This window comes from Neovison vison, chromosome 13 (genome assembly GCF_020171115.1).
Source record: "Neovison vison isolate M4711 chromosome 13, ASM_NN_V1, whole genome shotgun sequence".
NCBI classification, from domain to species: Eukaryota; Metazoa; Chordata; class Mammalia; order Carnivora; family Mustelidae; genus Neogale; species Neogale vison.
Genome location: NC_058103.1, coordinates 30,024,150 through 30,093,913, shown reverse-complemented (window position 1 = coordinate 30,093,913; position 69,764 = coordinate 30,024,150). Strand labels below are relative to the sequence as shown.

Here is a 69,764-nt window from a genome sequence, read left to right as displayed (position 1 = left end):
CTATCAGCTTCCTCTTCCTTCACAGCCTCCTCTTTTTCTGGCATCTTCTTCCTTCTCTGTCAACCTTGTCCTTTTCTGTCAGCCTTCTCCCTACCGGCCTCCTCCTTTTTTGTGAGCCTCCTCCTCCACTCCCAGCCTCCTCCTCCCTCATCCAAGATTATTTGACCCATTATTCAAGGCCCAGTTGAAATGTCTTCTCTATTGCAGTTTCCTCCTTTCTTTCTTAATTAGTTTTGATAATTTCTTTGATTAGTTTTGATAATTTCTTTGATAATTAGTTTTTCTTTGAGTAGCATCACATGTGTACATTTCTATATTATCATGCTTATTAGCCCGGTTCCGTGATTTACACACTTGTGTGCCCCTGCAGTGGGTGTGGTGCTAATTTGCTGTCACATTTCCTTGAAATGCCTGTCTAGTATGGTGACTAAGGCATGTCTGATATTCAATAAGTGATTGAGGAGTATTTCAAATTCAGGGGAGCAAAGGAGACCATAAATACAACACAAGAACATCTTGTTATATCAGAAGTTCAGAGAAAGTAGCAAAATACCCAGCATCCCACAGGCATGAAGTAGATAATAAATGTTTGTTGAAAAAGAGAGTTGAGCTTCCTTGAAAATGAATATAAAGAAAGGACTCAAAAGAAGAAGCTTTGGGAATCCTTACGATTTTGATGTGTTTTGATTTATGATGGGATATAAGTTTAACAAAAGTAAAAAGAGTAGGGTTTTTTGATCTCTGATTTTAAGAGTAATAGCTGGAAAATTTAGAAAATAAAAGTATAGGAAAGAAAAATTTAAATCATACCACTTAAAATTTGGCTTTTTTTTTTTTTAGTCTTTTAGGTTTGGGATGTGTGTGTGTGTGTGTGTGTGTGTATTATGCATAATTAACATGGAACATTGGAAGGTAACATGAAGAATTTACTGCCAATTGACATTTATAGTTTACCATATATAGGTTTCTCCTAGTTTAAAAAAAAAAAAAACCAACACCTTCCATGTCTAGATTCACTCAATGTGACTTTTGTTAAAGATGCTTAAAATTATGAAATGTGTTCATTGGCAATAATGGCCATTATGTTGCTGTTTTTACTTGGTTGGAATAATTTTTGCACAGGGGTCCTACAACTTAATGTTTCCTTTTCTGTCAGTAAGCACAGTGGCTATTTTTGGTTGGTTGGTTGGTTGGTTGGTTGTTAGCTTGCTTTGGTGGTGGTCGGCGGTGAGCCCAGGAAAAAGGGTTGCCATTTGAGAAGTCTCCTGTGAAACAGGAGGATTTTATTTATTTATTTATTTTTATTTACTTAGAGTATATGAACCAGGGGCAGGGGCAGAAGGAGAAAGAGAATCTCAAGCAGACTCACGTTGAGCGTAGACCCCTATATGGGGCTCCATCTCACAACCCTGAGATCAAGACCTGAGCTGAAATCAAGAGTCAGATGCTTAACCAACTGAGCCACTCAGGTGCCCCTACTGATGAGTTTTTAGATACGACATGAAAGGACAATCCATAAAAGAATAAATAATGACTTCTGCTTTATTAAATTTAAAATTAATAATTTTGCACTGCAAAAGACATTATTAAGAAAATGATAAACCATTCAGACTGGGAGAAAATATTTGCAAGTCACATAACCAGTAAAAACTTTGAATGAAGAATATATAAAGAACTATTTAGACAAGAAGAAAATGGACAACCTCTAAAATCAGCAAGAGATCTGAGCAGACACTTGACAGAAGAAGATATACATATGGCAAACAAATAATAGAGGGTGGGGGTTGGAAGGCAAGGGTGGAAGCAACATGATTATTTCAAATACCAGTATGGTCCCAAAGTCATCATAACTCTCAGTGCTGGTGGGAATGTAGAACAGTACAGCCACTTTGGAAAACAGTTTGTTAGTTTTATGAAAGATAAACATACACATTCCCTTTGACTTAGTAATCCCACTCCTAGATATTAATCCAAGTAAACTGAAAGTTTATATTCACACAAAACCTGAACATAAATGTTTATAGCAGCCTTATTCATAATCCCCACAAACTAGACACAACCAAGCTGGTCTTCAACTTGTGTACAAATAAACAACCTGTTTATACAAGAGAATACTATTTGGTGATAAAAAGGAATGGACTGTCAATTGATGCAACAACATAGAAGAATCTTACATGTATTTGGCTAAGGAAAAGAATCTAAACCCAAAAACCCATATTCATACTTCCATACGATTCCACTTACACAACATTCTGGAAAAGGCAAAACTAGAGAGGCAGAAAACAGATTGGTGGTTGCCTGATATGGGGGGAAATTGGAGAGGCCGACCACAAAGGGGTCATGCTTAGATGTGTTTATGGTAATGGAACCGCCTATGGTCCTGTTGTGATGGATACATGATCCTGCATTTATCAAGATCATTAGAAACATACACCATGAAGAGTGAAGTTAACTGTTTACCATTTTAAAAACATCATCCAGGATGTTGAGGGATCTCAGGATGGAATGCACATTGTAACAAATGTATTGCAAATGTCTGATATGACTTCAGTGAAAAGCATGAAAGAAAAGGAGGTGACCGAGTAATTTTGGGAAAAGAAATGTCTTGACTGGATACTGGAAGGCTGAAGACAAAATGAACTGGACATAAATACTGTACTCTAGGTGTTAAGTTTGTTTCTTAAAGGGGTACAGTTTAGAAATTCTGAAACTACTTAATGTGTATTCTAGGGTTGAGCACATAAGTAAATAAAGTATAGATTATAGGAGCCAGGTTTCTCACTGTAAGAGAATCAAATTAGAAAGAAGCAGAGGAAGAGAAGGCAGAATGAACTCTGTGATGATAGATTAAAGTGGGAGATATTAGTACAAACTTGGGGGCTTTTAAATTTTAATTTTATTTTAATTTCAATATCGACAATATACAGTGTCATGTCAGTTTCAGGTGTGTGATACTTGGGTGGCTCACTCGATTAAGTGTCAGACTTTTTTTTTTAAGGTTTTATTAAATTATTCAAGAGAAAGAGAGAAAGAGAGAGAGGGAGCCCGGGGGTGGGGGTGGGTAAGGGCAGAAGGAGAGGGAGAAGGAGACTCCCTGCTGAGCTGGGAGCCTGATGTAGGGCTCGATCCCAGGACCCTGAGATCATGACCTGAGCCAAAGGCAGACGCTTAATCTCCTGAACTACCCAGGCACCCCCAAGTGCTAAACCCTGGATTTCAACTCAGATCATGATTTTAGGATCATGAGATTGAGCCCTGAATCAGGCTCTATGCTCAGCATGAGCTTGCTTAAGATACTCTCCCTCTCCCTCTGCCTCCTCCCCCCAGTACTCGCACTTTCTCCCAAAAAATAAATAAATAAATAATAAATATTAGTTTCAGGTGTACAACATAGTGGTTCAATAATTCTATACATTACTCAGTGCTCATCAGGATAAGCATGCTCTTATCCCCATTACCTATTTCACCCATTCTGCCCCCTCCCCCCATTTCCCTTCTGGTAACCATCTGTTCTCAACCTACGAGTTTGATTCTTGGTTTGTCTATCTCTCTCTCTCTTTTTGCTCATTTGTTTCTTAAATTCCACATATGACTGAAATCATAGGGTGTTTGTCTTCCTCTGACTTATTTCACTTAGCATTATAGTCTCTGGCTCCATCCGTGTGATTGCAAATGACAAGATTTCCTTCTTTTTATGGCTGAGTGATATTCCATTAGATATATGCCATATCTTCTCTATCCATTCATCTACTGATGGACATTTGGGATATTTCCATAATTTGGCTATTGTAAATAGTGCTGCAATAAACATGGGGGTGCAAGTGTCCCTTTGAATAAGTGTTTTTGTATTTTGGAAGTCAATACCCACTAGTGTGATTACTGGACCATAGAGTAGTTTCATTTTTAACTTTTTGAGGACCCTCCAAACTGCAGGAGTTTACATTCCCACCAACAGTGCACAAGGGTTCCTTTTTCTTCACATCTTTGCCAATACTTGTTGTTTCTTGGGGTTTTGATTTTAACCATACTGACAGGAGTAAGGAGATATCTCATTATAGTTTTGATTTGCATTTCCCTGGTGATAAAGGATGTTGAGGAACTATTCATGTGTTGGTTGGCCATCTGGATGTCTTCTTTGGAGATATGTATGGACTTGGTTGTAAAGTCTATTTTGTCTGATACAAGTTTTTTTTTTTTTCCTGCCTGACATAAGTATTGCTCCTCTGGCTTTCTCATTGACATCCATTTTCATGACAAATATTTCTCTATCCCCTCACTTTCATTATGCAGGTGTCTTATATCTGAAATGTAAATTTGGGTTTATTTAATAGATAGACATAGAAATGGATGGGTTAGTGTGTGTCCCCTCTCCCATCTCAGCCCTTGGAGAGGTCAGACAAGCACTGATAATCCAGTATGGACAAATGCATCTAGTGCCCAGAGCTAGGTTTTAGATCAGAGTTAAAAGGATAAAATAATTATAAAATACTACATTCTATGGAATCCAAATATACAATACAACTTTTATTTAAAACATAAAAACTGAAAAAATAGACCACAAAATTAACAGGGATTATATGGTGAGCATGAGGATAAGAGCTATTTCTAATTTTTTTTTGTTTTGTAAATTTTACAAGGAGCTTTTATTAATTTTATAAAAGACAAGTATATTTAACAATATTATATTAAATATTTTTCATAGTTTTTTTTTCCTCTAAGTAATCAGACTTTATTTGGAGACACTGATGATGGGAAAATTATGGTGATTCCTAGTTACAGTGTTTCCTTAGTTTTAACTTAGTTTTACTGAAAACGGAGGTATGCAGAATACTCTGGCACTCATCACAATGCCTAAAAAGCATCAAGAGTTAGGCAACCATCACCATGGTCTGATTTTAGACTGTATCATCACCTCAGAAAGAAACCTCATACCCGTTCGCAGTCATCTCTAATTCTGTACTCCCAGCCATAGGCAACCATTAATCAGGGCAGAGGGTTGCAACTTCTCCACATCCTTGCCAATCCTTTATATCGTCTCTTTTTCACTGACATCCAAACGTGTGGGGAGCAGTACCTCAGTGTGGTTTTGATTTGCATTTGCCTGATGGCTATGATGTAGGGAATCTGTGTGTGCTTGTTGGCCATTTGTATATCTTCTTTGAAAAAATATCTACTTGTTGAAAAGACATTCTTTCACATAGGTGACTTTTTAATAGCAAAACTTATTATTTATATTCTCATTATGAAAAATAATATATAGAAGGGGTGTCTGGGCGGCTTGGTTGGTTAAGCCTCTGCCTTTAGCTCAGGTCATGACCCTGGAGTCCTGGGATTGGGCCCCGCATCAGGCTCCCTGCTCAGTGGGAAGTTTGCTTCTCCTTCGCCCTCTGCCCCTCTTCCTGCTCGTGTTCTCTCTCTCACTCACTCTCTCTCAAATAAATAAACAAAATCTAAAAATAAATAAAATAAAAACAATATATAAAACTTGTAGAAAACTTTAAAAACACTGAAAAGGGTCAAGAAAAGAAAAAAAGTCTGTATTGCTACTACTTAAATACAACTCGTTTCAACTGTTAAAATACGCAGATTGGTATGTGCATATATGGTATTATGCTGCAGATTTTACTCTGTTTTCCTTTATCACTCAAGATTTTGTTTGGTGTACACAGTCTGTTGCTTCCAACTAGCGCATAGGAATTCATATCATAAATGTGCATTTACCACATTCAAGGTATCCATTCCCCTAATGATAAAACCGAGATTTGCCTGCAACCTTGTAATCCTTCAACACCACAATGGCAAGCCTCCCATTGTATGCCACCTTAAGGGCGGAGGTGGTGTATATAGCCCATCCCAGAGACACACCTAGACATGGATTTCTCTTTGCTGAGTCAAAGAGAATGCACGTTCTTAATTCCACTAAGCACCTCCAAATGATTATTTCTAGGATATCCTAACCAGTTTATAGTTTCATCAAAACTACGAGAGTTCCCATGTACCCTAACACTTAGTAGCATATGTCTTTTTTATTTTTGTCATTCTGAAGTAACATATTTTTAAAATGTATCTGTATCTGCCAGATTACTAATAAATTTGAGCAGCTCTTCATATACTTGTTAAGAAGTAATAGAGGCTTCTCTCTCTGCTTATTGCTTGTTGGGGTACTATTTCTGTGGAATATCATTATTTTCTCTATGATTTCTCAAGTAACTATCAAATGGTTTTCACTGTTTTAATTATAATTGACAGTAAAAATATATTTAACATAATCAACATATATACATAATCTATAATATATATCATTTTAGTACATATAAAGATCATATGTAAATATATTAATTATAGTATACATTGATTATATTAATATATGATTGTATATTATTAAGTCAATGTAATTAAATGTGATTAACTATATGCTACTATGTATTGATATATTACATATATGTAAATATTATATTCCCCACCAATACACATTGTGTATAATGTATATTTTAATTTGCATTTTATTTACATAACTTAAAAAGTTAATGAGTATATTCCTCTAACACTTACTATGATTTCTGATCCTTTCCATTCTATTCTACTTTATTTTTTTAAATTTTTTTTTTTAAAGATTTTATTTATTCGACAGAGAGAGAGAAATCACAAGTAGGCAGAGAGAGATAGAGAGAGAGGGGAGGAAGCAGGCTCCCTGCGAAGCAGAGAGCCCGACGTGGGGCTCGATCCTAGGACCCTGGGATCATGACCTGAGCTGAAGGCAGAGGCTTTAACCCACTGAGCCACCCAGGCGCCCCTCTACTTTATTTTTTTTAATGATAATTGCAATCACTACACTGAATTTATCACCCAATAATGGCTACAAATGAGAGTCTAAAATCAATTCTCCTTGATGTAATCCCTAGTCAGTCGGTCATGTCTCTGTTAATTTTGCCAATGCTTGCATTATCAGAAATCTTTCTTTTTTTTTTAGAAACCTTTCATTTTGATGTACTCAAATTCACACATTATTTGAGTCTGGGTTAGGAAGTTTCCCTCCACTTCTAGTTCACAGATATTTTCCTACATTTTCTTCAGTTTGACTTGTAAGTTTAACTTTTGAATCTAGGACTTCAGTCTGAGATTCCCTCCCTTTTTATTTTAATATAAGGTGATGATTTAACTTTATTTCCTTCCTTTTTTTTCCCTAGAGTGATGCCTTCTTTATCATAGATCAGATTTCCCCATAACATGAATTTATTTTTGTTTCTTGGTCCATTTGTTGGTTTTTGTGCTAGTGCTCTATGGTTTGATCAATTTTTTCATGAGATTTATACCAAAAACAAAAGTCAGACAGGTAGGAAGATTGGTGTTTTTCAGTCGATGGGTGGAGCATCCAAAATCCAAAGATTAGGGCATCTCAGCAGGATGTTTTTGCCTTAGACTTTTATAGGAAGGAGTAAACAAGTTGCAGATGGGGGTGATTTATAGTTGGGGTTGTTTTCAAGCAGGAGAAGTCTCAGTTATGTGAACAGGAAATGTTTTCCTCTGTGGTTAGCGAGTTTCAGGGGACAATTTTAATCTTAGCAAATCAATCATGAGACAAAGTATGGGGAGTTGGAGGATCAGTGGCTGGCCTTGTCAGTGGGTTCAGGCAAAAGGGAAAAGGTCTGTGTTTGTCTTTGTCAGTGCCCCCTCTTGTGCAAGACAGACATCATTTGTCTTAGAACATTCTTAGGGGTTAGAGTAATCTCTGTGGGGTCTTGGTCAAGACTCAGTGAAACTGTGTGGAGTCAACAATCCCTTGTTGGCATTCTTCTTGGAGCACTGGCTAAACCATTTTTTGAGCTCTGATGGTAGTCTGGAGCTGAGAAAGGGCTCTGGAGCAAGGCATTTAGTTGGGAAGATAATTACAAGACAGAAGAGAAAAGTGATAGTTAGGGGCTGTATTAAGAAGCAAAATCAAGACTTGAGGCCATTTGGAAACCATCTAGTGGATTCAAGAAATTGGAATGGAGAGGTCTTTTGACGATGGGTCAGGACCATGGTTGCCTTGCAATGACTGTATTGGTTAATATCTCAAATGTTCTTGTTTACAGTGTGGAGGTCAGGGAGGTATAGGGGAACAAATGTGCAACAACCAGAAGCCTTGAATGTTTGTAGGTAGATGAAGAATAGAGAAATGATAAGGAGGGCAGAAATGAAAAGGAAAGGGAAGGCATGATTCAAGGAAGTCCTGGAACTAATGCGTGATAGACAATGAAATAATGATGAGAAGGGCGTGAAGGAGGACTATGAAGAAGACGAGGTGGGAGAATCTGAGGGACTTGTGTTTTAGCTTTGGTTGGAAGCTGACCCCCCTGTGATGTCACCTATTTTTTCCAAACTCAATGAGAAAGCAGTCTGTCTCGTGTCCTTATCAAAAGAGCCTCAGTTTAAGGGCTCTTCTAGGGGTGAATTTCCCCCAACTTCAAAATAAGACTCATGTTATGCTTTTTTTTTTTCCTTAAGATTTTTAGTTTATTTGAGAGAGTAAGCGAGAGAGCGTGAAAAGGGAGAAGGGGAGAAGGAATGGGGGAAGCAGGCTCCCCGCTGAGCAGGGAGCCCGACACGGGGCTTGATCCCAGGATCCTGTGATCATGACCTGAGCTGAAGGCAAATGCTTAAGTGACTGACCCACCAGGTGTCCCAAGACTAATGTTTTTTAAATTGTGAAAAATGAACCCAAAGTTCTACACCTTATAGATTATAGCCATTATTGGTTAGGAAAACAGTACAGTTGATCCTTGAACAACATGAGTTTGAACTGTGCAAATTCTCTTGTATGTGGATTTTATTCAATACATACAGTACAGTATTGCAAATGTGTTTTCTCTTACGATTTTCTTAATCGTCTGATATCCCCCCTTTTATTTTTACAAGATTTATAAGTATCTCTGTCTATGGTTGTTGTGGAAGGAGTAGATTGTCTTGGTTTGTTTCTAATTGTTTGAGTTGTGAAGCAACAAAAACAAACTGAAAGAGAATTCGAACAAGGACTCAAAATCAAACCCTAGTCAAAATCAAGGCCATATCAAAATTAAAACTCCAGTAATACACTACCACACAACTTTTTAAAGTAAGTTTTTAATTTTAATTCCAGTATAGTTAACAGACAGTGTTACACTGGCTTCAGATGTATAATATAGTGACTCAACAAAAATTCTGTGCACGACTCAGTGCTTATCACAAGTGCACGCGTTAATCTTTATTATCTATTTCACCCATCCCCCCACTCCCTTCCCCCTGGTAACCATCAATTTGTTCTCTAGACTTAAGAGTCTATTTCTTGGGGCGCCTGGGTGGTTCAGTCAGTGGAGTCTACCTTCAGCTCAGGTCATGATCCCAGAGTCCCGGGATTGAGCCCTGCATCAGGCTCCTAGCTCACCAGGGAGTCTGCTTCTACCTCTCCCTCTACCCCTCCCCTCTCCCTGCTCATTCACTCTCAAATAAATAAATAAAATCTTTTTTTTAAAAAAAGTCTATTTCTTGGCTTGTATCTTTTTTCCCCTTTGTTTGTTCAGTTTCTTAAGTTCCACACATGAGTGAAAACATGTGGCATTTGTCTTTCTTTGACTGACTTATTTCGCTTAGCATAATGCCGTCTAGTTCCATCCATGTTGTTGCAAACAGCAAGACTTCATTTTTTTTCTTTTTTTAGTATTTTTATTTATTTATTTGACAGAGAGAGATCACAAGTAGGCAGAGAGGCAGGCAGAGAGAGAGGAAGGGAAGCAGGCTCCCTGCTGAGCAGAGAGCCCGATCTCAATCCTGGGCTCGATCCCAGGACCCTGAGATCATGACCTGAGCTGAAGGCAGAGGCGTCACCCACTGAGCCACCCACGCACCCCAAGATTTCATTTTTTACAGCTGAATAATATTCCATTGAATATAGATACCATATTTTCTTTATTCATTCATCTATGGATGGACACGAGCTGTTTCCATAATTTGGCTATTGTAAATAGCGCTGTGGTAAGCATAGGGGTACATATATCTTTTCAAATTAGTGTTTTTGTATTTTTGGGGTAAGTACCCAGTAGTGAGATGACTGGATCATAGGGCAGTTCTATTTTCAAATATTTGAGGAACTTCATACTCTCTTCCACAGTGGCTGCACTATTTTGCATTCCCCCACCCATAGTACTCGGGGGTTCCTCTCCTCCACACCCTTGCCAACATTTGTTTATCCACTACCCAACTATAGAATAGCTCAACTTAAAGACTGACCATAACAAATGTTGGACATAAAATAGTAGCCACTTTGGAAAGCAGTTTTATAATTTTTTTAAAAGTGAAACATCTGCGCACCATACTCCTTAATATTTTCCCAAGAGAAATGAAAACACATGTTCATACAAAGACTTGTACACAAATGTTCATAGCAACTTTGCTTATAATAACCCCAAGCTGGAAACAACACAAATATCACCAACAAGTCAATGGATAAGCAAATTGGGCTGTACCCACATAATGGAACAATGCACAGCAAAAAGAAGGAACAAACTAATGGGTATAATCAACAACCAGGACGAACTCCAAATCATGAGGCTGAGCAAAAGAAACTGAAGAGAGTACACACTGAACACAAACCAATTTTTGTAACAGAAGGTAGATCAGCAGTGGCCTGGGGGTGAGGTGGAGAAGTAGGAAGACCACTGGGGACACTTTAAGAGGTGGTGGATAGTTCCGTTATCCTGATTGTGGTCAGGTTTTTTTACTGGCATTCTCATTTGTCAAAAATTACCAAATTACATGCTTCATATATGTGTCTTTTATTCTAATTATATCTCAATAAAGCTAATAAAAAATAACAGAAATATGTAAGACAATATAACCACAAATACTGGCAAGATGAAAAGATGTAGGAGACTTCCCAGGGCAACTAGATGGAAAAAACAAATTTAAAGATTTTATTTTATTTATTTGTCATAGAGAGAGAAGCGAGAGCAAGCATAGGCAGACAGAGTGGCAGGCAGAGGCAGAGGGAGAAGCAGGCTCCCCGCCAAGCAAGGAGCCTGATGTGGGACTCAATCCCAGGACGCTGGGATCATGACCTGATCCGAAGGCAGCCGCTTAACCAACTGAGCCACCCAGGCGTCCCGGAAAAAACAAATTTAAAAAGCTGCAGGGGGACACCTGGGTGGCTCAGTGGGTTAAAGCCTCTGCCTTCAGCTCAGGTCATGATCTCAGGATCCTGGGATTGAGCACTGTATTGGGCTCTCTGCTCAGCCTGGGAGCCTGCTTCCCTTCCTCTCTCTGCCTGCCTCTCTACCTACCTGTGATCTCTTGTCTGTCAAATAAATAAATAAAATCTTTAAAAAAAAAAAAAAGCTGGAGGAATGCATGCCTCCCTAACAAATTCTGAATTACCAAGATAGACCTTAGAAGAGACGGAAAGTTTGCATAAACCCAGTACCATGAAAGAGATTAGAAAGGGTATCAAGCAACTGCCACTGAAATAAAAACAGAATCAGAGATTAAGAGAAGAGATTTATGTCACCTATAAGGAACAGATGATTCCAATGTTATTTGAATGTTTACTCACTACAGAAAAGAGTGGAAACTCCCCCCAATTCTTTTTATAAAGTTTATGTGCCTTTAATAATAAAAATCAGCAAAAATTCCAGATGAAGTGTTAGTAAATCGAATCCAGCCATGCGACAAGTGAACAACACAACGTGATCAAGTCCTATAGTCCGGGAATGCAAGGAGAATTCAGTATCAGGAAGCTAATCAATATATTTCATTACAAGTTCTTCAGTTAAAAGGGAAACTTGAAATTAACTTCTTCAAGTTAAAAGAGAAAATTAAATAATCATATAATTTATTCCTTAAAAGGTATTTGGTAAAATTTTAAAAGCCCCATATCAGGGCTCCTTGCTCAGTGGGGAGCTGCTTCTCCCTCTCTCCCTCACCCTGCTCTTGTACTCTCTCTCTCTCAATTAAATAGATAAGTAAATCTTTAGAATCATCAGGGAAATATAAATCAAAACCACAATGAGATATCACCTTACACCTGTCAGAATGACTAAAATAGCAACACAAGATGGGGCACCTGGGTGACTCAGTTGGTTAAGCAACAGACTCTTGATCTCAGCTCAGGTCTTGATCTCAGGGTCATGAATACAAGCCTTGCATTGGGCTCCACTTCTGTCATGGAGCTTTTTAAAAAAAAAAAAAAAAAAAAACACAAGAAACAATGGGTGTTGTCATGGATGTAGAGAAAAAGCAACTCTTGTGCACTGTTGGCAGGAATGCCAACTGGTGCAGCTACTCTGGAAAACAGTGTTGAATTTCCTCAAAAAGATTAAAAGTAGAACTACCCTGCAATCCAGCAATTTGCAGTACTAGGTATTTACCCCCAAAATACAAAAATACTAATTCAAAGGGACCTATGCACCTCTATGTTTATAGCAGCATTATCTATGTTATGAAAACAAGCCCAGTGTCCACCCACTGATGAATGGATAAAGAAGTGATGTACAAATACAACGGAATATTGCTGAGCCATCAAAAAGAATGAAACCTTGCCTTTCATTCTTTGGATGGAGCTAGAAAGTATTATGCCAAGTGAAATAAGACAGAGAAAGACAAATACCATATCATTTCACTCGCATGTGGATTTTAAGAAGAAAAAAAAAACGAGCAAAGGGGAAATAAAAGAAAGAAAGAGAGAGAGGCAAATCAATAAACATCATGGTCACCGGGGGGAGCCGGGTGGGGGGATGGGTGGAACAGATGATGTGGATTAAGGAGGACACTCACTGCAACGAGCACTGGGTGTTGTATGGAACTGTTGAATCGCTGCATTGTACACCTGCAACTAATATTACACTGTATGCCTACTAACTGGAATTTAAATAAAAACTTTAAAAAATAAGAAATTCAGAAAATATTTTTAAAAACACAGAACACATGATTTATGATCTGGAATATACAAAGAACACTAACACTTCAACAAAAAGGGATTAGTCAGCCCCATGAAAAAGCAGATTGTCCCCAGACAGGCAAGTCCGAATGACAACAAACAAAAAACTGCTCAAATTTGACGATACTCGGGGAAATGCATATTAAGATAACAATGAAATGATCCTTTTACCAGTAGTCTGGCAAAAATAAAGAAGATGTATTGCATCTATTCCTTCTAGGGATACGAGATCAGAGAACTCTCAAGATACTGCTGGTAGAAATTTCTGGAAAATAATCTGACAATAACCTTTCTGGAAAATAATCTGGCAATAGCCAATAGTCCCTTTCCTGGGGAGCTAGCCCATAGAAATGAAAGCCTTTATGTTCTATGAACTTTACCGTAGTATTATTTATATTAGCAAAAATAAAACAAATACAAAGTGAATGTTTATCGGTAGGAAAATAGGTACATCCCCAAACCATGGACTGTCATATAGCCTTTATAAAGGCTGATTTAGAGATACGCCGGTTAACTTGGATGAATTTCTATGAGATACTAAGCAAAGACAAGAGTGTTTACTTCAAGTTTTATAAGCGATATGTTTATTTTTTATGTGATGAAACATAAAGAAAAGACAGGATGACAACAATTAGGTTGTCCACATCAGTTACCCTGGGCCATGGTGCGAAAGTGAGGAAGGGTGTAGTACGGGAGAAGAAGAAGAATCAGAAGAGAAACAACCAAAAAGCTAAAGAAAAAAGGCCGCATTTTTAAAAAGGTATATATTTTTGCAAAATTATAAGTGGGTGTTTTGCAATTTTACATGGAGTCTACTCTTATTATTTGCAGATTCTGTGTTTCCCAGTTTGCCTACTCACTAAAATTTATTCATAACTTCAAATCAATCAATAGAAACATACATTAAAGCAAGGTTATGATCAGTTGATGAAAATGTGACCAGAGGCTCAACAGGAAACAATGATTCATGGGATGCCTGGGTGGCTTAGTCAGTTAAGCTCGTGACTCTTGATTTCAGCTCAGGTCTTGATCTCAGGGTTGGGAGATCCAGCCCTGCATCAGGCTCTGTGCTGGGCATGAAGACCGCTTAGGACTCTCTCCTGTTTCTCTGCCCCACCCCTGTTCCCTCTCTTTAAGAATGTGTCTAGCACACATAATGGGATCTGACTTGTGTCTATTATCTGAGATAAGGGAGAAAAGAGCTTATGTTTTCTGTGCTGAAATACTTGAGCATTCTTATTTTATTTTATTTATTTATCTGACAGACAGAGATCACCAGTAGGCAGAGAGGCAGGCAGAGATAGAGGAAGGGAAGCAGGCTCACTATCGAGCAGAGAGCCCGATGTGGGGCTTGATCCCAGGACCCTGGGATCATGACCTGAGCCAAAGGTAGAGGCTTTAACCCACTGAGCCACCCAGGCACCCCTTACTTGAGTGTTCTTAACAGCTATATTTATCTTGTTCACAGTCATCTTATTAAATCTTCTGGTTAGTTCTGGAAATTGGCTGATATCTTTGGATTGTATGCTCAATATAATGATGTCACATTTTAGTCTCATCATTTCCAACAGCTACTTCTTGTATTTTTTATGCCTTTATATATTATCAACACTTTTAAAACAACAGGAAAAAGTGGTGAAAATGAGCTTCCTTGTAATTTTTCTGAGTTGAAGAATAACTTTAGAGCCCAGGTCACAAACTCAAACGCCTTTGGGGCCACGCTCATCATTTTGGCCGATCAAGCGTCCTGGGAGCGCCCCCTTGTGGAAGTTCATGACAAGCATTGCTATTTTCCGTGTTGGCCATTATTAAGCAATTATTTAGGAATTACTGAACACAGAGTGAGCCAGATAAAGTGGAAGGGCTGCCAGTTTATGACCTCTACTTTAGAATCTTGCCACTTAGTAAAACGTTGACTTTTTTTTTTAACTTAGTTTTTTTTTTCATCATCTTACCAGGTGAGCGTTAATAGTTGTTCTGGTTTGCACAACAACTGCCCGTGTATTGTATTCACCATTCATTCAAGTGTTCGTTGGAAATTTAAATGTACTTAAAATAAAAGTGAGAAATTATATGGATGATACTGCCAGCTACACAGTGGAAATAATAGTTTCTGGTGAACTCTACCATTAGAAACATGTCTACCAGGTTCACAACTCAGTATTCAAAAGGAAAAAATGTTCATCATTTTAGAAAGAAAAAAAAAGGCCTTTGTAAAGATTTGGATTACTTTGATTCAATTGTTAGTTTCAGTTGAATTTTCTAATGTTCTCAGCAAAAGAAAAACAAATTATATACATAAACAAAAGAATTAAGGGACTTCAAAAGCGGTTTTTTTTTTTTTTAAAGGAAGAAGACACACACCTAAAGGAATTTTCATCCTTTTGAAGTACTTACTGATTCTTCTAAGAATAGTCTGAAACTTAAGGGCTTATGAGGACAGGCATCGGTAAGGAAGCAGGACACTTGATACCTTACAGGTGTGTGCACCCTTTCTAATTAAGCTAGTTTTTAATCTGTGTCACCTACCTGTGTCCCATGGTAATGTGAGCAATGTGGCCAGATTTCCCAATCCCCCAAGACAAGACAGAAGTCCAGACTTTTTATGTAAAATTTCCCAAATTTTAAAGTATGAGGGCAAATGTAATAGGTCAGTGAACTGAATTTGACCCTCAAGATAAGTAGTTTGCAACCCCTAATCAAGGGATTAAAATGTTCTCCTGGTGAAGGATTTAAGAGGTTAAGCATGCAGCAATCAGAAGCATGTTGATTATTAGAATTTCACCTGCCATTAGTGGCCCAATGGGGCAGTGGACCATTCTCTCTTCTTTATCCGCTTCTCCTTCATTTAGAAATGCAAAGATATTCTGAATTTCACACTTCTTCTAAGAATGCAGCTCCTTACCACACATTCTGATAAATAGTTTATCAAAAAGAGTCAACACTCTTTTAATGTTGGTTCTATTATTTAACGTTTTCAAACTCGAGAAGTCAATCCCGTTATGAATTTTCACAAAGCCCACTCTAGCGCTCACTTCAGCAGCACATATACTAAAATTTTCAAAAAGCCCCTCCCAACTGCAAAAAGACAGCGTTGCACTTGTGGGTCAAGAGCTGGTGGGATGACCCATCTAATGGGAAAATCTTCACGTGCTCAGGGAGGAATGCAACAGGAAATAATATACAGAGCTCCGTAGTGCCAAAGCCCTTACGGATGGAAACCCTTTTGAAATGAGTATAAAATTGGAGTTTCAGGGGTGCCTGGGTGGCTCAGTGGTTAAGCCGCTGCCTTCAGCTCAGGTCATGATCTCAGGGTCCTGGGATCGAGCCCCACATCGGGCTCTCTGCTCAGCAGAGAGCCTGCTTCCTTCTCTCTCTCTGCCTGCCTCTCTGCCTGCTTGTGATCTCTCTCTGTCAAATAAATAAATAAAATCTTTAAAAAAAAATTGGAGTTTCAGAATATATACATTTTGACTAACTGCTTACATAGAAAGTTCTGAGGATGGCCACGGACATTCGAGTTGCTCTGACAATCCATATTATACAGAAGGGTCATCAACCTGTTGTGAGTGGGTTATCAGTTTCTGGAGCAATCATTGCTGGACTGATAGGAGGCTGTATCAGTCAGGGTTTTAGAAGGAGACATTCAGGGTAAGTGGAAAAATGAGAAAAGGATAAAGAATAAGACACTTTGCAGTTTCACCTGGAGCAGCCCTGATCATGTCGTGCAAATTATCTTGGGAATATTTTAAGCATGTGTTTCGTTAGTTGCCAGTCTCTGGTAAAAAGATAGAAGGGGACACGTGGGTGGTTCAGTCAACCGACTGAGCTTCTGAATGTCTGCCTTCGGCTTGGGTCATGACCCCAAGGTCCTGGGATCAAGCCCTGAGTCAGGCTCCCTGCTCAGCAAGGAGCCTGCTTCTCTCTCTCCCACTCCCCCTGCTTGTGTTCCCTCTCTCTGTGTGTTTCTGTCAAATAAATTTTTAAAATCTTAAAAAAAAAAAAAAAATTTCTCTCTTGCTCTCTCTTTGTCCCTACTCCCCAACACACAAAAATACGTAAATAAAAATAAATTTAAAAAGTAAATCTGTTGCCAAACCTTACAGTAGGGTTATATAAACTTTTTTTAATCTTTAAAGATTTGATATCCCCTCTATACATCCTGTTAACTAGAGATAGTAAACCATGGTTTAAAAAAAAAAAAAAAAAAAAAAGGAATAGAAGCGCCTGTGTGGCACAGTCAGTTAAGTGCCCCGCTCTTGGTTTCAACTCAGGTCATGATCTCAGGGTCGTGAGACCAAACCCCGCACTGGGCTCCTTGGCAGTGGGGAGTCTGAGATTCTCTCCCTCTTCTTCAGCCCCTTTCCCTGCTCTCGCTCTCTCCTTCTCTCTCTCATCCAAAATAAATAACATCTTCTAAAAATTTTAATAATATTTTTAAAATTTTAGATTAAACTAAATATGAAAAGTTTCAAATGTGCAGACAGTTGCTGAACATAAATTCCTATCATTCAAAGACACTGCCAAAAGGATGACAACTTCTGAACACATTTGTTCTATTTTTACTGTGTTCCTCATTTAGGTTGGTCAGCGAATTGGTGTTTGCATAATGTGCCTGTAGAAATTAGGCTGCTGAAAGACATGTCAATATTTTAAGAAATCATATTTGTAAATGGTGTTTAGAGAGACAGGATTCTATGTAATCTTAGCAATTAAAGTTAGTATTTAAATTCCTGTTAATCGTATTCTATTTGATCTTACAGTCTGCTAATATTTAGTGCTTCATGTCCTTTTCCCTAAAAAAGAAAAATCACCTTTTTCTTGCCCAAACGATATCCTTACAGTAAAAATCTGTATACTGAACTTTCTCTCTTTAGTAAGCATTGAGTGTAGTTCAGTTATGACTTTTTGCCAGGGTTCGAAATCATTTGCCTTGGCTATGTGATGGTATCACCTGAGTGCTTAGTGTCAACGATTGTGTGGAAATTGAAAATACCTGTAGTTACATGAAAACTTTGCATTTCATTTTCAGATAGTCCTCTCTTTTAAATGTTTGGGGTAGTGGAGTACACCAAGACCCTCATGGTTTCAATATGATGAAAACACTGCTGGTAAGAATTTAAATAAATTAGATTCAAGTAAACCATGTGTATTAGTGATGTAAATACCAGGCCATTCTAATCTAGTTCCTTTTCTCTGAGATGCTTGAAACGCTTTAAGACTATTTTATATATTATATATATTATTATTAGAGGGAGAGACTATGTATGTGTTTGTGTATACATATATAGAGAGAGAGTAGAGAGAGAGAGAGAAATAGAGAGACTTTTTAAAAAAAAGATTTTATTTGTTCATTTGGCAGAGAGAGAGAGAGCACAAGCAGTGGGAGAGGAAGAAGCAGGCTGCCCACTGAGCAGGGAGCCTGACATGGGGCTCAATCCCAGGACCCTGGGATCACAACCTGAGCTGAAGGCAGTCATTTAACTGACTGACCCACCCAGGCACCCAGAAAGAGACTTTTGAAGTCTTTCAGTTTAGCAGACAGAAATAATGATCAAACAATGTTTAAATGAATTTTATAATGTCTATTCTCCACCTTAACAAGATGTTATACCAAGAAGAGTTATACCTAATTGTATTTTGCATGATATCACCTGTAGTGGGCCCTAAGGTGTTCCTTAAAAAGATATACCCATGTCCTAATCCGTGGAAGCTGTGAATGTTACCTTGCAGTTATAATTAAATTAAGGATTTCGAGGTGGGGAGATGATCCTGGATTCTCTGAATGAGATTTAAAGGCCATCACAAGTGTCTTTATAAGAGCAGGCAGAGAGAGATTTGATACACACAGAGGAGTAGGAAGCAACATGCCCATGGCCTCAGAGATCAGGGCGCTGCAGCCAGTAGAGGCCAGAAAAGGCAAGAAACAGATTCCCTCTCCTAGACCTTCCACTCTGCTGGCACCTTGATTTTTGGACGCTGACCTCCAGAACTGTAAGAAATGAATTTCTGTCCTAAGGTGGTTTGTCGTGATTTGTTATGGCAGCTCTAGGAAACTAATACATGACTCTTGTTACACTCTTTCCAGATGTGTTTCTAGGACATCAAATGCTTTGACATTTTCTGCTCTTTCACAGTTGCTTATATTTATTTGTTTTAATAACAGAAGCTTAAAAGATACTTAAGAAAGGACTATTATGCTCTGGATTCAAAGACAACTAAATCTGTGACAACAAATTGTAATATTTCCAGATCTTATCGAATGAGGTTTCAATGATGCATTGTTTCTCCAGATCACATTGTTTCGAACTTGGTAGCTACTAAGAACTTTGTATCTATTCATTTAAAAAAAAGATACCCTCTGTTATCCTATCACAGAAAGCTAATTTGTATGGTGAAAACAACTAAAATTGGTGAGTAAACATTTTTAAAATCTTAATAATGTAACTAATGATAATACAGTAAGAAAGTATATGGCCAAAAATGAAGAGAAACCAATTCTCAAGAAAGAAGGACAGAATCAAAGCCTGGGACATCAGGAAGAGGTCTCACTGGACAGAAGGGCCTGGGAGTAGAACAATCCCTCACAGATTTATAGCCAGTTTTCAAGTCACCTGCCTTGACAAGGGTATCTCAAGCCTTCAACTTGCTTTAAGCTGATTCTTAATTGATATTAACTGAGGAAACTGGCAGAGGTAAATGCACTCTTCTTTGAAGTAAAGTACCTCCATTCTTGGCCTCAAGTTCTATCTCCAAATAATTTTTTGAAAGATTTTATTTATTTATTGAGAGGGAGAAAGAGAGAGAGAGAGTAGGAGGAAGAGGGAGGGAGAATCCTGAAACAGACTCCATGCTAAGCACGGAGCCAGATGTGGGGCTCGATCTTATGACCCTGACATCATGACCTGAGTTGAAACCAAGAGTCAGACACACAACCAACTGAGCCATACAGGCTTCCCTACAAATAATTTTCAAATACAGTGCCTAAACTATAGCCAAAGAATACAGGACCTCCTCCCCCGCAAAAAAACAGACTCTCTGAGCAAGAGAAAGCAGAAAAGCAAACAGAAACAGACCCACAAAGCCTTCAGGCCTTGAAGTTATCAGGCACAGGCTACGAAACAGCTGTGCAAGCTAAGTTTAAGAAACAAGTTTGGAGATGGCTCCAGGAAAGGAGAGTTCATTCACTAGGTCAAAGGTTGTCATAACTAAGTAACCCAGTGAAAAAGCAAAGAATGTCAGACTTGATTAGAGAGACAAAATGATGGAAAATACAGAAGATAAGGTAGATTTAGAAGAAACAGTAGGAGGGGCGCCTGGGTGGCTCAGTGGGTTAAAGCCTCTGCTTTCGGCTCAGGTCATGGTCTCAGGGTCCTGGGATCGAGCCCCACATTGGGCTCTCTGCTCAGCAGGGAGCCTGCTTTCTCCCCTCTCTCTCTGCCTGCCTCTCTACCTACTTGTGATCTCTCTCTGTCAAATAAATAAATAAAATCTTTAAAAAAAAAAAAAGAAGAAACAGTAGGAGACATTCAGATCGAGTACCCCAAGGGGACTTGCTAAAAGGGTGAGGGCAATGCTTGACGAATGATGGCTGAGAATGTCATACAGATGATCGAAAACAGTATATTAGCCAACTGTATAGGGTGGTACACAGGCTGTTAGCTTTATACTCACATTTTTATTAAAATTTTTATTTTGGGGTAATTATAGATTTATACGCAGTTGTAAGAAATAATACAGAGGGATCCATGTAACTTTGAACCCACTTTCCTCCAAGGAAATAACTTGCAAGCTATATACAGTACAATATTCACCTTCAGGAAACTAACATAGATACAGTCAAGATATACAACATTTCCATCCCCACAGGGATCCCTGCTGTTGATCTTTTAAAACCACACCCACTTTCTTCCAGCTCCACCCACCCAACTTCTTAACCTCTGGCAACCACTAAAGTGTTCTCCATTTCAATCATTTTACCATTTCTAGAATGTTTTATAAATGAGATCCTAGAGTATGCAGCCTTTGGGGATTGGCTTTTTTCACTCAGCATCAGTTCTCTGGCTATTCATACAGGTTGTTGCATTGCTTTTTATTGGTGAAAGGTGTTCCATGGTATGGATGGACCATAGTTGGGTTAACCATTCACCCATAAAAACATATCAGGGTTGTTTCCAGTTTGGGCCTATTACAAAGAAATTGCTATAAATACTATGTACAGGTTTTTATGTAAATGTAAGTTTTCAGGGCGCCTGGGTGGCTCAGTGGGTTAAGCCTCTGCCTTCGGCTCAGGTCACGATCCTAGGGATCCTGGGATCGAGCCCTGCATCGAGCCCCACATTGGGCCCTCTGCTCAGCAGGGAGCCTACTTCTCTCTCTCTGCCTGCCTCTCTTCCTACTCATAATCTCTCTCTGTCAAACAAATAAATAAAATCTTTTTTTTTTAATATTTTATTTATTTATTTGACAGAGAGAGATCACAGGTAAGCAGAGAGGCTGGCAGAGAGAGAGAGAGAGAGAGAGAGGGAAGCAGGCTCCCTGCTGAGCAGAGAGCCCGATGTGGGACTCGATCCCAGGACCCTGAGATCATGACCTGAGCCGAAGGCAGCGGCTTAACCCACTGAGCCACCCAGGCGCCCCTAAATAAAATCTTTTTTAAAAAGTGTAAGTTTTCGGTTCTCTACGGATGTCCAGGAGTGCAATTGCTGGTTCATAATTAGTTTTTGTTTTTAAGAAAATAATGAGCTGCTTTCCAGAAGTAATATATGAGTGGTCTGATTTCTCTGCATGTACCAACATTTGGTGTTGTCACTGCTTTTTCATCTTAGCCATTGCATATATAGAAATATCTCATTGTAGGTTTAATGTGCATTTCCTTAATGGTTAATGATAGTGAACATCTCCTAGGTCTTTCCCATCTGTACATCTTCTTTGTTGAAATACCTGCTTGTGTTTTTGGTTACTTTCTAGTTGGATTGTGCAGTTTAGGGATGTTTTTGTTTTGTTTTGTTTCAGATTTTTACTGTTTTGAGTGTTCTTGATATATTTTAGAAAAAAAATTTAGAAATCTTTAGAAAAAATCTGATATTGTGGTTTGCAAATGAATTCTCCAGTCTGTACCTTATCTCTTTATCTAGGATCTGCCACAGAGGAAGTTTCTAATTTTGATGAAATCCTATTTATTGATTTTTTTTTCCTCTTACAGATTGCTGTTTTTGGTATTGAATCCAAGAATTTTTTTCCTTCTCCTAGTTCCCAAGGAATTTCTCATATGTTTTTTGCTAAAAGTTTTACAGCTGTACATTTTACATTTAAGGACAAGATCCATTTTTAGCTAATTTTTTGTAAGGTGTGAAATTAAAGTTTGGTGTGGTTTTTTGTTTGTTTTTTTGGGTTTTTTTGCTCATGGATGTCCTAATGCTCCAGCACGATTTGTTGAAAAGGCTATCTTGCCTCCACTGAATTATTTTTGCATTTAAAAAAAATCCATCAATTGAACATGTTTATGTGTGTCCATTATCTACATGTATATTCTGATTCACCTCTTTGTCTAACTCTTCACCACACAATCTTGATTACTGTGGCTATATGTAGTAGGTTGAATGGTGGTCCCCAAAAAGATATGATCACAACCTAATCCCTAGAACCTAAAAATATCCCTTAGATGGCAAAAGAGTAATATTACCATTAAAGGACAAAAACTGTGATTAAGTTAAGGATCTTGACAGGAGGTTTCCAGTGAAACCATCTGGGCCTGAAGATTTCTTTTGGGGATCATTTTTTTTTTAAGATTTTATTTATTTATTTGACAGATAGAGATCACAGGTAGGCAGAGAGGTAGGCAGAGAGAGAGAGGAGGAAGCAGGCTCCCTGCTGAGCAGAGAGCCCACTGTGGGGCTCAATCCCAGGACCCTGGGACCATGAGCTGAGCCGAAGGCAGAGGCTTTAACCCACTGAGCCACACAGGCACCCCTGATTTTTAATTACATATGCATAAGGTTAGCAATCCCAGAGCTATTCAAATGATCTATTTCATACTGGGTAAGTTGTGGTAGTTTGTGCTTTTCAAAAAATTGGTCCATTGCATCTAAGTTGTCAGGTGTAGGTATATAGAGTTGTTCATAGAATTCCCTTATTACCCTTCCGGTGCCCACTGGGTCTGTAATGATATTCCATTTCATTCCTGATATTGATCCTTTGTGTCCTTTTTCCACCTTTGTCAGTCTTTTCAGAGGTTTGTCAACTTTTTTGATCTTTTCAAAGAATCAGCTTTTTTTTTTAATCAATTTTTCTCTATTATTTTTGTTTTCAATTTCACTGACTTCTGCTCTAATCTCTATTCCTTCCTCTTTCCTGCATGCTGTGGATTTATTTTGTTCTTCTTTTACTAGGTCTTGAGGTAGGAGGTTAGATGATCGATCTGAGAATTTTCCCACTTTTCTAACCTATGCATAACTATAAATTTCCCCTCCACTCTGCCTCAGCTGTGTCCTACAAACTATAACACGCTATGGAAATTTGTGTTTTAATTTTCACTCAGCTCATTTTTATCGTTACATTAAATAATGTATTTTTATTGTCCTTCAATTCAATTTCTTAAATTTCCCTTGAGACTTTCTCTTTAATACATGGTTATTTATAAATGCTAGTTTCCATTTGCTGGAGACACACCTGTTCTCTTTTTTGCTGCCAATTTCTAGCTTGCGTCCATTGTGATTGCAGGACACATTCCATGATTTATATTCTTTTAAATTTATCGAGGTTTATTTTAGGGCCTAGGATATGGTCTAGGTAGGTATATCTTGTGGGCACTGGAAAAGAAAGTTTATTGTGCTTTGTTGGGTGAAATTCTCTAAGCATCAAATGGATCCTGTGGGTTGATGGTATTGTTCAGTCCTTCTACAGCCTTGCTGATTTCCTGTCCAGTTGTTCTGTCAATTCGGAGAGGGGTGTTGGGGTTTCCAGGGGTTTTCAGGGGGTTGTTTATTTCTCCTTTCAGTTCTAGCCATTCATTCGGAGCTCTGTTGTTTGGACCATACACATTTAAGATTCCTGTGTCTTCTTGATGGACTGACCCTTGTATCATGATATCAAGTCACTCTCTGTCTCTGGAAATTTTCTTTGTTCTGAATCATCTCTCTGATCTGTAACCACTACAGCTTTCTTTTGATTGTTTGCACAATAAATGTTGTTCTTCTCCCCTCCTACCCTTGAGCTGCCTATGTTGTTATAATTAAAGGGAGATTCTTGGGTGCCTGGGTGGCTCAGTCAGTTAAGCATCTGCCTTCAGCTCAGGCCACGAGCCTGGGGTCCAGGGATCAAGTCTCAGATCAGGATTCCCTGCTCCATGGGGAGTCTGCTTCTCCCTTTCCCCACCCCTGCCCACACTTGTGCTTGCACGCTCTCTCTCTTGCTCTTGCAAAAATAAATAAATAAAATCCTTTAAAAAAAATAATAAAGGGAGATTGTTGTAAATACATTGGTGGGGCTGTGGTGGGGCTATTTTTAACCCACACTGCCAATCTCTGTCTTTCAATTGGCGTATTTAGACCATTTATATTCTATAATTATTGATGTGCTGGGGCTTAAGTCTGTTATTTCATTTTTTTTTTCAGTTCTCTGTTTTCTTTGTTTTTCCTGCTATTCTGTGGGGTTTCTTGAGTATTTTGATGTATCTGTGGTGTTTTAAGTGTGTCTGTTTGTATAGCTTTTTAGTGGCTGCTCTCTGTGTGTTTGCTGTCATTCAAACTGTTTTCCTCCTCTCTTTAAGGCAGTGTTTCTCTCTCCCTGCTTTCAAGACTTTGTGGTTTTCAGAAGCTTGACTCTCATGTAAATGGTGTGGTTTACCCTGTTTGGAGTAGACTCAGCTTCCCAAATCTGTAGGTTTTACGGTATTTCGCCATACTGGGGAAGTTTTCAGTCACTGTTCCCTTGAGTACTTTTTTAGCCCTGTCTTCTTTGTACCCTCCTTTTGAGTCTCTGATAACATGAATGTTAGATCTTTGTGATAGAGACTGGATTCATACAGGTGTGACCTAATGGCCTCCCCATAGCCATGTACCACGTGCTTCTCCCTTCCCTCCCCAGGGCTTTTCCTGAGCTGGAGTGTGGGGCGCCCTGAGAAACTGTTCCATGTCCAATTGTACAGAACCCAGAAATGTGGGGAAGTAAGTCTGCCTGGGGCAAACTTTTTTTTATTTATGTAAAGATTTACTTATTTGTCAAAGAGAGGGAAAGAGAGCACAAGCAGGGAGCTGCAGGCAGAGGGAAAAGCAGGATCCCCACTGAGCAAGGAGCCCAATGTGGGACTCCATCCCAGAATCCTGGGATCATGACCTGAGCCCAAGGCAGACATTTAACCGACTGAGCCACCCAGGTGTTCCTGACGCAAACTTCTGACTGAGGGACATGGGAGCTAAGGATAAATTCTTCCCACTTCTCCCTGCAGATTAATGGTTCTGTGGAACCAAAGACTCATTCAGCTCTGGTGGTGGCTCTCTGTATTGTTCCTCCTCCTCTGCCTCGTATCCCTCTTCCTCACTTCCTTGCTTTTCTCCAGGGTTCACACTGCCCAGCAAAATACTTTTTTTTAGGTCTTTGTCTCAGGCTCTGCTTTCTGGGATACGCCTCAGCTTTGGCTACCCTTCCATTCTCTCCTTTCCCACGCTAATCTTACAAGCCCATGTTCTCAGTTTTAATCAGTCCTGAGAAAGTAACACGGACCTTTAACTGCCTCTCAGAGAAGACACAGTGTTCCCATCATCACTGATAGAAAGAAGGTTCTGCCCCCACTTTTTATCATCATCTCCCCCTTCATCTTTTTTCTCCTCTGATCCAACTTCAGCTGGAAATAATAATATAAGTAAAAGTTCAATTTAATGAAACAAAAACATCAAGGGCATCTATGTTAAAATCAACAACAACAAAAAGTGAAACTACAGAATTTCAGTATTACAAAATATCCATACAGTTCCCATAAGGTTGACTTAACAAGATCTGATCTATGTCCCAAATTATATTTTGGAACGAGAGTCAACAGTTAGAGATCCAGACTGTGCTCAAAAATCCATTCACCCAGTCATTGTATCTAATTCAGGGTTCTATGAGAGGTCAGGAACATATCAGAAGAAAGTTTTTTTTAAATACAAAACTATTGGGATTCCTGGGTGGCTCAGTTGGTTAAGCCACCACGTTCTGCTCAGGTCATGATCCCAGGGTCCTGGGATCGAGTACTGCATCGGGCTCCTTGCTCGGCAGGAAGCCTGCTTCTCTGGCTGCTTCTGCCTACCTCTCTGCCTACTTGTATATACTCTCTCTCTGACAAATAAATAAATAAAATCTTAAAAAAAATACAAAACTATTTAGATCCCACCCTTGAAAAATGTACTATGGCATCTCTTTGAGGTCAGAACAAATTACCCAATGACCTCAACAGTTCGTGGTTTTAAAGTAGCCATTTTATCCTGCTCTCGCTTTTATAGGTCAGGAATTGGGGAAGGGTTTGGCTGGGCAGTTTTCTTGACCATTGTCATGCTGTTGCAAGTCAGAGAGCCGTGTCGCTGTCCTCCAAGAGCTCAGTGGGCCCGTGGTTGTCTGAAATGAAGCATTCACCAAGCCATGAGCAGCTGATAGTCAGTTGATACTGCTGGTCACCTGGGAGCTCAGCCAAGACTGTCTACCAGAGCAGCTACGTGTGGCCTCACTGGGGAGTTGAACTTCTTCCCTGGCAGCACAGAAAGCATTCCAAGAAAACCAGTGAGGGGTGCCTGGGCAGAATGGTCAGTTAAACGTCTGACTCTTGTTTCTTCAGGTCATGATCTCAGGGTTGTGAGACGGAGCCCCATGAGCAAAGAGTCTGTTGAGACCCTCTCTCCCTCTCCCTCTGCCTTCTCGCTCATGCTCAGTCTCTCTCTCCCTCAAATAAATAAATCTTAAACACACACACACACACACACAAAACAGGCAGATGTTGTCTAGCTTCCAACGTCGCAGTGTCCCTTCTGCTTCATTTTCTTTATAACAGACATGTCATGAAGCCCAGCCTAGATTTAAAAGGAAGAGACAGAGACTCCATTTTTAGTGGGGGGAAAATATCGAAGAACTTGAGAGCAAATTTCTTAAGGACGTTAGATGATGTTTACTCATGGAACTCTAAGGAAAGAGATTGCATTTATGACCAATAATAAAAGGTAAGTTTCAGAGACCAAGGCAGGGTATAGATGAAAGGACAAGTTCATCTCACTTTTACAAAAAAAAAAAAAAAATATATATATATATATATATATATATATATTTACACAGACATATAAATATATATAAAATACATTATTTTAAGAGAGAGAGCAAGAGAGCAGAGGAGTGGGTCAGAGGGAGAGAGCGAGAGCGAGCGAGCGAGAGAGAATCTCCAGCAGACTTGAGCATGGAGCCTGACTCACAAGCCTGAGATCACAACCTGTGCTGAAATCAAGAGTTAGAGGCAATAACTCAAGCTCTGAGTTAGAGCCAGTCAGGCAAGCTGTGTTCATCTCACTTCTTAACAGACATCAGAACGTCAGGAGACCAGGTCTGGCTTGGGAGAGAACTGTACTCCCGAAAAGAATGCTCTGCTTTATTCTCTCTGATGCGGACATACTGGCCCACAATTGGGGGTGGGGTAGGGAGGCAGGGAACCCCTGGGGATAGGCAGCCCTATCCTGCACCCTTCTAGCTGTCATGTTCAGGAGACAAGAACATTTCTCACCCAGTGATAGTCTGAAAAATCCAGGTGACATTTTGATTGTCCTGGCTTTTGTCAAGAACTAACTTAACCACTATGGCCAAGAGATAAGGTACAGAATTTTTGCATCACTAAGTATAGCCATATAATTCTCAAATACAAAGTTAGAATATTTGGAGTGACAAAAACTAAGACACAAACATTTGATTTCTGATTTAAATATAGCTAAATAAGTAACTTTCATGTTTTCTTGGTGATACCATCATCCTTGGCCACCTACACTACCTTTCTAGTTATCAAAAGGTGGGAAAACAAATTGGGAATAAGGAATGTATGGATGCATTTTTACACTCAAAATATATCATTTCTTCTCTGCCAAATAGTCTGAAAAAATTATCTGCCATGAAACACTTCCTACAAATAAGAAGCCCTTGTGAGCTGGTCACCAAAGATATGAAACTAACACAACTTGGTCCCTTTGGGGATGACTAAAGTGTCAGACATTAAAAAAAATAATAATAAAATAAAATAAAATCCAGATTTGACATGATCTAAGAAGAATCTGGTCTACTCAGATGAGAATAGGGAGGATATACAGAATCTTTTCATCTGAAGTCCTTCTCAAAACTCAAACAGATGTAAATTTGAAAAAAGAGAATCTCTTTTTGTATTGCAAACCTTTTGTATTAGAGAAAAATCAGAATTCTTGGGAAAAATCTAAGAAAGAACAAAGTGATAGTTGTATCAGAACATTCTTCTCATTGTGTGGAACTTTACCAAACATTATAAAAATCAAATACATTAAGAACCTACATGTTAACTCTCAGTATATAATCCAGCAGGCCTCAACAGTGTAGTTATGTGTATTAATTTTAGTTTTCTCATTTCCAGTTAAAATCTTAATTGTGGATAAATCAAGATTTATCTCTTTTTACACTTAAAGATTTACTGTGCCTAAGAGCTGAATTTAGGACTAGTCTGGGGCTTCCAAAAACCACACACCAAGATGGGATTAAGCATGTAAGGATTTTATTAGAGGAAACACTTATGTAACAGGAAATAGAAAGCCAGCATGGCTGCGAGAGGCTTGAGTCCAATTCTGAGTGAAGTAAGGGGGAGAGAATGTTGGATGGAGGCATTCTAGAATGTAGTGCACCCTAAGGAAGGTTTGACAAATCTGCTGAAGGAGTCTTGAGCCCAAGTCATCCTGCAGAAGACCTGTTTCCGGGGCGCCTGGGTGGCTCAGTGGGTTAAAGCCTCTGCCTTCGGCTCAGGTCATAATCCCAGGGTTGTGGGATTGAGCCCCACATCGGGTTCTCTGCTCCGCAGGGAGCCTGCTTTCACCTCTCTCTCTCTGCCTATTTATGATGTCAAATAAATAAATAAAATCTTAAAAAAAAAAAAAGAGGCATTTCCTAGGAATATCTGCCTTAGTATCCTGCTGTATCTAGTCATTTGTGGGGAGCAGCCTATGGGAGGTATGCGTTCATATGTACAGTGATACATTTCAGAGTGCAGCAGCTGGGGCCCTGGGTGAATTATGTTCCTTATAAAAAGAGGTAAGGGGTGCACCCAAGTAGCTCAGTTAAGCGTCTGACTTCAGCTCAGGTCATGATCACAGGGTCTTGGGATTTAACCCCACATCAGTCTGCTTGTCCCTCTGCCACTCCCTCTGCTCATGATGTGTCACACAAATAAAATCTTAAAAAAAAAAAAAAAAAAGAGGTGCATGAGGCATATTCTCACGACTGCCCCATCACCTGAATAATGTGCAGACGTAGAGCTATCCGAACACCTAGCAAGAGGAAATGGAAGAGGAACACCTAGCTGAGGGAAAAGTACAAAACCGAGAAAGCATGTGTACATTGAAACTTCCCATGGGTAATTCCAATACCCAATCTCCTCTTTCCCTTTATTGCTATAAATACTTCCGTTGGCCTGTCTTGGGGTATACTTGCTTTTACTTCTGGGTGCATGGAATGTCCTGCATGAGGGCTTGGGAGATAGGCGGGAGACTCTCTTGGTAGCAGGCTCACTGAAAGAAGCCTTGGGGGGCGCACCTGGGTGGCTCAGTGGGTAAAGCCTCTGCCTTTAGCCCAGGTCATGATCTCAGGGTCCTGGGATGGAGCCCCATATCGGGCTCTCTGCTCAGCAGGGAGCCTGCTTCCTCTCCTTTCTCTCTCTCTCTGCCTGCCTCTCTGCCTACTTGTGATCTCTGTATGTCAAATGAAAGCTTAAAAAAAAGTCTCTGGGTTCTTCATTGTCCTGCAAACTAATATGAATGCTGATGCTAATGTTGCCATATTCTGCTAGTGCCTGGGAGCGTTCTTCACAGGGCTCTGAGCCATTCCATTTCGGAGTCTCAACAGTTTCTGGAGTCACCTTTTGTAATTGAGTTGGAGAATTTCAGGTATGAAAAAATCCTATGGTGATAACCAAAGAAATTAAACAGTAGAGTCAAATCCAGGGGATATGAAAGAAGAGTTAGCAGGCCTCTCGAGGGACTAAGTACAAAGGTAGAGGGAAAAAAAAGTCAAAATGACTCAACTTTTCATCTCAAGTATTACAAAATGGCTTTGGACTGACTTGTTTTGCAGATACCTCATTTCAAATCTTCATTAACCAACTGTGCATCTCAACCAAAAGAAGCACCAATCTCGAAAAAGTGTGAGAGAGGAGACTTGGCAGCTGTGGTAGAGAACAAGGAAAGGCTGTATTGGTATCGGTCACCACTCCTCTCTCCCCGACCTGATTTCCCTCCCTTAGATTGAAAGCAGTCTCAGGAGCTGTGGTCTTCTTTTTCAAGACAGATTTGCATGGTGAGTGATAGGACATTAATACTCCTTTTTTAGGCCACGATTTAGTACATTCTAGGCCTCTTTTTTTTAAGTGCTTGGTTTGTTCTTACCTGGGAAGTTGGCTTGGCTATGAAAGAACCCACTCAAGGAGCCTATTGAACATCATAGCAGCAACTGCCTCCTGAATAGACACCAGTTTTATTTTATGATTATTTATTTATTTGAGAGAGCAGAGCAAGAGAGAGAACATGAGTGAAAGGGTGGAGAGGGAGGGGGAAGAGGGAGAAGCAAACTCCCTGCTAAGCAGGAAGCCCAACTTGGAACCCCATCCTAGGACCTTGGGATCATGACCTGAGCCCAAGGCAGGTGCTGAACTGACTGGGCCACCCAGGTGCCCCTAGACACCAGTTTTATAGTGTTCCACTCCACAGGTCCCCTCCTACCAACACCTGCCTCATTGCAAGGGCTGATTTTCAGGACAGGGGTTTTCTCTCAGTGGCTCAAGTTCTTTTTCTTACTTAGAGAAGGGAAAAATGCAAAAAGTAGAAATAAAAACATTTCAGCTGGCTAGATTGTACTTACTTCGACAAAAGCACCACCAGCTATTACGTAGAGAGTTTTAGAAGGGAGGTAAGAGTGACGGCAATGAATCCAGTTAATTTTTTTCCCATAAATTATTTCATGTTTGGTTTGCAGATCAAGTAATACTGTAAATAAATTTAATGATGTCTTACCACCTCAAAAGTGGACAAAATTGCTGTCATGCCTGGAGACTTGGAATTATTGCGTTTTACTTTTCAGAGAAAATGGCTTTATTTTTATAATGTTCCTTTTGTTTGCAGAAGATAAAGTTTTCCGCCTATTCTTTGTAAGCACCTCTTTGTATTTGGCAGTGAGGAAGGAAGTTCCCAACTCTGATTTTAAGACAGAAAAATCCCACATCCTGGGAAACCCCTCAGTACTAGTCAGGTGCTTTTCCTAATCGATGGGTGTAACTCAAACTGTATTTCCAGGTTTGAGATGAGAGTGCTGGTGATGATAAGCACCTGAACTTGCCATAATGGTGGCCACTAGACACATGTAGCTACTGAGCACTTGCAAGGTGCCTAGTGCAAATAAGAAACTGAATATTAAACTTTAAAATTTATATTTAATAATATTTAAAAAAACTTTGAAATAACTTGAATATGTGAATCTACTTTTGCAATTGTAAATTTAATAAACTCTAAATACAGATTAGGCGTTTCCAATGAACACTTAGCTTCCAAGTAGAAATTTACACCAGGGGTAAAACACCCATTGCATCCTGAATTTAGAACCAAAAAAGGCGAATGTAAAAAATATTAATTTTATATTGATGATTGTTTTTAAGATACTGCATTCAAGAAAATACGGTATTAAAACACAAATTTCAGCAGTTTCTTTGTACTTTTTCAAATATTGGCTCCTTCAAAATTTTAGATTACATGTGGCTCAATTTATGTCTAGTGAACAGCAACGACCTCGACGGCCTGGCAAACAGTAAAAACCCCCTTAACAGCGGCTCTTACTTGCGTGAGGATGAGAATCTGGAATGAGACGGGTTCCTTTGTGAAGATTAGCAGTGCCTAACATCTCACGTTGAGAATTACTCATCCTGATTATACAGTATCATATCCTGAACTAGTCTCGTGAGCCCTTCAAGTTCCTTTTTGCAACATGGAGGACTAGGAAAAAACAGTTCTGGTAAAGAATAAAGGACTGGTGGTAGCAGCTAGACTGTAAGCTGAGCTTTTAGTCTCGTTCCTTCGGGCTTGGTGCCAGCCGTCCCGTTTCTAGACTCGCCACACCGGCGCGTGCCCCATGGCGGCTCCCAGGCCCTGCGGCTGCCCTCGCCCTGCAAACCTGTGGCCCTTCCCGGAAGCTTTTCCATTTCTCCCCAAAGGAGAAACACCTGAAGTCCGCGAGGCTCTGGTGCCTTCCCCGCAGTGCGCCCCAGGTCTGGGAGAGAACACTCGCGGACAGGGAAGGGGAACCGCCGCGGGAGAGCCCCACACCCACGCGTCCCGAACGCAGACAGAGGCTGCGGCCACCGGACTGCGAGCGAAGACGCCAGGCGCGCGGCGGGCAGGCGCGCTGAGGCCGGGGGCGGGCTTCACGCCCCTTTCGAATCCCCGAGCCGGGCTGATGACGAACACAGGGCGCGACGGCGCACACGCTGCCCCGCGCTCGCACGACGGTGCGTGCAGGGAGCGCGAGGGAGCCCCGGGCCGTCACCGGCGCGACCAGCGTTCCGCCTCCTCCGCTCCCTGCGCTCCCGCCACCTCGGCAACTCGGCGCCCGCCTCCCGCCTCCGTCCGAGGCCTCCGCCGCAGCGAGGCTCCGGGCCTCGCTCCTGTCTCTTTAAATGGTGGGGCCAACGGGCCGCCCCTGCAGCTGCTGCCTGGGTGGCCCCGCGCGCCGCTATTGAGGGGCGAACCAAGATGGCGGCGGCTTTGGCTGTGTGAGGAAGACGGAAGAGGCGGCGGCAGCGGCGAAGGAAAAGGGACTTCCAGGAGGCTGGAGCGCTCGTGCGCCTGGGGGCCCTCGCAGTCTCCCGCCCATTGGCAGCAGTTGCAGCAGGAGCAGGCGCCCCTCGGCTTGGGACATTTGAAGCAGGCGAGCAGAGCGGAGCCACTGGCTGCGGTGGCAGGACCAGGTATAAGGAAGGAAAACATGGCGGCGGCAGCCTGAGGAGGTGGCGGCGGCGCGGGAAGCGGCTTCGTGGAGATCATGGCGGAGGCGGGAGCAGGGCAGTGACAAGCTCCCCGAGCTGCTACCGCATCGGGCCGGAAGCTGTGAAGCGCTGCGCGCCCCTTTCGGGGCGGTCGGGCTCGCCGGGCTTGGACAATAGCGCCGAGGAGTCGGAGGCGAGGAAAGACCGGGGCCCAGAGCTCGGGCCCGGGAGCGGGCCATGCGGGCGGCCCCGCGGCCCCGCGACGGCCAGCGGCGGCAGTGAGGCCCAGGAGTTCTCCGCTTGCGGGCGTCCTCCCGCCTTGGCTCCCGCGTGTCCCGGCCCGCTTCCTGGGCGACTCCAGCGGGGCCTTTGCCCCGGTCCCCGGGCGGCACGATGACCGACACCCGGCGGCGGGTGAAGGTTTACACGCTCAATGAAGACCGGCAGTGGGACGACCGGGGCACCGGGCATGTGTCGTCCGGCTACGTGGAGCGGCTGAAGGGCATGTCCCTGCTTGTCAGGGCCGAGAGCGATGGTAAGTGAAGCCCCTTGGGGTGGGTCCCTTGCCTTCCTCCACGGCTCCCGGGCCACATCCCTGGTTGTTGAGGGCTAGTGGCCCGCTAAGAGAACGGCGGGGGCGACTGGACTGGGGTTGCTGCCGCCGTGGGGGAGGGCGGGCCACCAGCACCCCAGTTCTCTCGGAACTAGCTGCACGGAGAGCGCTCGAAATGTCTTTCTTCCCAGCGCCTGGTAGCAGTTGCGGGGACAAGGGGAGCCCAGCACATTTGAGCTGTGCTGCCTGGGCGTGTGGAGAGGTCGGGGGCCTGGGATCGGGAGCCCGGACCGCGCTGTTCTTTTGCACTAGAGTGACCTTGAGAAAGGCACTGATTAATCCGATCTGCCTTAGTTCACTCATCTGTAAAGCAGGCGTGAAACTTTCTCGCAGCGAAGAAAGTTTTTAGGTGTTTCACTCTTTGGTGAACGTTTTGCTGTGCCCCCACCCCCTACCCTCACCCCCGCGCCGCCCCTTTAGACTGTTTTTCTGGTACATCTTTTTGATCCTGTCGCAGGTTGGCAACACCGGTTTAGGGATCTGGCAGCTGCATTCGGCAGAGAAAATGCTTCTTTGCCTTGAGAGGATAGATTTGTGTTTCCCAGTGTTGTCTTTTTCACTAATAATGCAGAATTTTGTGTTGAGTTGGTGTAAACGGCTTGCAACTGTGCAACTATTTTATGCTAGCTTTTGTGATTACTTAAATGTATAATCACAATTTGGTTCAGTTAACAGGTGGGGGGGAGAAGTTGGCAGATAACTTTAAAATCTTTATCTGCCATAGTACCAGTGCTTCACGTATTTTGAAATAGCCTCAAGGTTCAAAAGACCCAGTTGTTTGAAAATATGTGTTTCAGATTTTTCCAAACTTTGTTTAGGGTTTGCCACTTCCCTCTGTGACATACCTTGGATTTTGCTTAAAATGTTCACATCATGTGAAAGTATTTGAGAATTGTTTCTTCTGAATTGAAAAATCTGTCTTGTTACATTGGTCTCTAATTTCACGCTAGCTATTTCAGTTTATTACAATTGTATTTATTCTGTATCTGAATTAATTACAACTCAAGGAGTTTTTTTAAGGTTTTATTTATTTATTTGTCAGAGAGAGAGTGAGAGAGCACAAGCAGAGGGAGAAGCAGGCTCCCTGCTGAGCAAGGAGCCCAGTGGGGGGACTGGATCCCAGGACACTGGGATCCTGACTTGAGCCAAAGGAGACACCCAACCAGCCCAGCCACCCAGGCAGGCATCCCTCCTCTCAATGAATTTTAAGTGTATTTTTAATCCAGAACTCTGATTTCCATGAAAAACAAACAAGACTCACCTTTCTGTAATTAGAGACTCTAGGGACATCGATTTTCAATTTGAATTGAAAAGTTGTAATTTAGAGTTATATTGTCCACAGGTTATCTTTATAAGGCTACCCCCAAATAACTTAATTGGAGATAAATTATTTCCTATCAGGGGGATTTAAAGGATTTTGAATACACTTGAGTATATTTTTCTGAGGCCTATTGCTTCTTAAAAATACAAGCTTGAATGTGTCAGGTGCTTTTGTATGTTTCTATCACATATCACCAGCTACTCTCACGATATATATCCTCCTTTGCATGTTTGGAAAACTTTTTACATAATGAGTGAAAAGTATGGGCTTTGTAGGTTCAGTTAACTTTCAGATGAAAGTATGTGTGGGTTTGAGATCAGTTCTTTGAAATCGCGTAACACGAATAACTGTCAGATCACATTTAATTGTGCTCGTTATACAGAGTCCATTGTTTACAGTATTTTTAAGCATGAAGTTTTGATGTCATATTCTAGGGAATCCTACTCCAATAACCTACTAAGGTAGGGATCTGGGTTCCCCCCCATTTTTGTTTTTACCACTTTGGAAATAGCCCCTAAACTCACTCCCACCTTCCCTTGGGAAAGTTTGGGACTCTGCAATGAAATAGGTTGAAAGGTAAAAGCAAAAGGCCTTACATTTTATCTATTAATTTTATTTATTTTTACTTATTAATAGAGAAAGATGAAATAAATGTAACTGATGTGACCTTGTTAATTTAAGATATAAAGAAAACTAAATCCAGAGAGTGGGCTTAGAAGGTTGCAGCATACTCAGATGAAGTACTGTCATAAATGATCTCTAGTTTGATGATAAATGTTTTTTTTCTAACAGGAAAACTCCAGATAGGAATGATAATCAAAATTTATCGAGTGTCTACTGTGCTAGAGACTCTTTACTTGTATCTGCTGATATAGGTACTGTTATTGGCCATATTTTGCAGATGGGGAAACAAGTTCAGACAGCCTATGGGTGAGATTGTTATTAATTGGTATCATTAACTATTTACAGTGTGTTTTAAACTCCCTTACTGCTCTCCACTTGAGTTTGCTACTTTATACTTAAAGGCTCAAAGTTTATCTCAAAGAACATGAAAAGAATTTTTAGCCTAAAGATATTTAAAATTACAGTGTATCTTAAAGCCACATGGAGTTTTTGTATGGACTGTTAGTTTGGTTCGTTCATTATTTTATGCTTCTCCCATTCTCCATTATAGAATAATTGAGAATTTTCTTTTTATTGTGGTGAGCAAAGTGGAAAGTATTTCTGATTTTCCATAAAATGGGTCATTTGTCTTGTTAGAGGTGCTTATACACTAAATCGAAAATCAGAAAGGCAGTTTCTGAATGGAAGTACTTGCTTGTGGCCTCCCCAATAATAGGGCACATCTTTCTGAGTAAGTGTGCCTTTCTCCTCTGAACTGGATGGTTTGGCATATCTGTAGCCCACCTTGCCTTGGAGGAAAGAGATGTTCTTGCAAGCAACTGAGCCCATAGGTTGCATCCTTATTTAGTAGGTTTCTACTGGCAAAAGTGTATTGTAGGAACATAGTCCTTTCTTTAATGAAGATAGATTACCTCATTTCTCAAGATTTTGTCATAGCCAGCTACCTGCAAAGTTCCATCCCCCCCCCCCCCAAAAATTACTTGGTATTGTTTTTTTCTTTCAGTTTATAATGTGCCTGTTAAGTTGCACGAAGGGTAATAATGTCATCCCTTATTTGCTTTGTCACTTAATGTTCAAATCATTCTACTATTGCATTATGGTTTTTACCACTTCTACCTTCCAATTTTAGAATTGATAAAGACTTCAGAATTTCTCCACACACTGAAGGATGTCTTTTTAACATAAAATCATATCCATACTCTTTATTCTGGTTTACTTGCCAGGCATCAAGAATAGTGTTCTTGTATTTGGTTTTTACCTTAAGTTTTATAAAGTAATTTTTATATTTCAGATAGTTTCATGTATTATCTGAGTTGCCTGTTTCCAAGTTTAAAAGGTTAAATTTTCAGTGTTATTTGAGGCATGAAGAAAATGAGGCATGGGGAAATATTTTTGTTCAAGTTAACACTGCTAGCTAAAGGTAAAAACTAGAATCCTCTACCTCTGCCTCTTGTAGAACTTGGTTGTAGGTAGTGCCTCACCCCCCCTATAATTAGAAAAGGAGGTCAGAACACTTTAGGTGGAAAGCCTGGTTTGTTTCACTTTGTTTGGGCTGTTGTGGAGAAAGAAATGAGCAGAGATAAGTATCAGCAATTTTTTTTTCCTCTTACAAATTACTAAGCAGTATAGAATCTTGCATACAGTAAGCATTCCAGATTTAGCTACTGAGAAGAGCTCAGTGTCAGTACTGGGAGAAATACTTGACTTCGAAAAGTTCATTTAAACCTCCCCTTTTTTTTCCCTCGTGTAGACCTGCTTTGTAGAAAATTACTAGGCCTAGGGTAAGCAAACCCTTACTTACCATCTTCTGTGTGTCGTAACTTCTGACATTTCGAAGTCCATCAGGCACTCTGGGTATAGGTGATAGGGCCTGAGTGTAGTGAAGGCCTGACGCAGGCACGGGATCTTTTAATGTAGGGCTATGCCCCCTCCCCCCACTCTGAGCCTTCATTTCAGTTTTTAAATGCTGTGTGTAATCGTGAGCCACAAAAGAGTGAACACGGACTAGATTTAAAGCCTACCCTTGTGTACTGCCAGATGATATTTTGGACTTCGATTAATTCATTTTTGATTATTTTTTTCTTCCCATTAATGAAGCACAGTACTTAGGCTGCTGCCCTTATTTTGAGCATTAATAAGGATGATATACCAGCGATGCCTAGATATTGTGACAGAGCTGGACCTAGTCCTTCTGAAATCCTTAAGTATTTATCCAAATCTAAACTAAGATTAGGACCTATGTTTCTTTAACTACTTGAATCTGATTGGTTAGTAGGTTGATATTGGACATAGAACCATAAAAGTTATAGAAACTCCGTATCTCATTTCTCCAGTGAAAGGGAGTGATATCTTCTAAACAAGTGAAATTTCTTGCTAAAAAACACTGTATCAGAAAGATTAAAAATCTTAACAGTTTTTTGGGAACATTTCCTAAATATTATATACTAAAATGTTTTTCTTTTTTTTTTTTTTTTAAGATTTTATTTATTTGACAGAGGTCACAAGTAGGCAGAGAGGCAGGCAGAGAGAGAGGAGGAAGCAGGCTCCCTGCTGAGCCGAGAGCCCGATGCAGGACCCTATCCCAGGACCCTGAGATCATGACTTGAGCCGAAGGCAGCGGCTCAACCCACTGAGCCACCCAGGCGCCCCCTAAAATGTTTTTCTTAAGCAGTGTAGTAAAACTGTTAGTGTTTCGTTCTAATGTGTTTCTGGATTATTATCATTACTAATTTCTCTACTGTTTAACAGCACAGTGATGCTTGTGAAATGCTATTTTGTCCATGCTCTAAGAGAAACAAGTATTGAGTGCTGGTTATATAGTAGGTGCTGGGATAGGGACTTTAATATGAATTTTTAGTTAATGTAGCAACCCTGTGAGGTGTTATTTTTTTCTAACCTTGTCTTCATGTATTGATAATTTGATTGGGTAGTTCTGTGGTCTCTTTTTTCCTGCACTCAGCCAGAAATCTAGGTTTTTGTTTTTTGTTTTTTAATGTACAATCTTTCCATTTTAAAATATTTGCACAAATTCAGCATATGAGTATGTGTGTTAAGACTACAACTCAAATAAGCTGTCTGCCGGCTGGATCCAGGCTGCAGGCACTACTTGCAGTTCTCGGATTTAAACACTTTTGGAATGATAACTTCACTCAGGACTACCAGCTACTTATCACCCCACTCCCTGGAGGTGTTTGTTTTGATAGAGGTGTGTTGGGGATTCGCAACAGAATACAAGAAAAGCTTTCCTGTTTCATTTTACAGGAAGAACAAACATGTTGTGAAGCAGAGAGGGAACATTTTTAATGATCAGAAATCGTGTATACTCGTAGTTGTACTAAATGTTTTATTGTCCATCTTTCTTGCTTATCCAGGTTTGACAACTTCTACTTGCAATTGTCTTGGCGATGTTTTGAGTGCCATTTTCCCTCCTGTACCGTTGTTCCCCCACTTTCTGAGTATACAGACCTCTTTTTTGTCTATTTGGGGCATCTATTTATGTGAGGATACACAGATCTGTCATCTAAGAGTAGCACAGTATTTCATTGTATACATTTAATTCACACAGTACACTGTTGGTAGCATTATTTCTGAAACCTTCCTCAGGATACCTTTATACTCTTAGAAGTGGGGATTCTCAAAAGCTTTTATTTATGTGGGTTGTATCTACTGATATTTGCCACATTAGACTTTAATTCTTTAAAAAGCTATTATGTCAGCATTTAGTGAGAAGAGTGTTACTGTTTTACACTTTTACAAATCTCTTTAATGTCTGGTTTAATTTTTTTTTTTAAGATTTTATTTATTTATTTGACAGAGAGAGATCACAAGTAGACGGAGAGGCAGGCAGAGAGAGAGGAGGAAGCAGGCTCCCTGCTGAGCTGAGAGCCCGATGCAGGACCCTATCCCAGGACCCTGAGATCATGACCTGAGCCAAAGGCAGTGGTTTAACCCACTGAGCCACCCAGATGCCCTGGTTTAATTTTTTTAAAAAAGGATTCTTAATCCTCTTCATTCAGTTGTTTGTAATAACACAGTATAGACACTGAGAAAAAAACAAGGGTGGAAAAGGCAAATAACCTTTTAGTAGTAATAATTTGAAAATAGTTTTGATTTTCCAGACTCCCTGAGGTCCCACACATTGAGAACAGCTGGCATAGAGATTGTTTCTAGATTTTTTACCATTACACTGCCAGTGACTTATTTGTTCATATACTTGGCACTGTGAGATGTAGGCTAATTTCCCAGAACTGTTGGAGCAAAGGGGACTATTTTAAAAGCTGATAGAGAAAGATAAAATGGCCTCAAAAAGTTCATATTAACACTCAGCTGGATCTTCTTCCATTGATTGGTAAAGCACTGATAACTTGATCCAGTAGAAACTAAGAGATGGGGAAAGGGAACCTAGTAGATGGCATAGAAATAAAACTAGAAATAGGTCTTTATTATTTTTCTAGCCCCCAAACTAAAAGGCAGTTTTGCATGCTCCAGCCCACCAATTTCCTAGGGAGCATGGTATTTGGGGACCAGAGCTGGACTTCTAAGGTGGTGCCTTTGGTCTGTCCTGTGTTTCAGGAGAGATACTTCCTCCTAACATCTTGAATAACCCAGTAAAGAAAAACTCACCAACACCAGAAGCTTCCAGTTATCTACTTATTTCTTGTTTTAGCTAGGGCTTTGGGAGGGCACACTTCCCAAGCTTTCAGTTACGGATTTTTCCTTTCTAATTACTCTGACCCTGTGACTTTATGGAGAGTTTTGAAGCAAATGCAGAGGGATTGGTACTTGAAAAATAATGGTTAATTCCCCTGCTGGTTTTTGTTTTGTTTTAGTAGCAGCCAAGTTAGGTATGTGTTTTTCTTTCCTTTTTTTTTTTTTTTTTTTTTAAAGATTTTATTTATTTGACAGAGATCACAAGTAGGCAGAGAGGCAGGCGGGGGGGGGGGATGGGGGAAGCAGGCTCCCTGCAGAGCAGAGAGCCCGACGCGGGGCTCGATCCCAGGACCCTGAGATCATGACCTGAGCCGAAGGCAGAGGCTTTAACCCACTGAGCCACCCAGGTGCCCCTCTTTCCTTTTTTTAAGTATGCTCCACACCCAGCATAGAGCCCAGTGTGGGGTTTGAATTCTTGACCTTGAGACCAAGACATGAGATGAGATCAAGGGTTCATGCTTAACCAACCAGCCACCCAGACAGAGCCACCCAGGCGCTCTGTCCTTTTCTCTTTTAATTGACACACAGTGTTTGAGATATGTTTCTTGAAAGTACAATTTGAAGTGATAACTTCACCCCCTGTGCCTTATGTTGTTTACCCCTACTTATTAAAAAAAATAGTTTTGAAGTGTAATAGATCAAGAAATTACACAAATGGTAAGTATTCGACTTGGTGAATTTTCACAAAATAACCAGCACTCTGGAAGTCTGCTTCATGTCCCTTCACAGTCACTATCTCCCCCTGCCTGCTAGCACCATAGATTAATTTTTGCTACCCTTTGAAGTTTATGTAAATAGAATTACATGGTATATATTTTTCTTTGAGGTTTCTTGCATTCATGTTGCATTCACGTATTTGGTTCATTCATTAATATTTATAATACGGTATTCCACTGTATGAATATTTACACCTTTTTAAATTAATGTTTCTCACATGCTATATATAATTCATTCATTCAAAGTGTATAATTCGTTGTTTTTTAGTATATTCACAGGGTCATGCAGTTATCACTCCAATTTTTTAAATTTTTTAAGTAATCTCTACACCCAGCATGGGGCTCAGACTTAACAACTCTGAGATCAAGAGTTGTATGTTCTATTGGCTGAGCCAGCCAGGCACCCCACCACAATCTAATTTTAGAATACTTTGTTCTCTCTGAAAGAAATCATGTACCCATAAGCAGTCACTACCCATTCACTCCTCCTTTCCTCCCCAAACAACCACTAATCAATACATCTCTATTTGCATACTGTACATTTTATATAAAAACAGTCATATTATACATAGTCTTTTGTGACTGGCTTCTTTCACTTGTAATGTTTTCAAAGTTCATCCAGCATGTACTTCTTTGTGTGTAGCTGAATAGTTTCCATTAGGTTTTGGACATTTGGATTATTTGCACTTCTTTGCTATTAGAAATGCTGCTAAGAACATGTACCCATATTTTTGTGAGTGTATGTTTTCATTTCTCTTGGGTATACACCTAGGAGTGGAATTGCTGGTAACTAGCAATTGAGTAACTGTCAAACTGTTTTCCAGAGTGGATGCCTTTTTATATACCCACAAGCAAAATGTATGAGGTTTCCAATTTCTCCATGTGGTTGGCAACATTTATTATTGGCAGCACTGTCTTTGATTGTAAGCATCTTAGCAGGTGTTAAATGGTATCTTATTTGTGGTTTTGACTCGTATTTCCTTGACAACTAATGATATTGAGCATCTTTTCATATGTTCGTCATCCATTTGTGTGTCTTCTGTGAAGAAATATCTGTTCAGATCTATTGCCCATTTTTAAATTTGGTTGTCTTTTTAAGTTGTTAGAGTTCTGTATACAAATTCCTTAACAGATACGTGATTTACAAATACTTTCTCCCATTCTGTGGGTTGTCTTTTCACACTCTCAGTGGTATGATTTGTAGCACAGATTTTGATTTTGAACATATCCATTTATCATTTATCAGTGATGTCCAGTATTTTCTTTTGGGTAGGTTTGCTTTTGTGAGGTTTCACTTTTAAAAAGGCTTACTTAGTTTGGTTCTAGGACGCTAGACCTTTTGCATCTTCTGAATGTTGCAAAGTAATCCAGTTGTTTCATTCTACTGTTTTTGTAGTTTTCTAAAGATGGATTGTTTTTCAGGATGTGATATATTTCAAAGTGGTTTTTTTGAGATGTATTTTCTCCTAGAAACCACATATTGAATGTATGCCACAAAAAGTAAGTTTGATCTTAATGTAACTAACATATTCTGATTGCAATTTCTGTTCTTGTATATAGAAAAAACTGGAAGGATATTCATGCAGAAAGTTGGAGACTTAATCCTTTTGAGAGACTCTAGACATTGAGTTCATTTGCTTGTTGCTTTTTCTTGTTATGACTGCATCACTGGACAACTCTTGATAATTACCAAAAGAAAAAAATCCATTAATAGTGCATAAAGAAAACTGAAGCACTGGAAATTTGTTTTTAATTAATAAGGCAAAGGTTGGGAGAAGAGGAGGAAGATTAAAACAAATTTCCTCTAGAATATGAGGATACTTGTCTGAGTGAGCCAGCAATAGTTTAAAAAAAAGTTTTAAAATAGTTTTAAAAAATAGTTAAAAAATCGTTTTTAAAAAAAAAAAAAAAGGCCTGAAAGAAATGGGGCGTTGGGGGGGTATAGGTGGGAAAAATATGGAGACTGTTTGGTTACCTTAAGTAACCAAAATAGACTAGAATAAAAGACAGATTTGGAATTATTTTACCTGTGCTTGAGGAGGATTTGAGTGAAGTGGGAGGGTGTTCCCAAATTAAGTCCTTACATCTTGGTAAATGGCTGAAATTGTATTGCATTCGGTATCACTTAGCACTGTTCTGAGCACAAAGGAGTAGAATGGTCAGTAAATCGCCAGCTGAGACGGTATCATTAGATTAGTAAATGAATTTTAACAGAAGCAAACTAATTTGGGAATGTAAAGAAGCCCACTTTTCTGAGCTGTCTAGCCCGCTATTTGGAATTGGAAAGTAATCGTGACATGTAATAGGAAAAGAAATGAAAGATTTGGATGAAGGACAGCTGCAGAGAAAATCGCTGCTTCTTAAGCATTTGGGGCCAGTTCTTGTCTTTAGATAGTACTTTGGGGATAAACTGGAACTAGAGTGAGGGGAGAGGCATAAAAGCTGGTCTTAAGATTTGCACTTTGTTATAAAGCAGTAGTTATTTTCTGAATATCACAAGTCTTACTGCCAGGGAAAAGACAAAAATATGCAAAATAAAATTAGCTGACTATGGGGAAAAATTGATTATTTGAAGATGAAGTGTGATAATTCTGGAACAGACATAAGAGACTTTTTGAAGGTGAAGTGTAATATTTGGATGTACTGGGGTGATGGATTGTATCCAAGTCATAATGTATGTCAGGGATTTAAACTCAGGTCACCTGGCTTTCTGTGGTGCCCTTTTACTACCCTGTGCTGCCCGTAAGTTGTTGGATCTCTGTTACCATCCAGTCCTTTACTCTTCAGATGATCGTGTCTTTGTTAAAAGTAAACTGCATAAAGCAAGCATTTCTTGGGTTACAAGTTTTATTATATTTAAATGGGGTTTTAAACATACTGTTTCCTTAACTGAAGTTACTTGTGTATTGAGTGGTCAAGAAAGGAGGAAGTGTGTGTGTATATGGTGGAATGTAATGCTGCTTTGCAATGGCATAATGGAATGTTTTGTTTTTCTGTTTCCCAGGTTCTCTACTCTTAGAATCCAAAATAAATCCTAACACTGCATATCAGAAACAACAGGTAAAATTTTGAAGATGTTGTTTTACTTTGTATATTATCCTCTCAGTTGGGTGATTAAATGAAAATTTGCCACCAATTCCTTAACAGTGAAAAATTTAAAACAGGTTACAACATACTTTCCCAGCCTGATTCTAAAATGTGATTTTAGCCCATCTCTGTGGTGTATAAAGCAATCATTTTATTTTAAACTTAAAAAAACTTGCTTCAATTTAAGCTAAGTTTTTGCTCCAGATACTGTTACAATCAAAAGTTAAAACTAGAACAAGTTTTCTTGCTTCTACTTAAAGAATAAAAAGTGACCACTGATGTAATAATCAGCTATTAACACAACAAAATGGTAGAAACTACTTCCTTTGCTATTGTACATGCTAGTGCAGAAGGGACATTTCTGTCCCTATACAGCAACCCAGTGTAGGTAAAAATCTGATTTGTTACGTAGCCTGAATAGGACCTTATAATAATATAATGATAGACTAATGATGCAGTTTATTAAGGCATCTTTCAGTTTTAGTACACTCTTTCTTGTACGCTACGGATGAACAAGCAATATCTGAAAGTAAATCTTTCTCTACTTAGTAGGGCAACTAGCACTATCATCAAAAGGTATTTTTTCAGAACATACATACACACACACATACAAACACACACACGGATATACTGAGTGTTTTATCAAGCCGGTGAAGGCAGTATCAGTCCCCCCAGTGCCCTGAAGTTACAGAAATAAATTTAGAATAAAGACTATTACTAGCACATTCATATGTATATATTACTGTTACTCTATAAATAAATTATAAATTGCTTTGCTTTATCATTTACCATTAAAATACTACTATAAGGAAGTTAGTGTTGCGTTTATTTTGTACATTAGATGATCCCTAAAGATTGTGACTCGCTTCAGGTCACACAGATAGTAAATAGGAAAGCTGTTACTAACTCCACTAAGTCCGCTTAATGGTGATTTGCTTGTCCAAAAAACATTGGTACAATATGAAATATTTTCTTGATAGTGTAGTGGTCTACTAATACTTTGCATGTAGTGTTCTTAAGAAAACTGTTTGGTTTGATTGGAATGGCTGGAGACTAGAGTATTTTGTCTTTGATATTCTGTACTTAAATACATAAATTCATGTTTTGAGGCTTTAGTCAGTTGAAGAGTAAAAGCCCATTCAAAGAAAAAGAAAAGATCAAGTCTCTTTTGAGGATGAATGAAGAAATCCATGTGTCTTAAGCTGTAGGTTGTTGGATGGTAAATAGAATGCTTTGGTGAAAATTAGACTCCTTAGGGAAAACAGAAGAGCAGTTCCTAAAATTTTCAAAATTCTAAATTTGTCAAATGAGCATTTAAGAGTTTATATTTAATTGTGCCCTGTTTTAAGCCTACAGATGATTCTGAATTTACATTGTACCAGCATTAATTGCTTATAGTTGTTTTAACTCTAACTTACACCAATGTGATACTGGTTTTCATTTTAGTGGGTCTTTATCACCAGTTTTTACAACTGTATGTATTATACCCAGTTTAAAGGTGAAGAAACAGACTCAGGGAGGCTACACGTGTAGCTGACTCTTTTTAAGATTTTATTTGTTAGAGTTTAATTGACTGAGCCACCTAAGCATCTCTTGATCTTACAGTGTTAATGTAAATTATTTTGAGTTTGAACAGCTGCTTAGTCACTGTAGAACGGATGCCTGCTATCCATGATCTCTAGAAGTTCATGAAGATAGTAAACAGGGTCTTTGATCTCGTGTTTAAAATTCTGAATAAAAATTGTGGATTTATTCTATTAGTAATGCTGTACAGCCCAGTCAAATGATCATTTATTTACTTTCAGCTGATACCCCTTTTAGTTCAATGAGAGACTACTCATCCTCATTGTTGACAGTTACGTAATTAAAAATAATTAATATGCAGTTTAGCAAACAACATCAGGGGATCCATAAGAGGTATCTTATTGGAAACTGCCTCCATGTAGACATATTTTTTTAAGTGCCTTAAAGCTGGTCTAGTCCTGTTTCCTTCTTAATGTGTAGGAACTTTTATCATCCCTATAGATGCTCACCTAGAGTTTGCCTGGCTCCTTTCAGTTACTTATTAGATTGAATTATTTTTCCTTTATACTGTACTCATCATTCCTCTAACTCTGACTTCTCCCAGTTCTTCTCTTTGGACCAGCCTGAAAAACTGCTATATGATCATTGTTATGTTAGGCTTCTTTTATTTTTTTTTACTATTTTATTTATTTATTTGAGAGCATGCGTGCACATGAGCTTCAGGGGCAGAAGGAGAGGAAAAGGAATCTCAGGCATGTTCTGCACTGAGTGCGGAGCCTGACGAAGGGCTTATTATCATGACCCTGAGCTTATGACCTAAGCCGAAACCAAGAGTCAGATACCTTACCGACTCCACCACCCAGGCAAGCCCCAGACTTCTTTTTTTAAAATGTAACTCTCCCCAGTACCACTCAGTATTTCACATAGAAGATGATTCACAAACCCCTCTCAATGAGTGGGCTCTTTGAAATGGTTGATGGCTCTGAAACAGTATATATGTTTATCTTACTGTCAGTAAGTTTAAAAAGATACCTTAGATCCTGTAAGTATTTTTGTGGTAATGATGCATATTGTAGTATACAGACTGTACTACAGGAAATATAAAATGGTGTCAGTACTGTAAGTGTAGTGTCTTGCAGAGATTAAATGTTAATAAAAACTGTTGAACTGTTCATTACACTTACTATCATTAAATAAAAGTCTCTCTGAACAGGAGTAAAGGGGCTGTGGGTGGCAGGAGCATCTTGCTTCTTCAACCATAGCGCTTTGGTGAAAGTTAAAAAAAAAAACTGCTACTCAGGTAAATCTCATATATTACAGATTTAGCAAATAATTTCATGGGCCTCGTGTGTTTCAGGTAAACAACATTCAATGTGGATAATAGATGAGAAAAGGGGTTTTAGTTATTAATCCCACATTCCTGACATGCCCTGGTTATTGTATGCTCAGACTTCCTCTCTGGGCAGTTTGACTAGAGCATAACATGTAATCTAATATGCAAGCAAAGAATTGATACTTGCTTAGTTTGTATCTTTCAGTACATTTAGATTGGTCACTTTGTAGTGCTTTTCATATTCTGGTTAACTTGTTAAGGAAAACAATGTTTTCATTTATAGGGTGAACAGAGCTAGGTGTGAAAAGGCATTGTCAATCACAATATCAATGTTGCTTAATACTTTTCTCAGTTTTTTGTTGCTTTTTTCATTTGCCTTGTACTTTGAAGAAGTTTGTGATAGTTAATGGATGTTAATCAGACTTTTTTTTTTTCCTCTCAAGGACACTTTGATTGTGTGGTCTGAAGCAGAAAATTATGACTTGGCTCTTAGCTTTCAAGAAAAAGCTGGATGTGATGAAATTTGGGAGAAAATTTGTCAGGTAATTTTAAAAACTAGAAAATCAATATGCTATCTAAGTATTTTGGCTTTTTTGCTGTACTTTGTAGCTGATGCTCAAGAGTTTAAATAAATAGCATTTCATATTGATCTCTTAAATTCATTATTGTCTGTGAAAAGTTGATTTATAGGTAAGTACAGTTTACTGACACCAGACTGTCCAGCCACAACCTTTTTTGAACTTCTGTATCTAGCGGCCTTTGAGAGCTCCGTCATAAGTGGTCACTGGTATCTCAGATTTAGTAGTCCAGAACCAAACATCTGTTCTACAGATCTCCCCTACATCTGTTCATTCTCCCATCTTTCTCCTCTCAGTCAGTGCTGAAACCAGAAACTTGGAGGTTTTATTTATCCTTCCTTCATCAATTAATTCATTCAGTCCTTCAGTTTTATTAATCTTAAATCCATTCACTTATCCTTGTTTTCACTGCTAACACAGTTTACTAAGCCACCATCATTTCTTGGCCTGGTTTATTTCTTTCATCTTGACTGGTCTTCCCAAATCCATACCACAGATAGAGAATCTTTTTAAAAATGCCAATTTTTAAATACCACTTTACTCAGTAACTTCTTGTGACTCGACTATCTCTTCAGCCTCATCTTGCATGTTCTCAGTTGATTCTAGAATTTCCTAGTGTCTCTAGTACCTTGGACTAGTGACATAATCTCCACAGTCTTGTTAGTTATGCACTTATTATGCACTCTGCATTTATTATATGCTAAAACCATTGGCTCTTGTTACAGATTATTTTATTATTATTATTTTTTAAAGATTTTATTTATTTATTTGACAGAGAGAGATCACAAGTAGGCAGAGAGACAGGCAGAGAGAGAGAGAGGGAAGCAGGCTCCCTGCTGAGCAGAAAGCCCGATGCGGGACTCGATCCCACGACCCTGAGATCATGACCTGAGCCGAAGGCAGCGGCTTAACCCACTGAGCCACCCAGGCGCCCTGTTACAGACTATTTTAAATCAATGTCTTCTAAGGACAGCTTCTCTGTCTTCACATTTATTCTAATTAGAGTAATCTTAAGATTTTTTTTTTTTCTCTTTTAAGATTTGAGAGAGTGAGTGTACACATGAGAGGGGAGGGGTAGGGGAGAGAATTTCAGGCAGACTCTCCACTGAGCATGGAGCCTGACATGGGCCAAACCCACAGCTGAATCCCACATCAAATCCGAGGAGTCGGACCTCCAACGACTGAGCCACCCAGGTGCCCCCTTCAGCAGACTCTTTAATTCACTGGTTCTCAGACCAGCAGCGTGACTTGGGAACTGACAGAAATGTAAATTCTGGGACCCCCATCCTGGATCTACTGAATCAGAAATTCTGTGAGTAGGTCCCAGTAATTGTATTTGAACTATACTTGAACAAGCCCTCCAGGTCATACTTCTTTGTAGAAGGTGAGATAGTAAATAATTTTAGGCCTTGTGGGCCACAAAGCTGAATAGCTGTTCAACTCTGCTATTGTATTACGAAAGTAGCCATACATAACACATAAATAAACAGCCATGGTTCTCTTCCAGTAAAAGTTTACTTATGAAAATTGGTGGTGGGCCATGTTTGGCTCTAGTTTGTCAATTCCTGCTTTAGCTAATTCTCATGCACCCTGAAGCTTGAGAGCCACGGCCTTAATAAAGCTTTGTGTCCTTGAGGCACAGTGTTCCTTACCTCGTAGAATTTATTTCTGCTAGATCATCTACTCAGCTGTATTTTTCATACAGTAACCTGCCTGTCAAACTTCCCTTTCCTTCTGCTATGAAGGATTGGGTTTGTACCTGAATGCCTCTTCATACTTGTTTTTTGCTTGTTTCCCATATAGTTGTATTCACAGCCTGCCTCTAAATTTGTGTCCTGTGGAGTTCTCCCATAGAAAGAGAAGAGATTGAGGAGCTTGGATATGCTAAAAGCACCCATTGCTCATATAGATCTTGTTCTCCTTCACTTCTCTGAGTCGAACAGTTGACGAAGGGCTTATTATCCCTGGACACAGTCTTCTGTTAAGCCAATATTTAACTCACACCTGGACTCCGTGCATTGCTGTCAGGCCTGGCTCTCCTTTAGTAAATTGTCGGATCTTTACTATACTTTTCCTTAGTCCGTAGTTCTTCATTTACACTTGGGGCACAGGTAGTAGTAGTTCTATACTTTCTCTAGAGTAACTTAACTAGGAATCACTGTCTGTTTCGTTATTTTCTATCTAATCTTACTTGTGCACACTTTATATTCAAGATGTTGTTTTCTACCAGTCTTTCATGATCCCATCTGTACCTAGCAATTTTTAGATCCTGTCTTGTTCTAGAGAATTCATTACATTTTGCTCTTTGAGGTCTTAATGTGTCTTTTTATTTCTTGAACGCTACTTGTCGTTTTTTGATCTAGAAACAGCAGAAAGTGTCTCCATTTTCCAATATCTTCCTTGATAGTAGTTACTAGGTCTGGGTGTATCTCTTTTCTTTTATAGACCTTTCATGGCCTTCACATTCTCATTTTCTTCATCTGTTCAGATAGACTGCTAAGACTTACTAACCTTTCTCTTAAGGAAGACTCTCTTCTAGCTTATTCTTCCTTTTGTTTTCATTCTTCCGTTGCTCCATTTAGTAAGACTGAAATGTATTTGTCAAATCATTACAATTCCACCTTAATTCTCTGAGCATATCCGATTCCAAGAAAATCCTAACCACAGGCCTTTTTGATGACTTTCTTAGCCTTCCTATTTGCAAATAAGCTAAAAAAAAGATAGCTTTTTTTTTTTTTTTTTTTTTTTAAAGATAGCATTTTCATTACAGTAATGGCTCTTGTCCCTTTACATTTGGCTTTTTAATCAAATGCTGCCACATTTCTTTAGGTAACATAGATTGAGTTCCAGGAATCTAAAGCTGTATTGAGAATTTATATCATTAACAGATTCAGAGCCAGCCTGAGACCATGCCAGGTACAATTTGTGAATGTGCCTAGTTGCTTTTCGGTGGTACTGCCCACTGGGTTAAGGTCAAGACACTATCAACTTGCAATGTGTTTCAAGAACTATTCCAGGCCTCTTCCCTTCCAGTATCCATTAACAGTCTCACTTAATCATGCTAAGCAATTTAAGTTTCTTGGCCATTTCATATACATCTAATTTTTCCATTTTCCATTTCTTTAGCATTCACCTTGGCCTGCTTTAGACAGTCTCAAATTATAGGCCAACATAGCAAAACTGATTTTATTTCAGAATAAGTCCTTGACTTTTGGGTAAAACTATTCTTCTATCTCAAAATGTATTTGTGAAGACTTCTAAGTTATGTTTTTATCATTAGAGTCCCTGTCCTGACATAAAGTTGAGTTTTATGACAAATTTCTAGAGCTTCTGGGGGTGATCATGAAAGCTACAGGTTTGGGTGAACAGAAGGGAAAACTTCTATGGTTTGGTTACTTTGGGTAGATTTTCTTAGAGAATTTACTGTATTATGCTCTGCTACATGTATGTTGCAATTACTTTTTATATGGTTTCATTTTTGTGTGAGGACACTTATTTCCCACAGTTTTCTTACTTGTGTTTTTGGGCCACCAGCCAGCATTCACAGCACATCGGTGACCCACTTTGGTCCAGAAGCAGTTTGTACATATTCTTTGGGCCTTGCTTTCTGGAATTGATGTTAAAATTTTCCTTGTTGCTTAAAATTACATGTATATTCTGTGACCGCAACATTATGATGTTTAATATTTATTTGAATTTTACTTCAAATTTTTAAGGGTTTGGTGGTGGCTATCCTGGAATATGACACTAGGATTCTTATAACATCTCTCATATTCATCTAAGAATATCATTTAGATTTGCTTGATTATATTCTGTCAGCTCTCATAAATCTTATTTAATAGGTTCAAGGAAAGGACCCTTCAGTGGACATCACTCAGGACCTTGTAGATGAATCTGAAGAGGAGCGTTTTGATGATATGTCATCACCAGGTTTAGAATTGCCATCTTGTGAATTAAGTCGCCTTGAGGAAATTGCAGAACTTGTGGCATCATCTTTACCTTCCCCCCTGCGTCGTGAAAAACTTGCACTAGCACTGGAAAATGAGGGTTATATTAAAAAGCTCTTAGAGCTTTTTCATGTGTGTGAGGATTTGGAAAATATTGAAGGACTGCACCACTTGTATGAAATTATCAAAGGCATCTTCCTCTTGAATCGAACTGCTCTTTTTGAAGTTATGTTCTCTGAGGAATGTATAATGGACGTCATTGGATGCTTAGAATATGATCCTGCTTTATCACAGCCACGAAAACACAGGGAATTTCTAACAAAAACAGCCAAGTTTAAAGAAGTGATTCCCATATCAGATCCTGAGCTGAAACAAAAAATTCATCAGACATACAGAGTTCAGTATATCCAAGATATGGTTCTACCTACCCCTTCAGTCTTTGAAGAAAATATGTTATCAACACTTCACTCCTTTATCTTTTTCAATAAGGTAGAAATTGTTGGTATGTTACAGGTGAGTTAGATCAATTTTTCCGTACTTACAAAGATACCTTATTGATTGATACCATTTAAACTGTTAATTGATTCAGCAGAAGTAATTTCATTCCTTTTAAGTACCTAATTTGAGTTTTGATTTATGTCTAAAGGTATGTATGTATTTGGTTGATATTAGAAAAGATTCCAATACATAATACTGTGGGACCAGAAGATTGTTTTGTTTCCATCAGGGAACATAAATGTGAGAAGTCTAGCTTGACGAAATTACAGGGGAATGAATGGTCTTAACAAAATGATTGAATGTAGAATTTTAGATACATTAATTTTTCAGTTATGCATAGAATAGATTCAAAGGGAAAGATAAAACGAAGAAGCCAAGAAGTATGTCATTAAACGTAGAATATAAATATTGTAGAATTGGTAGCACTGCCAGATCATTATATATTAAAGGCCTAGTGTTAGGGTCGAGGGAATATAGTAGATACTCGGCAAATTATAGTTGAAGGTCTCCTTGCCAAAAGGCATGCTTTTGTACCAGAGGAGAGTATGGAGAAGTTGGATGTGAATATGAGTTACAGCTCCACCTGTCACAACAGCTATGTGCTACTTCGGCAACTTTCTTAACTTCTTAAAGCTTCATTTCTCTGATTTGAAGGGTGGTGCTATTAGTACCAACTCTATAAAGTCACCTGAAGATTAAAGATCATGCATGAACATTACGTAGCACTCGAGTATTTATTTATTTTTTTTAGAGCATGCAGGTGGCGGGAGGGGCAGGCAAAAAGAGCCTGACTCAGGGCTGAAGGCAGGCTTGATCTCACAACCTTGAGATCATGATCTGAGCCAGAATCAGGAGTCGGACGCTTAACCTACTGAGGTACCCAGGCACTCCAAGCGTTATTTCAAAATATCTGTTGTAATTGCTATATTAAACTCTAGATTTTCTTTCTATAGTATGCTGAGTCTCTTAGGTCTAGTGTTTTGGGTGCTTGTATCAGAATTGCCAGGGTGTAACGTTCCCTGGATTCTGCACAAAACACAAAATCTATAGCTGGCCAGTAGTCTGTTTGTAAGACACCCCCTCTTCCCCACCAAAGTCAGAGGACCTCTCAGTATATTATCCCATAATATAGGAATTAGTTTGTTCTAAGTAGAACTTTAGAGTTGGTGTAGTATAAAGATTTGTGAATTGCACACCCCTCATGTTTTTTTATTTCTTTGATGCCCATGAAGAGTAACACTTTGATGCCCACTAAAGACTAACAGATAGATATGACTTGGGAGACCTTTCCTCAGATCTATAAATAAAAGTAATTATTTGAAATCTAGATTTATTAAAGGAGGCAAATAAATGTCAGTATGAGCTGTTTGGTAGCACATTATGAATAAAGCAGTAAGCTTAACTTGTATGGCTATTCCTTTTTAGAAAGTTGCTGTATTTTCAGAGTCCCTGCCTTTGACATCTTAAAACATAAACAAAACATGAATTCAGATAGAAAAGCACATTGCATGGATCACGGGATGTGGTGCATAAACAATGAATCTTGGAACATGAAAAATAAAATTAAAATGTTTAAAAAGAAAGACCAGTTTTACTAACACTGCTGTCCTGAAACTAGGAATAATTTCAGTTCATGTTGACCAAGTTGATGTGCTTTTCCTATTCATTTAAGACAGGCATGTAATCATATAGGCAATACAATCTAGTAAGGACAGTAGTTATCTCTATACAGTGTATTGTGATTGATAATGGAAGAGGGAAAAGGTTTTGGTACTAATTGTTATTCTTTGATAAGAATCTTGTTTTTACTGACTACCCTAGTGAGCCTTTGTTCCAGTCCACTTTTGATTCCTAGTTTCCTTGGATAGTTCTGAGTGTGTCTGATCCTTCAGTGCCACATGATTCTCCTTTTGTTGTGCAGGGACTTGTCACTTGTTTGTTTTCTTGGTCTGCATACCTGTGAACTGCCAGTTTTACTCATTAAGTATGAATAATTTCAAGTCTTTGTTTCCCTACATTATGCTTTGTAAAATTCTGGCTGTCCGTGCTGTACTTCTGTTTTCTTGATACAGGTACTTCTTTCCAAAGTGCTGCTAGGAAGGAGAGAGAATTTTATAAATTTTGTGACAGCGGGTGATGGAGATATAATTTTAAAGCAGGTTCTTACCCCTTGCATACACAATCATACCCTCCCTTTACTGTTAACTGCTTTGTACATAATACTGTTAAACATCCTTTTTTTTTAAAACGTTCTTATTCTCTCAACTTCTGTACCCCAAATGCAGCAGTTCAGAGACTCTTTCAGTAGTTTGATTTCCAGTTGATAGGATATATTAGATCTGGGATGCATCTTGAAATTGCATGCCATTTGAATTATGGCCTATTTATACATTTTAGAAAAAGTAAAAATAGAAATAACCATTTTAATATCATAGAAAATACTTCCAAAGAATCTGCAACAGTGACTACAGAGTTTATAAACTAATGAGAGATTACATACACACATACACATCTATACATATGAGGATATATTTAGACTTAGGCATGTCTATAGGGCTGAAATAGTGCTGAATCTAGTACTAGCTAAGATAGTATGGAATTAAAGTAGAACACAGTCTTGGTTAGAATTAGTGATGGAAGAAATTTGAATAGGTTATCAGGAAGGTCTCTGCCACCTCCTGTGGTTGGTCTTTGGGTAAATTTCTTAAATCTGTCTCAGTTATACAATGAGGTAAAGTAACATCTGAGGTTCTTTCCAAGTTTTTTATTGACTTAACCCAGATTAGTATCCTAGGAGAGTACCTCTTTAATCTTTTTCAAAATAATGCTTATTAAATTCTGTGTGTGTGTCTGTATGAGATACTGTCAGATAATAGGTCTATCTTTTAAAGTTCTGCATTTAGCTTTTTAAATAATTGAATTCCTTTCTATGTCTTTAAAATGTGAAAACTCTATCTTAATTTTTACCTTCATTTGAGAGGTTGTAGAACCTTAGTCTCTAAAGGTAAGATTTTAAAACTCTAAGTGAGGGGTTTGGAAAGTATGGCCCATACCTGTTTTTATAAATAAAGTTTTATTTGAACATAGCCACACTCATTTGCATATTATCTGTGGACGTTTGCTACTGTAATAACAGTTGTATAGTTGTGGTAGAGACCATATGGTTCACAAAGCCTTATATACTCACAATGTGGCCTTTAAATAAACTTAGGAAATAAGGCCTTGCCAGAATATAAAGAATAACCTTCCTGTATAAATCCCTAGTTTATTATAATAGTTTCGTTTTTCCTTTTCTGTTTTAAATACTGTTGTCAATACCATCTTTTCTTCCAGTTAGTGCAATTTGTATTCTACAATATCTGAAAATTATGTTTTAATACACTCTTATCATTAGCATAAGTTTATCCTTTGATTTAACAGGAGGATGAAAAATTTCTGACAGATTTGTTTGCACAACTAACAGATGAAGCAACAGATGAGGAAAAAAGACAGGAATTGGTAAGACATTTGATACTTATGAAAGACACAGGACTAAAACAACAGATCTTTTATATATTCATTTGTCCTTTTCCTTATTTTAGGTTAACTTTTTAAAAGAATTTTGTGCGTTTTCCCAAACGCTACAACCTCAAAACAGAGATGCTTTTTTCAAGACTTTGTCAAATATGGGCATATTACCAGCTTTAGAAGTCATCCTTGTAAGTTTATTTCTCCTTACACTTAATTACCATTATATATTTTTTTTCTTTTTTTTTTAAATTTTGATTTATTTTTTAAGATTTTATTTGAGAGAGCACGAGCCGGGGGAGAGGGAAAATCCGACACCCGCTGAGCAGGGCCCTGGGATCCTGACCTGAGGCAAAGGCAGCTTTGCTTTTTTTTACTTAACCACATGAGACCACCCAGGCGCCCCAATTACCGTTATATTTTTAATCCACAAAATACATTTTTATGTAACATGCAAGTGTTTGACTATAGCCAGTACATAATACTGTTAAACATCCTTTTTTTTAAAACGTTCTTATTTATTAATATTAAATAGCCAGTATTTAATATTAGCTGTGTATTACATAAAGTAAAAAAGCTGTAAAATTCTAGTATTAGTCCTTACATAAAACTGCAAGAATATTCAGAGGAATTTTCCGTATTTTTAATAATAAGTTGTTAATTTTGCAGCCTGTTGAAATGTCAAAGAAGAAAAGTAAACAGGAGTAAAAGAAAGGAACTTTATGCACAGAAAAAATTTATATGCCAAATTTCCTTGACTTCTCTTATTGCAGGGTGTTCTTATAATTTGTTAGATTTTGGATTTACATAGAAGGTCTGTACTTTTATAATTATAGGAGAAATAAGTGCTTTTTATCTGCAGGGCATGGATGATACACAGGTGCGAAGTGCTGCTACTGATATATTCTCATACTTGGTTGAATATAATCCATCCATGGTACGAGAGTTTGTCATGCAGGAGGCACAACAGAATGATGATGTAAGTAAGAAGTTAACAGAGCAAAAAATAACCAACAAGGTAAATATTATTTGCACTAACAGTAAGTATTTATACATGGGGAGCTATAACTGTACTTATTATTTATTTTAAAGATTTAAATAGCTGATATTTGGGAAAGTGTAGCCAGAATGTGAAATGGCTTATTTTTCCCTAAATTGGCTCCTGTCTCAGTTTACAAATTTTGTCTTAAAGCAGTTGCTTGTTAATGCTCGACTTTAATGTCTTTTCAAATTTCTGAGATCACGTTTCTTAATTTTGTCATTAACATTGTCTTGTTTTAATCATTAATCAATAAATTGTTCTGTATATGGAATTATAAGTAACTTCCCTAGGAAAACATTGCCTTTGTTAGGGATAGATTCTCAAAATTACCAGGAATGAAGAAATGAAGCACAGTCCCTTGGAAAAGTATTTAGGGTACTTGCTTTACTGCCTAACCATAAGGAGAACAAGCTGTTGTCTTGTTCACACACACACAAATGCACACACACACACATATCTGTTAGAGAGTGAGGGAATCTATCCTGATAATATAAAGGGCGCTCCTGGAGTACATGGTACATGGCACATGCAGCAGCCCCAAGTGTGTATGCTCTTCTGTTTTACTTTTAGATCATTAAACCAATGATCCTAATTTTTTTTTCCTCCTTCCCCCAAAATCTTACAAGTAACTTTTAAGAATAAACTGATATTTTTTTTGCCCTCAACTGCATCTTAAAAGGGGGAGCATCCTCTTGGGGGAGAAAAAATCTATATGCACAATTCCTATTGTATTTTTACAAAATGAGAAAATAGACTTCTACCTTTAGAAAAAAATCTTAATGTGTTGTGTCAAAGTAAAGTAGAATGCCTGGTGACTTCTGTGATTAAGGTTGAGTTTTGTTTTGTGGTTTTTGTTTATTGCCAGGGTAAGTGTAGGAAAGTACCAGTTTGAACTGTTGAATATTGTGTCACATTTTTCTTCAATAAAATAGTCTTATCCAGAGTGCCAAAATACCTGTATTAATTTAAAATAAAGACTATTCTTACTGGCTCTGAAACCTACATGTACCTACAGTGATGTACTTCCTGCACACGCAATAGGCCTCTTGATTCCCAGTCTGTCTTTAGGTCCATCCTACCACTGCATACACAGACAAGAGCAGAGATTTCCTCATTGCATCTGTTTGTAGTTACTCCTTGGGCCAGGAACACCAGTCAGAGAGCCTCAGGAAAACTAGTAATCAATTTTCAGTGACATTTGGAATCCATGTAACAGACTTGTTCTCTGTGCTATCTAAATAGCATAGTACTGTTACCCTAATTTCACACATCTGGGTACCAAGCACATTTACTTTAAATGGAAACTTTGTATCATTTACATAAATGGAGAATAGATACAGATCTCATTTGCTGTAAATAGAAGGAATCTATAGAAATGCAGTAGAAGTAGAACAATGGTGTAAATTCTGGCTAAATGTTAAACTGAATGCCCATTAGCTTCCTTCAGAAGGGAGATTTTTGTTATCAAGAAGTGTAAAGATTTCTTAGTGCCAAAGTTTGGTTTTTGTTTTAATCAAAAGAACTTAATAGAGAAAGAAACTTTCTTTTCTGTATTACTTAGTATGAATGTGCCTTATGCCACACTTGAGGGAAACGCTGCCATATATCCTGTTAGTTTAGTTAGTCGTATCATTTGGATTGCAGTTAACAAGACATCTAGAGCTAGATACAATGCTGTAACATGCATAGTATGTGCTTTTCCATCCTCATAATAAGTGATCCTTACTGTGTGTACTTTTCTCACCAGGATATTTTGCTCATCAACCTCATTATAGAGCATATGATTTGTGATACAGACCCTGAACTTGGAGGAGCAGTCCAACTTATGGGCCTGCTTCGAACTTTAGTTGACCCAGAAAACATGTTAGCTACTGCCAATGTAAGCCACAGGCATTTTTCTCTTTTTCATATTAGTATGTTATTTTTTATTAGTAGGAACCAATGCAGTTAAAATTCATGGAAGTGTTTTTGATTCCTTAGAAAACAGAGAAGACTGAATTTCTGGGTTTCTTTTACAAGCACTGTATGCATGTCCTCACTGCTCCCTTACTGGCAAATACAACAGAGGATAAACCTAGCAAAGGTAAGATAATGCAGGTTGGTAGTAAGGTTCTTTGTTCTTGACTTCTGAAGTTCAAAGTTGATGTAGAGTAATAGTCTTTTAAAGTTCAGCCATTTGGTTAACACAGAGGAGAGGTGTAGTAATATATTTTCAAAAAAGGTGTTTAAGGTAGAATTCCTTTAAAGTGCTATAATTGGAGATAATAAAATGTTCAAGAGGAGATAATTGTTGCTGTCAGAATTTAAAAACAGTTTTCTATTAAAGCAGTATATTTTCATAGGCTAAATAGAAGGAAATAATTAGGAAAAATCATTTTAAGTTATTTACATTCCGGATGTATAGAGCAAAGCTGCTTACTATTAAACCTTTTATTTGCACTGAGGATTATTCATAAGGTTAGGGATACTTATTTCTGTGTTTTATTCCTTTAGCTTGCATAGTGTGCGTTTAATTCTGAAAGTAGTTTTAGGGTCTCCAGTGGGAAATCCCTTACTGACATTTCAAGATTATTATTTTGTCGTATGAATTACCAGTGTAGTATAACTAAACCCTACTTAGAAAGTAAATGTTAAATTTGTCCTTTTTTGTGATTCTAGAATCATGTCTTGGAAACCTGATAATCATTTTTCCTTTCTACTTTATTCATATTAGATAAAGCTTGAGGCTTCTTTCCAAACACATATATTTAGTTCTGCAAACATTTATTTAAAAACCCACTGTGTGGAAGGCATTGTACTACAATCTTTAGGGGATAAATGGGGGAAATAAAAAGTGAGTAAAATACTTCCAGAGGCTTGCTGCCTGCTGAGGAAGAAAGGTAAGCCAATAATCATAGTCCAGTGTGGGTTCATCTGTGTAATAAAGGAGCCACAAAACACATTGGAATCATAGGAGCAGAGAGTAATTCCACCAAAGAGCGGGTGGGATCCTTCTGGATCTCCTACGCTATGTGTACATCTTAAAAGAGCATTCTTGCACTTGCAAATAAAGCAGAACTAATAGATTTGTGTTCCAGCTCTGCCTTATCATTCAGACTTGGGTTTTGTGAAACTAATTCATCAGAGTTAAGAAAATGTAAAGCACAGTTCTTGAGGCACATGGTAGGGATTCAGTGTTTGTTCCTTTTTCCTTAACTTTAAAATTTTGGGTCAACAGAAAAGATTTTACTTGTTTGTAATTTGGATACTCAAATTTAGAAAGGAAAAGAATGTTAGTCATTGAATAGAATTGTGTTTTGTTTTCAGATGATTTTCAGACTGCCCAGTTGTTGGCACTTGTACTGGAATTGTTAACATTCTGTGTGGAGCACCACACGTACCACATAAAAAACTACATTATCAATAAGGATATCCTCCGGAGGGTGCTGGTTCTGATGGCCTCGAAGCACGCTTTCTTGGCATTGTGTAAGTGTTGCTTCTGGTAGAATTATGACGTGTAGATTATCATGTTGGTACCTTTGGGTCTTACTGCCTGAGAAGAAAAGATCACTGATGTCAAGACACATAGATTTTTAACAGGAAACTACACCAATTATGTTGTTGCGCCATGAGATAATTTTCCTTTCATATCTTTCTCCGTATACAGCGAAGAGCTTAGTATATATCCACAAAATGTTAAAGTATTTTATTCCACTATTAAAATGGCACCAAGATAATTTTACCCTGTTATTTTTTAGTACTGCCTTCCTCATTACAAATTAGGCATTCTTGTGAATCTTACATTAAATCATGAAGAACGTTTTTATAATTTGGAAAATCTATAGCTAATAGCACTGAGTTGCTAAAACACATTAGGAGTTAACAGAATGCCTAGCACAAGTGTCTATAGATGGTCCATTCTTTAATTGCACAAATATTTTTTCTCTGCCTTACTGAGCTATATTGAACATAAAACACTTTGTTACCTCAGATATTTTAGAGCAAGGGTGCCAAACTTCAGAAGTGATCAGATCCAGCCTGTGCTCTATTTTTGCACAGTCTGCAAGCCGAAAAGCAGTTTTTAGATTTCTTAAAGGTTGTTTAAAGAGAAAAAACAAAAACAAAAAAAACAAAAAAACAACTACAGAGGCTATGTGTGGCCTGTGAAGCCTAAAATTGTACTTGTAAACCAAATTTATGAGGACGGTAACTTTAACTGTGTTCTTAAGGCCTGAGTTTGTTAAAGTAAAACATGTTCCAGAACTGGAAATAGATTATTTAAGAATATTCTTGATCACAGCAGCCAGCCTTCTTTGGTAAGTTGACAGATTAAGTGTGGGGTACTTTAGAAGCTCAATAAGGTATGTCTGCTGGTAACTTCTGTCTTTTGGTGTCTATAGGTAAGTTTGGTTGTTTGGTGGTTGATGGCATCAGTCATTCACTAATTAGAAGCCTAAACATATATCCATTTTTGCTATTTTTTTTTAACTTCATTATTTTTTTACTTAATGGATTTTTTAAAATATCCTAAAATTTAGAAAAAATCCTAAAATTATAAAGACATGGTTTATAAGGATATTTCTGATGTTGACTTGCTCTATAGTATTTTATTTTTTAAAGAGTATTAGAAATTGGTATCCTAAAAATATTAAACTTGGTATCAGGGTAACAGTTGCCTTAGTTTTTCTGGTTAATGTACACACTGCAGGATGGACTGAGAATACTTGTATTCATGGTATATTTTCATTTTCCACCCTTCAGATATTTAGTAAAGTTACTTTCTTTTGATTTTCCAGGAACTTTGATGTTACCTGAGTAATCTTTTTCAGCCAAAAGTAAGAGGTAGCATTTTATGGCGTTAACCTAGACTGCTAAGGACAGCAAAAATAAATGCATTATTTTGGTTCTGCAGTACTAATATCCATGAGCTTAGTTAGCATTTGTAAAAGAAGAGCTTTTAAACTTATATTCCTTTTCCTTATATACCTACTACAGCAAAATAGAGCCCCATGGCCACGTTGAGAGGGAGTTTGTAACAAACATTTCTTTCATGTCAACATAGAAAGTTTTGTTCCAGTGTGGGAAAGGGAAGTTAGAACAGAATGGAAAAACTAAATGAAAAAGTTAATTAGTTTTAGTTTGATAAATGTGTTAAACACCATATTTTATCAGTTTTAAGCTCCACATTTTAGATATTTATCATCTCTCAAATCAAGGTGAGTTGCACTATTAATGGCATGTCATTGTGATTGATAGTTCTGTTTATTTGGTTTTCTTAGTGGTAGAGAAAGTTTTTTGCAATCGGGGCATATTAGATTTGATGAAGATGGTAGATACCTGGAAATTACAAGAAAAACACAGACCGTTAAGACCTGGGCTCAGCTGTCAAGTGGGTTTTGAGTTCATTAGGAGGAGATAGTCATGTAAAAATCAAAATGTCAAAAGTACTATATTGAGGTGTGTTTGGAAGCAGAGTGGAAATAATTTATTTTACATGTAGGAGTCAGATCAGGAAAATTTTGCAAGAGAGGTAAATTGGGTTGCATCTTGGTCCTGGGAGAACGTGACTTTCTTGGTTGCAGGCACAGTTGAAGTACATATGTGGGGAAGTGTGGCATGACAGTGGTTTGTTGGGTAGAACATACGAGTCCAGTGGTAGAGTGCAGGGAAAGAAAAGCCTTTCAGTTCAGTTCATCTCTTTCTTTTGCTTGCCATATTACAAAGAAATTTTCTCAGCAGCTTGAGAACTACAAAGAGATACATTACAAGAAAGGTTATATTATAGGAAACTAAGCATGTTAGCAAATTTTTAGTTGTTTTATTATTGTTTGGTTTAATGATGACTCAGTTTGGAAAATGAGGACTCTTAAACGATCCCGTGTGACTGTCTTCCCAGATTGAGAACATGAGTAGTTTCTGGAAGAAGATTCCAGTCATTAGGAGTGAGCACTCTAGAACTGGCTTGAAGACTATATAGTAGGAGTTTCTGGTCAAGGATTTCTAAAAGAGCTAAGTGGGAGATTTAGGTTATTTTCAGTCTTCTAAGATTATACATGGAAAATACTAGGTATAATGTTTGAGGGAGTGATTAAGTTCAGATGCCCTGTTGTAAGGACAGAAGATAATGAGTGGTTAAATGTAAACACTTTGGGGACTTACAGAACTTCTCATTTTTTTCTATCTCCTGCTTATTAAATGTTTTTATCCTATTTAAAGACAACGAATCAGGTGTGTAGGTGAGACCAACAATCCTTTCAAAATCTAGGTCTTCGTAAGTTTAGGTATATACATACACCAGTTTTACTGTCTTATTTCCTTGGCTTTTCAGGATTCATGTTGTCTAGCATTTGTTAAAAACATGGAAATACATGACAGGAATGAAATAAAAATTTTATCTTAGATGCTTTTATTCAGCCATCGTAAGTTACGTATGAGGCAAAAAGTGTCATCTTGGGACATGAAAGCTCATGTGCTAACGTAAAGATGAACTATTTGTTTTAAAGATGATTGAAATGAAGCACCAGAGATTCCTGGCATGTTAATGAAGGTTATAGATAAGAAGGGAAGCCCAGTGCACTTCACATTGGAGGTCTGCAGTTCTGCCAATAGGACCTATCCCAAAAGTGTTCTCTAATTTCCTTTGAGCAATTTGACTTCATAGAGCTCGCTGGTACATTTTTGAAAGCAACTCTTATTCAACAGCAAGTAGTGGTTGGCTATTCTTGATGCAGGTTTCTTTGGGGGGGAGGGGTCTGAATGGAAATAACCCAGTTCTGGATTTAAATAAATTTAGAGCAAATGGAAATGAGCAAAACAGAGACCATTAGAAGCACCTCTGTCTGTACCAGCAGTTTCTGGACAGAACTGCTCTTGAAATGGTGGCACTGCGTAGCTTGGGCTTAGTGAATTCTAGGAAGGGAGTTTTTTTTTCATTTACCTAGGAACTGCGTGTAGCCCACGGGGTTCAGCTAGTGTGTGTTACGGTAGGACACAAGTCTCCATGAAGCCTGCGTAGTTGGAGGACAAACTCTAAAAAAAATAGCTCTTGCCTTATTTACTAAAAACTTCACATTTGGCCTGAGCTCTAAAGTATTGATTTTTATTCTAACAAATGGAACAGCCTCACTAGTTCCTTTGTCAAGTGACATTACAAAACACCAAACTTTAAAATCATTGTTTAGGGAAGACAGACCCTTGTTAGGCTTTGACTTAACACACAGGTGCCTCTTACTGTTTAAAATGTCTTATTTCACCATGCTTATGTATTTGAACATAATTCAGTAGTTTACAAAAAATGCAGTTACTATTCTATAAATTATTTTGAAGCTCCCTGCCCAAAGTGTCACTTTAGAGAGAGACACTCTTAAATAAGTTGCATTGTTAAGGCAGTTTATAGCCAGCTGTACCTAATTGGGCATTCACTTGTGGACCTCTTTTCTGCCAACTAAAGAAACATTGAGCTGCTTTACTCCTCTGCCTTCCCACCCAGAAACCGTGTCAGCATGGTTGCCTGGCTACCTGCTCATGAAGGACTTGATTAATAACAAATTGGCAATTTAACGAGCCACTTCCATGATCTCCAAAGAAACCAAAATACAAACACAATATTTAATCTTGCCAACCGAAGACGATGTGACTGCATGAAGTGAGTATGCTTTTTTGAACTGTTTACAATAAGTGGGGCATTAACTTACTGACAAACTCCCATGTAGGTAAAGAGGGCTTTGTCTAGCTGTCTGAGTATATTTGGATCTTGACGAATGGTGACTTAAGTAACTCCCCATACCTCAAGATGTAAATATACCTTTTAATCTGTAAGTTAAAGCCTAATTAATTGTAAAAAGGAAAATTAGGAAAAAAATTAAAAAGCATACTCGCTGCAATAAGCATAGAGGACCACATTTTAAACAAAACAGCCTCTAAATTTATTTCTAAACTATGGGAAGGCAAGTTTTGGGTCATGCAGAGTTTTGTGGGTTTATGGTTATCCTGACACATCCACAAACCAACCAGTGTAAACCCAGAACTCTAATGCAAAATAGTAAGAGTGTCCAAAAATAATGAAGATCAAATTATACAGTGGATTGCCCTAATAAAAGAACAGTTTTTCTGTTGTTTTTAAGGTGAATATAAAGGATATATTTAGCATTTTCATCTTAAGTAGTATGAAGTTAATTCGTTAGCCCTATTTTAGCTCTTACATTAGATGCAAAGTACATTTTGGTCATTAGTAAATTCCAGAGTTTTTCTGGCTCTCCAAGACTTGTGTTCTATAATGACATACACTACTTCTAGGGTGCATTTTTCTGATAACCATTTTGCAGTCCTTATCTTTAGGTTCATGCTTCTGGAAGCAGTAATATATCACTGCACGAAGAATTATACTAAGCAGGTCTTTTTAAAGAAAGTCTAAAATATGGAAGTGTGGTATGTAATTTGAACAATAATGCCTCTGTGTTTCAGGTGCTCTTCGTTTTAAGAGAAAGATTATTGGATTAAAAGATGAATTTTACAACCGCTACATAATGAAAAGTTTTTTGTTTGAACCAGTAGTCAAAGCATTTCTCAACAATGGATCCCGCTACAATCTGATGAACTCTGCCATTATAGAGATGTTTGAATTTATTAGAGTGGTAGGTTCTGTATTTGTTAGAATGTTGGTTTTAGTTATTTAAGATTATTGAATATGTATTATTGGTATTCTGGCTTGAGATTATATTTGAAGAAAATTTTTAAAAGAAGCTTGTAGAAATTCAGTTCAGAGTAATAAAAACCAGAAAATTCTTATCTCCGCAGCTGTGAGTCTTTCATAGGATGGCTTGAAAAAAAAACTGATCTAATGCTGTCATTATACTCTACTCATTTTAAAAAAGTAGAATGACAGTTAATAGAAAGTATTTGGTGTGATTTTATTTTGTTTTAACTGAGGTTTTCTGGGTTTGGACTTTGCCCTCTATATTTTTAAAGAACAATTTTGTAACAAACTCGATTCTTTACTAATAGTAGTTGGCTTGTGGTTCTCCCACAAGTGTGTGTCATAATTATCAGAAGCGTGGTTTTTTTTTTTTAAATTATGGTAAAATGTTTACCATGTAAAACTTGCCTTTTTAAGTGTCCAGTTCCTTGGCATTAATACACTCACACTGTTGTGCAGCTGTCCCCACTGTCCCTCTCTAGCACTTCCCTGTGATGTGCTGATCCCCCCCCACCACCACCACACTTACTGAAGAATCATCTAGGTGGGACATGGGCATTTACTTGAGGAAGACCCATAGTTAGTTCAGAGACACACCAAAAATCAGAGACTGTGGAATAGCCACTTATGCCCATTTTCATTGTTTTGTTATCTCTAACATGAGCTAATAATTTTATGAAGTTAAACTATTTGGGGCAGGTTTATGACTTACTACAGTTAAGTCTATCTTGCTAAAAGAAGATTTTTCCTATCGTATTTTTCATTATAATCCTCGTCTGTAGGAAGATATAAAGTCATTAACTGCTCATGTCATTGAAAATTACTGGAAAGCACTGGAAGATGTAGATTATGTACAGACATTTAAAGGACTGAAACTGAGATTTGAACAACAAAGAGAAAGGCAAGATAATCCCAAACTTGACAGGTAAATTACCACATTTTTAACCTATTCATTCAAGTTGTATGATGGTGCCTCTTTTTGCCTGATTCATATTATTTGGCTTGGCCAGGGGAGGGGATGAGTGGTGGTTGCAGCTTTCTGTAATGGCTAATATGAATGTTTTTCTGAAGGTGTGTGTGGTGTTAGTAGGATCTGTAGACTCTTCCTCGGGTATATATTAAGCTAGTTAATGAGAAAGAAAACCCCATCACTTACATGGTAGTGGGGCTTCATGTGTCCAAAGCAAAATCAAAACGGTATGTTTTAAAGTTCCATGAATTAGGACTTGTGAGTTTCTGATGTTAACAGGTTTAACAACTGATCCGTGATAGTACAGTTTCCATAAGTTTGCACTAGTTAACACTTGATAGGGTAGAGTGTTTAGTTCTGTGAAAAGTCTGGTTCTTCATTAGCCTCTCCTTATATAAATCTGTTACCTCCTTGATCTAATGATCTAATTTGGAGTACCACTTGAAGATTATCTCACTTTGGGTGAATCCCTTAAGATTTTATTTATTAGAGCACTGGGACGGGGAGAAGCAGAAGCAGACTGCACTGAGCTAGGAACCACATGTGGGACTTGATCCCAGGTTCCTGAGGTCACACCAGAGCTGAAGGCAGATGCTTATTAACTGACTGATGTCAGTTAACCACCCAGGTACCCTGAGTCTGTGTACTTTTTTCTCTTTACTCCTAGTATGCGTTCCATTTTGAGGAATCATAGATATCGAAGAGATGCCAGAACACTAGAAGATGAAGAGGAAATGTGGTTTAACACAGATGAAGATGACATGGAAGATGGAGAAGCTGTCGTGTCTCCGTCCGACAAAACTAAAAACGATGATGATATTATGGATCCAATAAGTAAATTCATGGAAAGGAAGAAATGTATGTTGAAAAACTGGGCGAGAGAAATAATGGCTTTCCAACTCCAGGCTTATTCTGTATTTCTTGACAAAATGGGGAGTATCTACTTTGTCATGATCTAGATTTTAGAGACGCTGTTGCTTTCTAGAATGTGAATTAATAGCTGCGGGTGAAGGTAGGGACCAAATTTTCTTAATCTGACTTGACCCAGGAGAAATACATTATTTCAGGAAGGGGTGGGGGGGACACTGAATATTGAAGGTCTCATTCCTTCTCAGTAGTGAATTGAAGTTGTGTTTTTCCTAGCAGAGGAGTGAGCAGTTAATTGTGGTTTAGTGCCACCTCATTTGGGGGGGGATTAAAAAAAGGGGAGGATGAGTGACAACTATTGACAATATTCTTATTTTTAGTAAAAGAAAGTGAGGAAAAAGAGGTGCTTCTGAAAACGAATCTTTCTGGTCGGCAGAGCCCAAGTTTCAAGCTTTCCCTCTCTAGTGGAACCAAGACTTCTCTCACCAGCCAGTCATCCGCAACCACTCTGCCTGGTTCCCCAGGCTCCCCAGGATCCCCAGGATCTCCAGGCTCTCCTGGCTCTGTCCCTAAAAGTACATCTCAGACGGCAGCTATTACTACCAAGGTACGTTCTGACTTCCAGGCCTGTCTCATTTCACCTTTCTCAACAGTAATTGTGATGAAGATTTCCTTTGGTTATTGTCTTTTGGAACTGGTCTAAGCTTTCTGAACAAGAAAGAATAATTCTCCCACTACCATCTGAATGTATTAAAAACCTGAGCAATTTCTCAGAGGTTTTTATGACCAACACAAAAGGCTGCATGAATTATTTTGGTTATTTGCATTTTAGAACTCGGGTTCAGATTTGTGTCAGAACATTTACAGAAATTTTAGTTATTCTTTATCAACTTTCCTGGTTACTACCCAGCTAAAGACTTGTATGGAAGAAAGATCAGCATCTGCACACTCAAACATTGTTCTGTCAAGCAAGATTTATAAAAAAAGAATTAGCCATCTATCATTCACATTTCATAAGAAAGCATCACAATTTTAACAGCAAAAATGTGGACAAGACATAACATCAGAACAAAAACCAGTCCTGTTCACTCCCTCTGCTATCCTGGACTAGCGGTTCACAGACAAGCATTTGGAATGGGTTGATCTAAACCAGGAATGGAACGCCCCGTACACAGTTCTTTATTCTGCCGTGAGCATGAAACCCTTGAGGGCTAAGAAGTGAATCGATGTGAAACTGAAGGTGCAGCTGAAGGTGCAGCTGAGGGCAGAGCGGGGTGAACTTTCCCACAGCCGCCCGCGGAGAAGAGCTGCAGTGGTTTCTGGCGAGAGCAGGGGTCTAACAGGAGGCCGGGAGGAAAAGCAGAATCGCCCGCCTGCCTAACTTCTGATAGTTGGTCTGCCCTCATTTCTAGTAGTCCGTTTATCTGTTGTAGTTTTCAGGATTTTGTAATGCACTGTTAAGTCTTAGAAACAGTAATTGTTAAATTGAGAAGGTTTTATCTCCTGGCCATTTGCTAAATTTATGTAGGAAAAATGTGACTTTCAGTTGCATGTAATCTCACTATCCAAAAGGAGCCACACTTCGTTTGTTGGGGGTAGGGGGGCTGAGCATCTGTATCCTTTATCTAGTGTGTTAAGATTTGTTTTTTAAAAGCTACATTTTTCTGAACAGGGAGGCCTTGTGGGTCTGGTAGATTATCCTGATGATGATGAAGATGACGACGAGGATGAAGACAAGGAAGACACGCTGCCATTGTCAAAGAAAGCAAAGTTTGAGTCCTAATAATGGCAACTGCCTCTGATCAGCACCTGTTGAGAAAACTGGTTCTCCACCCCTCCCCCGTACAAAATCCACGAAAAGCAGTGGTCTCTTGTGAATGACTGATACAGACCAGCCTCGCAAACTTGACTTCTGCTCATCAAGTGCCAATTCAATGGAGCAGGCGGAGGGGATAATACACATTTAGGGGAAAGACTTAAGCCTTTGAGCTCTCCAGCTTGGACCACACATTGCCCTTTTCTCAGGGAAGGAAATGGAAACAAAAAGCCAACAGGGCAGGGGTTTTGTAAGTGGAACTCTGGATTGACTGGTCAGTTGCTACAATCAGAACATGCTTTCTTGGACCCTGTTTGAGACTCAGAAGAACAGGCTTTTGTGCCATGATTCTTCACTAGTTAAGAATGCCAGCAGTTTCTTTGTATAAAGAGACCTGCCTTTAAAATCCTACATTCTGAACATTTTAGTCAAGCTACAACAGGTTTGGAAAACCTCTTTGGGGGAGGGGCGAATATAAAGTTTCCTCTTTTTTATCTGTTCCCTTTGCCCTTCAAACTGCAGATTTTTTTTTTTTAAAGTGGGGATTTGTCCCTACTTGATTAAAGATTGAGTGGAATTCTAGATGTGGTCATTTGTGTCATAATTTTTTTTGTTTCATTTTGGTTTTGATTTTTTTTTTCTCCCCTGAGTGTATGCTTAGTTGTTGAGTATATATATTTGGGACCATTAAAACTTTTTTTGATGTAATATAACCTAACGTTGTGCTGGTACCTGTTTTACCATGTGTAATTTTTGTTCACATCACAGTTCTTAATTTGTTT

General features: G+C 38.7%; 1 protein-coding gene across 2 annotated transcripts; it reads left to right on the top strand.

The window, feature by feature from the left end:
- The first annotated feature begins 33,224 nt into the window (after nt 1-33,224).
- Nucleotides 33,225-69,564, top strand: PPP4R3A (protein phosphatase 4 regulatory subunit 3A). 2 transcript variants are annotated; one of them, XM_044231178.1, is made up of 15 exons: nt 33,225-33,690; nt 44,144-44,199; nt 47,527-47,625; nt 51,504-52,121; nt 55,527-55,604; nt 55,688-55,804; nt 56,476-56,592; nt 58,403-58,534; nt 58,636-58,738; nt 59,962-60,120; nt 65,098-65,267; nt 66,112-66,254; nt 66,967-67,157; nt 67,547-67,773; nt 68,839-69,564. In XM_044231178.1, exons 1-15 carry the CDS (start codon nt 33,549-33,551, stop codon nt 68,947-68,949), a joined length of 2,463 nt encoding a protein of 820 aa, XP_044087113.1. In that variant the 5' UTR covers nt 33,225-33,548; the 3' UTR covers nt 68,950-69,564. The 2 variants fall into 2 exon arrangements, with proteins under 2 accessions (XP_044087113.1, XP_044087112.1); XM_044231177.1 differs by having other exon boundaries at nt 56,476-56,631.
- Nucleotides 69,565-69,764: the final 200 nt, after the last annotated feature.

Excerpts from the sequence above, each read along its gene's own strand:
- PPP4R3A (XM_044231177.1), top strand. The coding sequence starts at position 33,549 with ATGACCGACACCCGGCGGCGGGTGAAGGTTTACACGCTCAATGAAGAC. Across the intron at positions 33,691-44,143 it reads TGTCAGGGCCGAGAGCGATG|GTTCTCTACTCTTAGAATCC; the intron begins GTAAGTGAAGCC and ends TCTGTTTCCCAG. Across the intron at positions 67,158-67,546 it reads ATTCATGGAAAGGAAGAAAT|TAAAAGAAAGTGAGGAAAAA; the intron begins GTATGTTGAAAA and ends TCTTATTTTTAG.